The sequence below is a fragment of the Anoplophora glabripennis genome, unplaced genomic scaffold, assembly GCF_000390285.2.
Source record: "Anoplophora glabripennis isolate ALB-LARVAE unplaced genomic scaffold, Agla_2.0 scaffold1015, whole genome shotgun sequence".
NCBI classification, from domain to species: Eukaryota; Metazoa; Arthropoda; class Insecta; order Coleoptera; family Cerambycidae; genus Anoplophora; species Anoplophora glabripennis.
The window spans coordinates 13,946-86,034 of NW_019417091.1; the positions used below are offsets into that span (position 1 = coordinate 13,946).

At 31.9% G+C, this 72,089-nt stretch overlaps 1 protein-coding gene across 2 annotated transcripts; it reads left to right on the forward strand.

Annotated features, from left to right (window-relative positions):
- The first annotated feature begins 17,498 nt into the window (after positions 1–17,498).
- Positions 17,499–46,123, forward strand: LOC108914872 (TOG array regulator of axonemal microtubules protein 2-like). Of its 2 annotated transcripts, XM_018720788.1 has the most exons (5): positions 17,499–17,787; positions 38,766–39,054; positions 39,393–40,184; positions 44,781–45,101; positions 46,039–46,123. In XM_018720788.1, the coding sequence occupies exons 1-5, from the start codon at positions 17,609–17,611 to the stop codon at positions 46,081–46,083; spliced, it is 1,626 nt and encodes a 541-aa protein (XP_018576304.1). In that variant the 5' UTR covers positions 17,499–17,608; the 3' UTR covers positions 46,084–46,123. The 2 variants fall into 2 exon arrangements, with proteins under 2 accessions (XP_018576304.1, XP_018576303.1); XM_018720787.1 differs by lacking the exon at positions 46,039–46,123 and having other exon boundaries at positions 44,781–45,850.
- The last annotated feature ends 25,966 nt before the right edge of the window (positions 46,124–72,089 follow it).

A 72,089-nucleotide genomic window follows, 5' to 3' on the forward strand; every position in this document is an offset into this window, starting at 1 on the left:
TTCGCCGAAATATGCTTTATTTTTAAGAAACTCTCATTTATGTTAATACCTTGAAAGTTATCGTGATACAGAAACACGTAACTTTGTCATTATCAACTCTATTTAGAACGAAAAAAAGATGGAACTCTCATCAACAGTTACTTGAACCTTCTCCAGAAAAAGCGTTTAACCCCCACTTTACTAGGAACGGTCTCATAAAATATTACCAATTATTAAGCGTTGAAACTTAAACCACTCCTAATTGCACGACCATGACCCTGCCGCTACTTTCTTCCAACGTTGTACAAATAAACAATAAATCAACCGTCTTTGAAAGCAGCTTAAAAAAGGGGAGGCGGGGGTGCGAAACGAACATCGCGATATGTAAAATACGCAGGGAAAATGGCAGGCGTGACGTCACATCTGTTGATCATGCAATGTCAGCAAAGGACGGCTAGACTTGGTCGTCGCCATAGGCCGCACTGTCTATCGATCAACCGGCGGCTCTGAAATTTCCATAATTCACGGTAACGTGTCGGCTAGTAACGGCACAGAGTGTAGGTGATTAGCATAGGTGCTAGATTTATGATGTTGCTGTGCAGACTATTCGCCTTGAGGCCAGTTTCCCTGAATAATTTCGTGTTGGTAGGAATTACCGAGGGACTTGTTGGTTTGTGTTTTATTATGTCGATAATTTGGTTTTCAGGACGACTCCGGGAATGGTAACCAACAAATCTGGGCCGTGGATTCATCGGTCTTTCCGAAGACGGGCGTTCCAAAGGAGACGAAATGTGAGTAAACTCGATATTTTTTTAAATCCCTGAGTGGAATATTACGTATAATTTTTATCTAAATACCATTATTTGTGTCAAGGAGAGAAACAGATTGTTCCAGAATAGAAGTTTTATGAATCAGTTATAAACAACAAAAACAAAAGTGCTTAATTTGTGTTCAAAGTGTGTCGGAAACTTCTGCAGTAGCATTTGCGTTAATAAAAACCTAATAATTTTTAAAGGATTTGTTATAGTACCTAATGTTTATGTTTATTAAGATATTTCCATCTATCAGTATTTTTTAACTCACTGTGGAAGTAAAATATTTGAAGGAAAAATTTTAATTCACTTTAATTTATACTAATTAGGAACTCAAGTTAGTACCCCGAGAAGTAGCCTGTAAATGTCATTTTAACCAGAAATATGCTAGCATTGATGTATATGGTGTATATTGCATTTTATGTGTACGATTTACCGGAAATATTTCAAGAAAACACTTATTAAATTCCTGAGTTTGGACAAATACAAATACTGTGACTCTTATTTCAATGTAAAACAATTTTTACTGTGGATATAACCATTAATCACCCCTTATTTTTCCAATGATCTTCAATATAAGAAAAAAGGTGATGAATACAATTCAGCATCCGAGTACGGAAATAAAAATCTAACATGTATTGTAGAATATACGCTATCGATATATCTCTAATATTAAGAGAGATATTACCAAAATAATATGTCGTAAGTAGTAAATGGTAATAATTTCTACCACGTTACTAATCCTGAATTTTGTGCTACCATTTCTTCCATTTGTCTTGAAAATAAAACAATCATCCTGTATTTCGAAAACCAAATAAATTCCAATTCGCATTTACAGGTACTATGTTTAATTTTTTAAACTTTTCAGAATTTTTAAATTTTTTAAATTTCAGGTTTCTTAAAAAACTAATTTTACTGAAACGTAGTTAAATATTCGTAAATAAAAATGTAAAATTCACAAAAGCTTAATGGGTTACAAACTGGTGCTGACGATGCGTCACAATAGAAGCATGTGAATTTTCTTCTGCAACGCAAGTTATGGGAGTTTATAATTCCATTTTTACAAAATCCGGCTCCGTCCGTAAAGAGAATTCAACCGTTGAAACTTTCATTGTTACAGTACCTATCTAAAAGCCAGTTTGAAAATTACATTCTTCGCGGAAAGTCTACAGGAAGAAGTGCATGGACTTTCTGTATGCGATAGGGATGTAGTTGTTGCTCTTTAAGGAATCTAAGAACCGTAGATTTTGGGCAATTAAACTGGGCAACTAATTTCCGGACACTTTTTGACGGATCTGCTTCTACGGCGTTTAGGATATCTTCTTCAGCGACTTCACCGCGATAGATTTGATTTTCACAATTGTGTTTAGCTTTGGCAAACGTTCCTAAAATTTATTTACAGCATTTTACTTCTACATAAAATTACTTACTCAAAAAGTACGCTAATGCAAGTAACAAATAAATTGTAATTTTTACCAGTCTCTCTTTTAAACGCTGATTCACTCTTTCAAAAGTTTTCCTGCCGGGAATTCTTCGATTTGGAAATCGTTCTTCATAAAGTCTTCTGGTTTCTGAGGCATTACATGGTGCAAGTCCATACAATAAATGCATGTCGGCATATTCAGCAAACGTAAATTCCATTACGGCAAATAAAATAAATCCGAGGAATAAAAAAATATGGAAAATATCACAAGTTTCGACACACTCTATCGTTAACTGAGAGACTTAGATGTAATTCTTATTTAAATCGGTAAATGTCAAAAAAACAACTGTAAATAAAAGTGGCATTTTTAGATAGGCACAGAAAGATTACAAATTTCATGGGTTTATTTCTCTTTACGGATGGTATAAAAATCATATTACACAAAAATAGTTTTTTCTTGAAAACAATTAATTTTATAGATATCAGCCAAGAGTATCTTTTTTTAGTTTAAAGTTCAAGCTATCTAAAAATATTATTTGTTGTATCTTTATAGTACAGGGTGTAAAAGAAATAGCTAGCTAGTCCGTCCGCGGCAAACCAAATAAGCCAAATTGTTTTAATGAGTCAATTTTTAAAGAGTCTTATCTGTCCATCGTCTTAAAAAATAGTTACACAAAGTATTTTAAAAATTATTCAAAAAATCGATTTTCAGGGGCATCTTTTAGGGGCCTGTATCTCCGTAGGGGTGTCCTCTAGGGAAAATGTTTATAGGAATTTGTCATATTATTTTAACGGCCCCTTCATAAATCCGAGAGATTGCCTACATATTCTGAGACACCCTGTATATTAGACATAAATATAGAAACAATTTTCCTTCCAGATATTATTTTTAAAGTTAATATAATCATCATTCTATCAGCAATAAAATAAATTATTGTGTGTAAAGTTGTTAAAGTAAAATATTTGTAAATACATACGAGTACTAAAAATCGATCTTCTTGTGGTCAAACGTGCGTCCTATATTATTAAAATAACCTGATCTAGATAAAATTGTACCTTGATTACAGACACTTTTGACCTAGAAATACCTACACCGTCTAATAACTTAATTAATTCATAAGTATAGAGAAAAGAGAAATGAGTAAGTACATATGTACATAATTTAGTACTAGTGTGAGTTAAATATATCAGCAAGCAACGTTTACATTACAGACTTCATGATATTGCAGTTGATTTATGCTAATATAGTTGCTGGTGTATAATATGGGGACTGGTTAAGTTTCCACAAAAATTCAGAAATGAAATAAGGTACAATGAAATGACGACCTTAAAGCATCTGATTTTGGAGTCTTTTGATGGATAGTCTAAGATGGAATGAATTATTTCTAGATCGTTAGCGATTATGGAGATATGATTATTAAATAAATAATTAAAAATAAATTGCTTATTTTATATACGATCTTGAGTTCTATATTTTCAAAACGTATTCTATATTTTAAAAAATTCTTGTAACCATGACGTTTGATGTAGTATACAGCGTGTTTCAGTTCGAGTGAAACAAACTTTAACCACAGAGTTCAATAAATAATTCAGAATTGCCTTGTAAAGCAAGGGTCTAAGTCTCACCGTTTTCACTGTACAGGGCCGTATTGGTCGATTGTTAAAATTATATTACTTACGAAATCTTTGGTATTATAACAAATTGATTAAAATTTAGTGTGGTGGTACATTTACACATGTGCATAATTTACTGTAAAATTTACAAATTTTATAGGTCAGTGGCTTAGGAATGGGTAGTAAATTGTGAACCTTTACGCCAATGACCTAATAATCATTTGAGATTCATTTTTAGATTTCGTGGACAATTCTGCATATAGGTTCTATATNTATTAAAATAACCTGATCTAGATAAAATTGTACCTTGATTACAGACACTTTTGACCTAGAAATACCTACACCGTCTAATAACTTAATTAATTCATAAGTATAGAGAAAAGAGAAATGAGTAAGTACATATGTACATAATTTAGTACTAGTGTGAGTTAAATATATCAGCAAGCAACGTTTACATTACAGACTTCATGATATTGCAGTTGATTTATGCTAATATAGTTGCTGGTGTATAATATGGGGACTGGTTAAGTTTCCACAAAAATTCAGAAATGAAATAAGGTACAATGAAATGACGACCTTAAAGCATCTGATTTTGGAGTCTTTTGATGGATGGTCTAAGATGGAATGAATTATTTCTAGATCGTTAGCGATTATGGAGATATGATTATTAAATAAATAATTAAAAATAAATTGCTTATTTTATATACGATCTTGAGTTCTATATTTTCAAAACGTATTCTATATTTTAAAAAATTCTTGTAACCATGACGTTTGATGTAGTATACAGCGTGTTTCAGTTCGAGTGAAACAAACTTTAACCACAAATAGAGTTCAATAAATAATTCAGAATTGCCTTGTAAAGCAAGGGTCTAAGTCTCACCGTTTTCACTGTACAGGGCCGTATTGGTCGATTGTTAAAATTATATTACTTACGAAATCTTTGGTATTATAACAAATTGATTAAAATTTAGTGTGGTGGTACATTTACACATGTGCATAATTTACTGTAAAATTTACAAATTTTATAGGTCAGTGGCTTAGGAATGGGTAGTAAATTGTGAACCTTTACGCCAATGACCTAATAATCATTTGAGATTCATTTTTAGATTTCGTGGACAATTCTGCATATGGGGCATTCCACGCCAAATCAGACGGTTCGAAAAATTTAAGTTTTCGATTTCCTTAATTTTTTGATATTTTTTAGTACCCCGCAAAAAATCCTTTCTGGCAAATTGTGAGAATTTTTTGATTACTTCAAAAGATATAAAATTTTCAAAAAAACGCTCTTTTTTTGGTTTTCTGATCATAACTTTCTTAATAATAGTCCAAATTAAAGCTTTTTTTTATAAAAATCTTTGTTTTTAGATAACGTTTACAGATAAAAATACAAAAAAAATATTCAAAATGTTTTTGATTAAGATTTTTGAGTTTGAAATTTAAATCGTATTTTTGAAAGTAAGTGTATCTTTCGATTTTTGTGAAAATATTTTATTTCAAACTACTATTCTTTTAAGAACTTTTAGGACCGGTCCGGTCGTGGGCCCTCCATAATTACTATTTTTTTTTTTTGATTTTTGAAAATTAAAAAAAAATGTTTTTTCTATAAATCATTATAAGTACCGATTTTTGTCACTGTATACTCTTTTTTACTTATTTTAAATTAATTTTAATACTTTTTAATTATTAATAGGTGTTTAANCGTGTTTCAGTTCGAGTGAAACAAACTTTAACCACAGAGTTCAATAAATAATTCAGAATTGCCTTGTAAAGCAAGGGTCTAAGTCTCACCGTTTTCACTGTACAGGGCCGTATTGGTCGATTGTTAAAATTATATTACTTACGAAATCTTTGGTATTATAACAAATTGATTAAAATTTAGTGTGGTGGTACATTTACACATGTGCATAATTTACTGTAAAATTTACAAATTTTATAGGTCAGTGGCTTAGGAATGGGTAGTAAATTGTGAACCTTTACGCCAATGACCTAATAATCATTTGAGATTCATTTTTAGATTTCGTGGACAATTCTGCATATATATTCTATATTTGTTGAAAATCGGTATAGTGTATCTATACCATATCGGTACACTATATCGATTTTCAACAAATATAGGTACCTTTTTTATGTAGAATTATTATCCACGGAATCTAAAATTGAATGCCAAATGATTATTAGGTCATTGGCGTAGAAGTAGGGGTAAAAAATCCCACTTTATTACTACGCCACTGACATACAAAAATTTGTAAATTTTACAGTAAATTATGCACATGTGTAAATGTTAACACCACACCAAATTTGAATCAATTTGTAATAGGCATACCAAATATTTCATAAATAATATAATTTTAACAACCTACCAATACGGCCCTGTACAGTGAAAACGGTGAGACTTAGACCCTTGCTTTATAAGGAAATTCTGAATTATTTATCGAGTTCTATTTGTGGCTAACGTTTGATTCAGTCGAACTGAAATACCGTGTATAATGTGTACTTAAACTAAAACTTTTAACCAGATTTTAATAACTTCTCTGTCAAACCTAAGAAATTATCGTCTTTCGATTCGTACGGGGTATAGGGTATAGGTAGGATAAATGGTGAATAAATTTTGAGATATTTATATTTTCAACAAAATATTATATATTATTAATTATAATAATATAACAATTTGTTGAATATATAGTAAGACAGAAATAAATAAACTCTTTGATCCAATAAAATTATGAAAAAAATTATGATAAATTTGGCTTACGCAGAATTGGGACTAATCACTATTTTATTCTGATAATATATGGGAAAGACGGAGACAATGGAGAGATAGTGATTTCTAAAGACATAAAAATAGATACTTTTTTCGTACTAACTTGAGGCAGTAGTCACAAATGTTGATATATTTTAATATAGTCTTCATAAATATCGTACCGCTAATATGACAGAAATTATGTTCAAACCATAATTTCTCAAGTGAAGTGGTATTGGGGGTGAGATATAACCTACAAAGTGTGATATATCTTAATTGTAACTGCTGTTAATACAAAGCATTGCTATACTTACTGGCAGAGAGCGACCTACTAACTCATAGATACTATGAAAACAATGTTCAATGATCCTTTTTCTTTCAAACCCATTCTGTAAAAATAATTGTCGAGCACAATTAGGAACTGTTTCTCCGTATATCACATGTGCAGGCTAAAGTATTAATGGTTTGTGATCCTACCTTATGTCTTACTTTAACATCATATTTTAGAAACATCCTGCATATTACTCTAATGCCCTTAATTTATCACTTTTCTAAATAAACTTTGTCTTTAGCAAATGGCATCAAATTGCAACCGATCTACATCCTGCAACCGGAAGCGGTAAGGCTTGGGGAGCGGGGCTATCGCAGATATGATAGGGGCAGGTCCTTTTCGCCGCCCAAGCCTGCCCGAGGACCATTCCAGGATGTTCCAGCGGCAGGACCTACCCCCCACAATGAGAATGTGAGTGGTGCGCAGCGTCATTTCAAGTTCACCGAGGGATTCCGCAAAAGTTTTTCATCCGAACAGCTTTACTGTACCGAAAGACCGCAGCATCATGAGCCGTATTCGTTTTCTCTCTCTAGTAGGTCGTCCACCACTTCAACAGGTATGTTTTATGAAGAGTACTCCTTTGTACCGTTTATTTCTGGATGAGGATAAAATGTAAAAGATTACATTTTCGAGTTAAAAATACCACAATTTCCTTTTTTATTTATTGGATATTTTGCCACCATAAAATTTAAATTATTCAAACGAACCATTGCATTAAAAGGATCAGTCAAAGTATATTTTGATGAAAATCGTACATCAAATATGGAATTCTGGAAAATATATTAATAAAATTTGGTTTTATATAACTATGTATATTTAATGTTCTGTATGCTAAAAACCAAAAGGCACATCACCCATAAAAAAATCATCGTTTCTCTTTTATCCAAATTTATGGAAATTTGTATTGGAGAGTTTATTAATTATTTCCGTTCAATGTAAATATTGCCTGTCTTATTTTAAATGAAATCTCTTAAATATTCAGATAGGAACAAGCACAATATATTTTAACCAAATTAAAACAACTTAGACAGGTTATAGCTATAGCTCAATTCAGACATTTCCGAAATATTTACCTTTTTTTAATTTTGGCAGCTACAAGGATCTGTAAGTTCAAATTCCATTTCTCTAGTTGGATTTTACCAATTTCAAAGAGAAAAACTTTTTTATTTCAAATTTAACACCAACAAATTAACAAAAATAACTATATGTGGTATATAATTATATTTGTACTCTTAGTTTGTTTTCTGATTAACAATAAAAAACACTCATTACATTATTTTTCCAATCACTATCTAAATCCATATTTAATAACAGCACCTCTAAATATTGCATTATAAAGCACTTTGAAAGAAAATTCAGTTTTTTATCTCGTTTCGGTAATGACTATGTTTTAGAAGTAATAATATAAATATATCGATTTAAACAATTAAAAAAGAGATTTATTTTTTGTTACCCGGAATAAATTGGAAATATCAATTCAAATCACGCCACGGTAGCGCAGTCGGTCGAGAGTCCGGTGGCAAGCATTTCTCGGCTAGGCTTCCTACTCTGGTCCGGGTTCGATCCCCGGTGTCGGCACTGGCAATGTCGATGGATAATGGGTGTTTGTCCGCGTTTTTTCAAGTGTAGCCCCCTTCCGCACAAGCCTTTGGCTTTTGGATTTGGGGGTTGTCTCATTTCTGTGGTGTGTTTTATGTTTATGTTTAAATACGTTCCAAGTTTGTCCTTTCATCGTATAGTATTGTGAAAACAGACTTTCTCGCAAAAGTATAATTTTGGAAATAAAAATGATCTATACGGATAACCTGATCACTAAAAAAATTTAAGTTAAAATTCAAGAATTTAATTTGCAATTATTGTTACACAATTTTTAAGCCGATTACATTTATTTCAATTGAATTAAAACATAAATTTTGACCTAACAAATAAAAATGCGTATAAACATTAAAAGATTACTTTGTACAAGTTGATTTTTTAATTGACCCAAGCAATTTATGGTGATGAATAGTTTTAAATCATTTACCCAACCAGAAGCAAACGGGAATATATACACATAACCATAATTCTTTTTTTTATTATGTGCCTAAGAAATTATATATAGTTTTGTTACAAGAAATTTTTTTCAAATAATCTGTGTCTTTGAAGTGGTTTGGGCCTACAATTAAAGCCTTATGCCCAATGTCCTAAATCAGTCTTTATTGTTTACATCGTGTACAATTTAGTTTCTGACATTTTAGGAAAAATACATTCAATAATAATTACATAAATGTAGAACTTGGATATTTAAGTGACTAACCAGTCAAGAATGTTATCTGCCACTAAATAAAACCATGTTTTACAGATCTGGGCAAACATTTCTAAATAAAACTTTTGTGCGTATTGATTTTTTTCATCATACACAGAATACACAGAGACTTACTTATGGATACAACTTTATTTACATAATTTATATTTTAGGCATGAATCAGAGACATAACACAAGCTTTGCTATGTCTCTCAGTATATTTTTTCTGTGTCATACATTTACTCAGATTGTATCATGCCTAATTTGAATCATATTCTACTTGTTTGCTCTCCTGTTCTTCACTAATAATTTAATTATTATAACTATTAAAACATTATTCAAATATAGTTTTAATATAATGTAACAACGGTGTAATAACTATTAAAATATTGAAGAAGCAGGTGAAGTATACTAAAAAAATTAATTCCAGGCTCTTCCACGAGAAGCGGCGTCTGGCAGAGAGACATGCGGTCGGGAATACCAGTGCCCATCTCTTCCGAAACGAAACTTCGCATTCGCACTACCACCACGTCTACCAGTGTCAATGTTGGACCCGTTATTGCCCGCAGGTAAGGTCGGAAGAAAATTTTAATTATTTTGATAGCACCTATATGTCAATTGTTCCCGATTGTAGTTCGAACCCGTATTGTGCAGGTAACTGTAATTTGATTATTGTTATGGGACACTTTACTTGTATGTGTGAAATTCTAGTATCATACAATTAAATATAAACATTTAACAGCATTATAAAATGACAATATATAAGATAAGAACAAATGTGTTACTAATTATATTATATTATATTATGTTTTTTCCTTGAACCTCATGCAGATTTTGGTATCTTGTAAATATACAAGGTGTAAAGTAAATAAGTACTCAAAATTGGAGAGTATATATCGAAATATGATGAAAACCTTAGGAGAGTTTTTGCCAGTGGTGGCCCCTAAGGGAGATACAGCCCCTTGAAGGAAACTGTTTTTATTTCAAAACTTCAAAACGATTTAATATTAAATCACGAAATTTTGAGGTTGTATTACTATTTATATGCTTAATAATCGGTATAATATACAAATCAAAATTTGCTACAGGGTCCTACGAAAATGCGGGATCATGGGGCAAACTTTACAATATTTTGTTGTACCCAATTTTTTCTACTTCCTGATACGAAATTATGAAAATTTATTATATTTTGCATAAGAAATTACTTTCATAACTGAAACGACATACCTACTCATATATCAGATAATGAAAACTACTACTTATAAAAAAATTTTTATGTAAAATTACACACTAGATCATTAGTTATTTTGATGCCACAATGGGTAATGTAAAATTACATCATACCAGTAAAGTTACACTAAGCATGTAAATTTACACTTTTTGTATAACTCAGTCAAAATGTAAATTTACATTGTGCTACGACACCTAAAGTGTAATTTTACTAGGAAATAATAAAACTACATAGTATTTTTAAGAGGAAAAATAATTTATGCATTATTATTTTGTAATATTTTTAGAAAGAATATATTTTTTACCAACTTAAATATTTTTATGGTTATGATGTACCTAAGAAAAAATAACACACATAAATTTTCCTTCAATGTTTAAATTTAAAATGATCTCTCAAATACGTTTTAATATTCTCACAAACCGTATAAAGTTTGCATTAATCTAACACTTCTTCATCTGCAACATATAATTACATAAATAAGGAATATGTACTTAGCTAAGAAAAATGAGATACATTTTCTTCCATAAAATTGACTTCTAATTTAAAATAATTAAGCATAATCCCTAGTTCTCGCGTGTAGGTGCATTTTGAAGTGGAATCTTTGAACTATTTCGAAAGCAATAACCACATTCTATGCTCTGTGCTATATTATTATGCCTCAAATGAATATAAACATGCCTACTGAACAACTATCACAATTCTCTACACACGCTCGGTAACATCCTCACTGAGTATTCATATGATTAATCTCATTGATCGGGTCAAATCAGGTCGTGTAAATTCGCACTTTTATTTGTATCATCAGACATAGAAAGTATAAGATCCCTTAGTTCGGCTGTCAGACTTCTACATTTCCTTAAAAAATATTTACAAACATTTCAAATTTTTTATTTTACTCGGAAATCACGACATTTCGAAAATTTTTTCAAGGGCAATCATTTTTTAACAACCGTAACATAAAAATGTTAAATAGAGTTAAAACTTACATTTTCTGCGTCATTTTGTTGAAAGCAGCTGTGAAAAAGTGGATTTCACGCAAATCATTTTTCTGCAACTCTGTTAAATATGAGATCAATAGTTAAAAAATTTGTACTGTAATTTGTATTTGTATTTGTTCTAAACATATTGAGGCTGTGCTATATTACCCATGCATTCCCATGGATGGAACACCAATAGCGGGTGTGATGTAATATGTAGAAGATTATAATACATGTTTCAGTCAAAATTTCATGGCATGACCCAATTGAAATGCTAACCTCTTATGCAATTTCTCTGACAATCGATTTACACGCATCAAATTTTTGACTTGCTGAAAGTGGCAGACATCAGTTGAAGTGGAGGGCCCTCCTGGTCGAGGATCATCTTCAACTGACTGACGACCACTTTTAAATCATGAAAACCTTTCGTGACATTGCGTACGACCCAAAGCGTCGTTGTTTGAAAAGTTGAAACGTTTCCGTTAAAGTTTTCCTCAGTTTCACGCAAAAATTTACGTTACATCGACGTTCCAAAAAATCGCATTTCAAAAATCATCACTATCACCGCATAACACTAATTCAAAAAGTTCAGTGAAAAGTAATTTTCTGAGTAGACTTCGTATAGCTTTTAAAGGAAATTAGTTTCTCTTTTACTTAATATATCATTTCCTTTGTCGCAAAATAAAACCAACAACTTTCGGTACAAATTTATTTATACACTTTATTACATTTACAATTATTATTCCATTTTTTCTTTTAAACAAATGTTTGCTAAATATACTTTGTGGTTAAAATAGGCATTTTTTATATATGTAGGTAGTAATTATATTTATACGTACGAATATACCTATAACTACTGTACAAATAATTTATTTTCTCCGGAACTTATGAATATTTAAGTAGGTGTTCAATTCGAGAAAACTTCAGAAAAAAAATTCGTTAAATAAACCATGACGTTAATGTCAGTTTAATATGGAGCACAATTTTCAATACTTTCTTTTGTTAACGCAAGCGTTGTTGTACGCTGACCTTAAACATGTAGTTTTATTCGTCAAAATAAGGCCAGCAAATTTTTCTTAATATTTAAGTTTTTACTTTATATTTTAATTTAAGATTTAAGTAACTGTTCATATAGAACACTAAAAAATGTTATTAACATACGGTCAATTAAAAATCGTCTAGCAATTTTGAGCAGAAAAAATAGTCAATGAACTATGTATACTATGTAACTAATTTTTTTCATAACTCAGTAATTTAATCTATTTTTTTACACACGATTTAAAAAAATGGCGAAGGAGCTGGTCATACAATATGCAAATACTCGGAATAATAATATGAAAGTAAATTAAAAATAATTATGTTTCAAAATCTAGAGAAATTACAGCGTATCCTGCTTATTATTGGATAATTCTGTTTATAAACTCAATTAAGAATTACGAAAAGAAAGAGCGAATTTGATTTTCTAAGTATACTCATAAAAATTGTATGTAAAATTACACGCTGGGTCATTGGTTATTTTGACGTCATTGACATCATAAGGTTACATCATAAGTACACTTTTTGTGTAATTTACTTAAAATGTTGTACATTTACTTCTCTAAAGTCCAATTTTTCTAAGAACCAGAAAACTATACATATAGTATTTTTAAGAAAAAAAAAATCTAGACATTCGTACTTTATAATATTTTTAGAATCATCTAAAAGAGTTGATCAAGTCAAATTAAATTTGGTGCGTAATAATAAATAGTAGTATTTTCTGACAGAGAGTAAATTATACAGAAAAGAACTGTTATATTTTTTCCAAAAAATTTCAAAATGTAATTTAAGAACTTTTTAAAACGACAGAATGCAAATTACAGTATAAAATTTGACTCAATTATCACAAAATTTTACTTTTTCTTCAGAATACATTATTTATTAATATTTATCGCCATGGTAGCGTAGTTGGTCGAGAGTGCGGTGGCAAGCATTTCTCATCCAGGCTTCCTATTCTGGTGCGAGTTCGATTCCTGGCGTCGGCACTGGCAATGTCGATGGATAATGGGTGTTTGTCAGCGTTTTTTAAGTGTAGTCCCCTTCCGCACAGCCTTTGGCTTTGGATTTGGGGGTTCTCTCATTTCTATGGTGTGTTTTACGTTTTTTTAATCCGAAAAAGTAATATTATCCTTTAAATTTTTAATAAAAACGAGTTAACTCTTTATATAAAAGTATGTTGCGTTTACAAAACAAAATATTTTTAATTTATGTTCAAATAAATCCAGAAATAACAAGCGCTCGTCGTCTGTATGAGGCTTATTCCAGTTATCCAGTTCCCTCCACAGCCAATGTAGAAGAGCAATGTTTGGAGGAAGTGACTCATGTAGCTACTAGCCTCCCTTTTGTCTAGAGAACCGTTAGGAAACAACCACTGTATCCACACCACAACCAACATGTGCAAACATTCAATGCACAAGACTGTCATCCAGATTAACATTTTGTAACTGGGTTTTAGAGAACACCTGCCTTATTTCTTCTTTCACCAGTTCGGAAGTACCTTAATTGAGCAAAGGTGGATTGGCTATTGTTCAATATTCGTTAATTTTAGTCATTTAATCATATAATTAATTTTAGTCCTAACTTAGTAAGTATTAGTAAGATTGTATTCGAAATAACCTGCCTTTCTGTTTGTTTCTTATTACAATTTTTTTTGTACATTTTTTTAAAGAATTTCCGAATTAAAACTCGTGATTAGGGACTTTGAAATCAACGAGCTTCAGTCATAACTTTCAAATTTTGAATGCTTTTCCGATTTTTACATCAGCCATATTGGATCCGCCATCTTTTATTCAGGAATTTTCGGATTCGGACAGCAGATTCGTAATCAGCGACCTCAAAAACCCGCGGTAACAGAATTCAGGCAAAAATATAGAATAGATAAATGCGTGACTTGAAGGGGCAAGTGGGACTCTAGTCTGTAGGTGGTTTAAATTATGTCTGTTGAACTAACCTTTAAGAAAGAATGTGAGTTCGTCAGAAAAGCATGTACAATATGAAAAATTGGGATTGTTCAAGATTTTTTCACTCATCTGTTCATAAAATTGTATATGACGATCTGGATCATCTTCATTGAGCTCTTATAGGGATGGAATTAATGCTTTTTCAAGGTCCTCTGAAGACTACTACCTGGAATTCCTGAAGTTGCTTCTAATTTTCTGGTGCTTGAAGTGGGATCCAGTTCAACATGTCCCAAAATTGCAACCTGTACAGCCTCGTCAGTGACAGTGTGTTGCCTTTCATGTGTTTTGTTAGCAACTGATCTAATCTCCATGAATTTAAATTTGAAATTTATTACGTAGGGATGGCTGAGTTTCTTACCGGGATACCTTTCATTAAAAATTCTTGCAATTACCTGGTCCATTTCATCATTTCGAAAATAGAGAGTGACATTTTCAATTCTCTCTGCAGTGGTGTAAACCATGATAATTTGAATCGTTTGCTTCAAAATAGCGAATAATTACAAATTAATGGATTTCACTACCTAGACAATTCTGATTGATGTAAAATCGGAACAAAAAAACTACGTGTAAAATTCTAATAAAACCCTTCGATGACAAACCTGATTTTTCAGTTTCATTATCCGGTGAGTTTTTTTATTACTATTTTAAGTCTTTTTTCGATTTAGTTCACCGACACTTCCAACAGTTTTTTTACATTAATTTTAAGGCAAAACAACAAAATTTCAGCTTATTTGTAAAGAGAAGAGAAATACCTTTAAAATGATGTGTCACTTAACCCCCGTGCCATTTAAGGTTTTTGAAGGGATTGCCACCCCGTTTACGGGGATAACCCTCCATCCATGAATTTAAGATCATACGATGTCCCCTTTGAAAGCAAAATCGACCTGTTTCGGGGTTTTCCGGAAAAACCTGCAATAAAAGTATTTCAGGTGGACTATTTTAATTAGGCCACATTGTATATTTGGAAATATAAAATACAAGGTAATGATTTTTCACATTGTTTTGCATTCATTATTTGATCTTAAGCGTGGAATTAAACTCCCTCGGTGGGGTGAGGTGGGTGTGGATTTAATTTGCATATATTTGTTTCCAATGCTCAAAATATAAGTTTAAAATGTTTTGCCAAAGTATTTTCAAATTGTTACTTTTCAGTATAAATCTGTAGCCTATAAAAATGCCCTAGTAGATCAATTTAAAAATACAGAAGATCTATGTATTCATGTCTGCTACAGAACATTTTTTTTATGGGGCTGTGTAATTCGTGTGCATGTCAAGGATCAATTACGTACAGTGCATGGACATGAGAAGTTGCTACGTCTCTAGTTTTACAAGAAGTCCATTGAAGTTCTTATGAAGTCTGTATAAATAAATTATGAATATAGAATATCCCGAACAAGAATTTATGGGATTAAAGCGTGTTATTTGGGAGTGTAAATGTAAAATATGATGGAATGAAGCATTTTTTATTCCTGATGTATGACCACTATACATTAATATGTTACAAATGTAAAACATTAGTGACTTCCTAGCGGCAAATAGGCCCATTCAGTAGATTTTTTTTGCATATTCCAAAAGTTTACCCTTTAATTAGTTAGTATGCCAAAAATCAATTTTTTGTTTCAACGAGAAATGTGTGAAATAAATTAATGAAAACAGAGCGCGGAAAAACGTTGAGCAACCATTGCCTGACGTCATAATAGAGCACTCCGCTCACGCTCGCTCTCTTCCCATTCTGTGTTAATACATACGATATGTGGATCGATTCGCAGTTTCGTTAATTATTGTTTTTATGTCTAAATGGGTCGAAACCGAGGATTGTACAAATATTGTATAGTTCCAGGCTGCAAAAGTACCTCAGGATCGACTCCGAATAAAATATTTATTTCATTACCGAAAAATGAAAAGTTTGTGTGATGTTATCCACGGTTTCCCCAGCCACGGTATGCAACTCAAAACCACCTTCGTTTTTCTTTGGATGCACGTCTAGGGGGTTGTAAAATATTATTATTTGAACATTTAGAGCACAATTCTCAACTTTATGCCGGAAATAAATTCTGCCCCATCTAAATGTTCGTGTTCACAAAAAATTCGAAATACGTCGGCGAGAGGGACCTATAAGCAGTTAAGAACCACTCTCGTTTTTCTTTGGTTGCCCGTCTAGGGGGTTGTAAATATTATTATTTGAACATTTAGAGCAGAATTTTAAAATTTATGCCGAAAAAAAAATTTCTGCCCCATCTAAACGTTCCCGTCCACAAAAATTTCAAAATACGTGGCGAGAGGGACCTATAAGCAATTTATTTACATAATAATGCTTTACAACCCCCTAGACGGACAACCAAAGAAAAACGAGGGTGGTTCTGAGTTGATTCAAATACTAGTTAAAGTACTACTTGCAGTCGTCGCATACATCCACAAGTACCGAGTCTAGTACGTTGGGTACATTTGTACATTTGTACAAAAATGGAACGCAAAAGAAAATGTAAAAAAGCGAACCATTTACGTCATTGAGAAAAATCCGAAAATGTATTTAAGTATTCCAAGTCATTCTATGTTTATAATAAATATGTTGTGTGGAAAATGAATGAAAAATTTCAACAAGACTGATGTACGTATATCTCTTATACACTCTCTATTTAGGTATATAATATAGGTAAAAGTATAGCAAACATCTACACATCTCTCTGACTCGATCGCCGAGTGGCCGGTATCGTGACGTCATTACCTGTTCTCCCTTTTTAAGGGTCTTACAAATTCAGAATTAAATATATCACTATTAATCCTATTGACCTATTTTTTTTAAGACATATTTAGGTGGTTACATACAATCAGAAAATTATCGAAAAAGTTTAAAATTATATATCACTGAATGGGCCTATTATGTCTGAAAACGATAAATCTTAAATAAATTTTTTTACTGAAGACGATTGTTGAATATTTTGAAACTATAATATGGAAAAACTTACTTACTTCGCAACCATCTACCATTTGAAAGCTACGCCAATGTGTCCCACCGATAACTTGTGGATTGCGACGCACGCGGCTATCCACTGCTCGACGCCAGTCATCGATAGAATTCCGGGCGTCACGGCGGTGTAGTGGGGTCAGCGCGCCGGTCATCTAATCAATGGTACCCACTTGAGTACTTGCGGCTTCGTTTTCAACGCACTAAGTTTCAATAATAAGTGAACGGTGCACGAGCGTTGTCATGCCTATGAAGTATGTGTAATAATAACGTAACCAACCCCTGGGGACTTCAGGAAGTGAAGTCGGCGACGTGTCCGGCCTTCAGCTGTTGCCCGTGTGTCTTTAAGACCGGGAAAGTTGTTGATATTAGTGCCGTGTCTAAGCAGTCCACTCCTGTGGTGGCGGTTACTCTTCCCCCGGAAGCGCTAGTGAAGTGAGTTGTGAAATTTTACAAGTTTTTGCAATGCATGATGCCTTTATTTTGTTTTATAAAATTGGAAAAAGATATAGTTTTTTAAATAACTTTTAAATGCTCTATTCGACAATGATTTTGCTTATAGAAATGGAACAGTACCCCCACCCTTTATATGCTTTTTTTGGCGGGCATTCTTACAATTTCAATTCATGGGTTTTTGAAAGTTGTTTCTTTGCAAATGTTTTGTTCTATTAACGACTAACGTAATAATTTTAACTGAATTTAACTTAATCGGCAACGTATTTTCGATACAAATTTGATTGATATTAAAAATTTATTTATTTTGTAATAGGAACTTTATAATTCTTTATACTATTTAGAGACTCTCAATAAAATGTCATTCACAAATATTATAACACTCCGAATCTGACGATTTTATAATTAGAAACAACTTATCACAATTCGAAATAATTTATTTATAAACATTCGATTACAAGTTTCTGAACTTCACAAATCAATATGTCATGTTTATAGTAAACTAAATAAAATTGCAAATAAAGCATTTTTGGTTAGGATTGAGCCGATTTAGGATACGGTTGACATTCTTCTAAATTGATATACAGGGTGTTTCCTATATTGAAGATGATATATGAAGGTAGAGATGTCGAAAAAGTATCAATTCGTTACATTCGTTACATCCGAAGTAACGATTATTCGTTTGAAAAAGTATTCGTTACTTTTGCTTATTTGATTACTTCTTGGATATAGACAATACAGAGTACTTTATCTAATGGAATACGGATTTGGATACTTACTTATGCAATGCTCAATTGACACTTATTCATATTATATCGACAAGAAACGAGTACTTGTATTGTTACGTTGCAATTCAATTTGTTTTGTGTACCATATTTTTATACCTCTACTTATATTAGAAAAAATATTTCCTATAAAAGACTAAAATATGCATAAGACTGTGTATATAATACATAATCTAAAAATTAATATGTACTTTCTATTTTTGTTTATTTTAAAACTGTTTGTTTATTTCCAAAATATATGTTTATATTCGTAATTTTATCGTTGCATTATAATATATTTTTTTATCAAACAAACCTTAATATTTCAGATATTAACACTGCATTTCTTTTTTAAGAGAAATTGAGGTTAGATTATATTCATAATATGATGCGGCTTGATATTTACTCGTCTATAACTTACAGTACTGCATATCAATTAGGTAATTACTGATTACTATTCTATTTAGAATATTTTGAAGCCACTACTCATAGTAATCAAAGTAACGAATACAAAGTACCGATTACTTAAACCGAAAGTAATCGGTACTCATGATTACTCAAAAGTAATCATATTTGACATCTCTAATGAAGAGTAACTAAATCGATATGCAGACTTGCAAACAGAATATCTATATTTTGTAAATACTTAATGACCTATCACACTGATACGATGAAAACATTTTTGGAAACGCTAACTCCACCGATAGCTCTGCCTTGCACAATTCTATCCCCTTATATTTGTTACTGTCGTATTTAGAAAAAAATTGTATGGGTCAAAGTTGCAGGAAGCTTCTACTTCTAATGATAATGGAGGTATAGTCAAAAGAGGATGCCAACAATAAATCCTTTAGATTATTTTGGCCATATCTCCTTTATTATCAAAAAAATACCAGTGAAACCATATAATTATAATGTTAAACAAGTATTCTATCCAAATGAATTCAAGTGTACAGGGTGCTCTGTTAAAGAATATAAAATTTTCGTTTGTCAAAGAAACAAACAAACAAAATACAACATTCAGCTGTTTTTCTAATTACAGCTTTGGAGTGAAAACAATTTTCTAGAACTTTTCCCCAGACTATCTTTTTTATAAAAATACAAAAGTAAAAAATGAAAGTAGAATGGTATTTGAATAATCCAGTATACATATACATAAATATGTGCAGCTGATAGTTTTATGCAACGTTTCCATTCGTTATCAATATCCTTTGATTCATTGTTACTGTATTGTTGGACTATTTTGGTATACTTATTCGCACTTATTGGTATACACACCACAGGCACACTGCCCTTTCAAAAAATGAAAACATAATAAAAAATAGGAATCTAAAAAAATGAATAATAATTACCACAATAAAAAATACAAGGTGCCACCTAACGAATTTTACATACTTCAAGGGTATAATCTAGAACCCAAAAGGTGTCGATTTAACCAAACTTGCTTAAACGAAAAATGTCGCAAAAAAGTTTACAGGTTTTTAAAATTTCTTTTTTTTATTTTTTGTTTCCTCCTTAACTCAGAACCCAGTTAACCGATTTGAGCAAAATTTGCTGTTGCTTAGTTTCTCTTCTTAAAGTATGCAGAGATTATGTTCCTATTAGGTTAAATCATACAGGGCGTTCATTTTACTACAACCCTTTGTGAGTATTCTTCTGTAACTTTTTGTACGTTTAAATTTTTACACGCAACTATAAGAGATAGGGAATTTTATTCTACAAAAAAAATGTATATATACGTACATACCTGTCAAATGACGAAATTATGTTCAGTTATGAAGATATTACAGAAAATATTTATTAACACATACCCCATATTTTTTGAAATTACTACATATCCATATCCAATTCGTCACTGTCAAGTTAGTGTTTTGCAAAAGTTTGCTCCTAAAATTGAGGATGACGCGCTATTTACGGCTGCAAATATTCACCTCTTTTAATGTAGTATGTAAATCGGGGACGATTCCAGCGATTCTCAATAAATTTTAACTATTTTAATTATTACTCTTTAAACATCGTTTTGCAGTTTCGATTATTTCGATTACTGAAAACTATATTTATTAAAAAAGTCCGCTCCAAGTTTGTAAACATCCTGTTTATACACAAGTTCTAGCATGTGAAATATCATTTATGTATACTTGAAAACTACACTAGGCACAGAAGTTAAGGGATATTAAAAAAATCCCAAAATTTTGGGTAAGAGCTGTAACTTGGAGGGAAATGGTCGTAGACATAATAAAAATAAAGTAAATTGAAGCTCCAGATGTCTAGTTTTCAGATCTGTAGTTTAAATTTTTTAGCGTCAGCAGTTTTTGAGTAGGTAATCATAAGAAAATCAACGAAAGAAAAAGTTTGTAAATTTTTGCTTTTTTTTAAAAGCCTATGGACCTCAAAAATTTTTTTTTTGTTGATTTCACCATAAAACTCTTTTAGATAATTAAATTCTCTTCAGTTTGAGCGGTTGTACGATTAGTAAATAGTAAATAAAGTAAATTGTAACCTGCAACGTCGAATCAACCAAATTTTTGTTTGTTTGTGAAGCTTATGGATATGTTAAAAAAAATCGAAAAAAATTATTTTTGAAAGAATTATTTTTTTTTCATTTATTTAGAATCGTGGACGTTTTTTGATGAAGAATTGATTTTCAGCAACAACAATTTTAAACATTCCGGGCACTAGGAAAAAAATCGCAGCGCTTTGAAATTATCAGGGTTTCTTTAGGACACTTTCAGGTTGAAAAGGTTACAGTCGATATCCTTAGTTTATTTATTATTTGCAGTTATGCCAAGTTATTCAAATATCCCTAATTATGCATTTTTTTACCATTTTTCTAACCAACATTTTCACTTTGAAATTTTTTTTATCAAAAACCCATAATTACGACTTATAGAGAATACTTTGCAGTTTCGAGATCCCTGTTTGAATTTTCTGTACGACCATTATTTCCCGAGTAATTGATTGCCAAAATCAAAAATGATTTTTATGCTATGATCGACGATAACTCTGCGACAAATAATCGTACAAGGCTCCGGAATCGCTTAAATGAAAGAGTATTAAATTATCTAAAAGAGTTTCATGGTGATATTACCAAAAAAATTTTTTTAAGTCCATTTGGCTTTTTAAAATAAGCAAAAATTTACAATTTTTTTTTCCGGTGATTTTCTTATGATTACTCAAGAACTGCTGAAACTAAAAAATTTTAAACTGCAGATTTTAAAACTAGACACTTGAAGCTTCAATTTCCTTTGTTTTTGATACTCTCTACGACCATTTCCCTCCAAGTTACAGCTCTTTGAAAATCACCCAAAATTTTGGGATTTTTTTAATATCCCTTAATTATGTGCCTAGTGTATTTCGGAAGTTTGGAATAATTGAGAGTTTTTCTCAATTAGTCCACAATCTTTCAATTTTTTGTCAACCTCGATGCTCTCTAGTAACTAAGCGAAGTAAATTTGAATTTTGAAAATTTACTTTGTCTTATTTTGGTATAGCTGGATGGTGGCTCCATGTACCTGAAATATGGAACGAAAGTTTTGTTAATTCTTTTTTCATACACTTCACATTCCACTCATTCATGGGTTAAACAGACATATTTCTACCACATAGAAAATTGTTTATTTTTAGGTGCTTTATCACTTTACTTAGTCATTAAAGTTAAAGTTAAAATTAAAATTAAGTTATACTTTTCAGAACTGTCATAAATATTGAGAATAATCGAAAAGAAAATTAAGTAAACTTGACACCTATCTGATTTATAGTCTATTCTATACAACATGAAAATAACTATTCCATACCTTATGAAAATCGGAGATTCCTGCTTGACCAAAGGCCATGTCATATGAATTGGTAACACTTAATATAAAAATTGTGGAGGTATTTAAATACTACTAATTAATTATTTTATACAATACTTAATTCGTTTTAATAATTAGCTGTTTATCTTTAAAAAATTTATACCTATAGGTTTATTGTTATATATAAATGCCATAATTAAATAATTAATTTTCAAGAGTCTTGTTAGTACCGTAATAATCGTATCAATATTCCAATTACCTTTTAAAATTAAGCTGATACTCATAGCCCCCATGGATTGAATATCTATTCTTGAATACTGTTAATATTAAATTTATAGTCACGATATATATTTTTTCATGCTAGCCTACCGCAGTAATATAAATTCTTATATTATAGTCTTCACTAATTCATCAATATCTTTACAGACATTGCGTTCAATCGATAGTTTGCTCAGTGAAGTTATACTTTCTCTAGCCCAAAATCATTACAGTGACGTCTATTTTGAGAATCTTACCTATGTTCTTTAGTCTAATTATATTAATATTCAAAAAGTCTATCATATTATATGCCTTTGCTCATAAGTTATTTCTAGTTGATGCAAAATTGTATTTCAAAGTTTTAGTCGAAACAATTTCTATTTTCGATCTCAGATGGAGGAAAGGGATAAGAAATTTTCTTTCTCCCCTTTCTCCTACCTATTTTTTGTACACATTAAGTAGACAATGTATATATTTGGATATTGAAGATTTTTAAGTATGCTTGTAAGGGGGAATTTGGAGAGTTCAACTAATACTTGTAAATAGATGAATATTTTAGATTAGAGATCATTTTTAAATCTTTGACCTACCAAAACGTCTTTCAAAAATCCAAAGGCGTGACAGTCAGAACAAGCAAAACACATTTGACACTGTATGAAGAATGCTGCAAGATCTGAAATCACTCCCCAATAAGCAGCTTTACGTTTTTATAAGGTGAAAGAATTTCTTTAGGTATAACATATGACGGTAAAGAAAAACTTATAATGCTCTTGAATAACTTATTTTAATTCTACGAACTGAATCGGAAGCAATAAATATTTCATGGAAGTAGAGAGAAGTGTTATCATTTGGAATTTTATCATTTCTGCTAACTTTGCGTTACCGTTAAAAACGTGACGTAAAATTACATTTCTAATTTACTTTATAGACTGCTGTAAATTTCTTCTGTTTCAATGCGTATATTTTTTACTGTTAACCATAAATTTGCGTTAATATATGGTCTCAAGTACCATATACAAAAGGTTTTTCTAATAACAAACTTCCATTATTTTATAAAAAAAAATCAAAATACTCATCCGTGAAAATTGGAAACTGAAAATTTACTTGAATGTATAGCAAACCGTTGATACGAAGCAATTATTGTATTGTGTTTGCTTTCACAGAGAAATGTAACATAGAACTTTTGCTGTTTACTATATTGATTTATATGATTTGTTTGCCCTTATGGTTAACAACTAAATTTCTATACTTAGACTTAGTTTAAACACAGTTATTATTATGCATGGCAGGTAAATAACTGTGCATAGTGAGGAACAAAGAGAAGTACCCAATTTTCTGAATTGCAAATAATGCGAAATAAAAACTGAAAAAGCTACACTGACTATTAAAGGGTCAAAAGAATTTTCGAAATTTTTCAGCTTTAATTTCCTTTTTTTTTAATTTCGATACGACCATTTTTCATCGAAATATCGGACTTTTAATGGAAAAGGGTCCCTTTGTCTTCACTCATCGATATCTTGGCGACAAATGGACGTACAGAGAATTGAAGGGCAGTTTGGAAAACTCAAATAAACCTCCTATAACATGCTGCTGCAACTTTTCGGAAAAAATTATTTTTCATCTTTTACACGAATTTTAAAAAACAGGGAAAAAATGATAATTTATGGTTTTTTAGAAAATTAGCGGCTAAATTAGAAATATTCACGATATGACTAATGTTAAACATGACTTTTACAGTTTGATATACCCAGAAGAACCCTGTGAAGTTTCATCTCGATCCAGAAAACCGTTTCTTTGTTTCAAACAGTCAAACTTTAAAAAAAAATGAAAGCGTCACGATTTTTGAGCTTGAACACTTCATAATCATGATTAAAATGGAAAAAAAAAATTAACATTTTAAGTTTTAAATACATGATGTCAAATAAATAACACTTTAACAAATTTGTCTTTATAGGTAAATGTAGGATAATAAATATTTTTCAGTTCAGTTGTATGCACTAATAACATTGCAAAAACAAGTTTTCGTTTAAAATTGATTAGTGACGTCGAAAATGTCATGAAATTAAAAAAACTTCGTAGAAATTCTATTCAAAAAAGGGTAATGATTACTCGTCTACCACGCCACTGGTGGTTCTAGTGAATCATTTGTAGGTCATTTTTTAAGGCCACTATGTCGCCACAAGATATACCCAATTTGGGTTCGTTAGTACTTACTGTTTTCTAAATATCAAGAAAAAAGTTAAAAAGAAAAAAATTTGTTCAATTGAATTTTTTGGTCCAAATTAAATTCCTCTATCAACTGTCAAAAGTTTAATACACCCTGTATATATTTCTTTGGAAGATTTAATAACGAAAGTATTTTATAATTACCTGACAAGCTATAAGTATTTTAAAGTATTGAAAATAGTCTAATTTGCATTAAAAAGCATTGCTTTTGTTTTTATACTAGACCGAATATCAACCTAACAGCTATCAGACCCTAACAATGGATAAGTTTTTTTCTCTGTATCGAGGTCAGGGATGAACTGTGCCCACAACATCAATCATCCTTTCATGTGATTCTTGGAATAATAATATTGAAACCGTGCGATGATGTGTATGTATTCTAGAAATTCTCTCCCTTGCATTTTTTTCTTAAAAATTGCATTATATGAATGGAAATTCCATTCCGATTGATAGAATGTGTAGGTTACACACTAGCCGTCATTTAATAAAATAATAGCCGGCTGTATATTGTTTATATACTTTTCTACTATGTATTTCGTATTGTATAATGAAAGCACAGGCCATCAAATATATGAAAAACCCTGAGTGCAAGTGCATTCATAAATGGTTACAAAACCATGTGACCATTAATTTTGTTTGGAACAGTAATTTTATTTCCATCACGTTGGCCATTAAATTTCGGTAAAATTTAATAATTTTAAAACAATAAGATCAAGATTACTTTAAACAAAACATTCTGTTTCATCGACTGTAATTGGTGTAATTTTTTACGAGATTCTGTTCAACCAACCAGGGATCGAATTATCTCGAGCATAGATGTAATGTTTTGCCATTGTTCATTATAAACGAATCGTTAATATTGGTTGCCTAAGCCTGTAGTACCGCGACTTCTACAGTACTGTTACAGGTTTTGTAAGCCTTAGTGAAAATATTTTTATTCCCTTGTCACATCGGAGAAGTTTCCTTTGTATAATATATTTATACAGCGTAATTGAATTTTTAATGAGTTTTTAAATAGACGGATTTTAAAATGAATTGTTTCTACATCAATGATAATAATAAGGCACTTTAAGTCACATTTTAATTTTTTTAAAAGAGCAAAATGATATTTGCTATTTGTGCTTAACAATTTTCCAGAATGGTTGTTATGTAGATATTGCTGATTTCTTAGATAATGAAAAATAGTATTACAGAATACATTATTTAACCTAGTGCAGAAACTAAACCTCATTATGTATTTAAAAATTCATTCGACTAAATTTTTAGTCAGCTGTGTGCTGAATAGAAGTTTTTCCACTAGGAAGTTAGATTTTTGAATTTTGTTTATAAAATTACAGTAAGAGGTCCTGGAATTAACAAATAGATAGATATTTATAGATAAATAGGTAGCTAGATAGATGGATGGATGGATGGATGGATGGATGGATGGATGGATGGATGGATGGATGGATGGATGGATGGATGGATGGATGGATGGATGGATGGATGGATGGATGGATGGATGGATGGATGGATGGATGGATGGATGGATGGATGGATGGATGGATGGATGGATGGATGGATGGATGGATGGATGGATGGATGGATGGATGGATGGATGGATGGATGGATGGATGGATGGATGGATGGATGGATGGATGGATGGATGGATGGATGGATGGATGGATGGATGGATGGATGGATGGATGGATGGATGGATGGATGGATGGATGGATGGATGGATGGATGGATGGATGGATGGATGGATGGATGGATGGATGGATGGATGGATGGATGGATGGATGGATGGATGGATGGATGGATGGATGGATGGATGGATGGATGGATGGATGGATGGATGGATGGATGGATGGATGGATGGATGGATGGATGGATGGATGGATGGATGGATGGATGGATGGATGGATGGATGGATGGATGGATGGATGGATGGATGGATGGATGGATGGATGGATGGACGGAGGGAGGGACGGACGGAGGGACGGAGGGACGGACGGACGGACGGACGGACGGACGGGCGGACGGGCGGACGGGCGGACGGGCGGACGGGCCGACGGGCCGACGGGCCGACGGGCCGACAGGCCGACGGACAGACGGACAGACGGACAGACGGACAGACGGACAGACGGACAGACGGATAGACGGATAGCTAGATAGATAGATAGATATTTATTAGTGTTAGTATACAAAAAGTGTTTACACACGACAAAATAAATAATAATTATAGCAGTAATATAAAAAATCATTATGAAAAAAAATAATAGTAAAGTAAATTTACAACACACTGCATACACGCGTATAACAATGTAAATGATGGTAATACCCAAAAATTAGCTCTAACCCAATGAGAACACGAACGTTAAAATAATGTTTATCTATACCTTAACCTACGGTTGAATAACTATTGAAATTTTTTACAATTTTGATGTTATTTTACGGTTTTTCAGTACTACAATAACTGTCATTTGAAGCTTGTATATAGGAACTTCACAGCTTGGGGTCACTTAAAATCGCACGCATGTACAGTTAACTAACACGTCTTCTTTTGACATCTCTAACTATAATAATTTTGTGTTAAATTTTCCGTGTTTTATAAGGTTTAATTGTAACGTTTACGTAAATTACTCGTATACACTTAACCTTTCCTGTAAGTTATACTACGTCTTTTTAACGTTAGCTCTAAAATTCCTTCAATTTAAAACGTTATGTTTTCAACCATTAAAGTTTTTGTCATTAGTTCATATTCTTTCATTATTCTATATGAAATAGTTACCACTCAGCAAGCGAAAAAAAATATTCCCGAATGCCACTAGACTCTGATTAATACTGTATTAAACTGTTTCACCTAACTTTTTTTCATTTGGAATGTGTATAACAAACATATAGGCATATATTTTCGAAAAATGTAGTACACCCTCATTTTATTTATTTTTTTTTATAATTTCAAGACTAAAAAAATTTAAAAAATCTGTTTCATCATAAAATTTCTCTCGAAAAAGAGAACTCGAAAACTATAGCTTTCAATAATAACCGAGATATCGTCTCGTAACATTACGGATAATAATAAATATGAAATTACTATTTCAATCACTTTGTTGTCCATTTTTGTGACTGTAGATTAATTTCTGGGTACTGCTCTGGCAGAATGTTCGATTCTATACACTGACTATGTACATACAACAAAGAAATCGTTTAATTACCTACTGCTATTTCAGTCAAATAATCAATATCGATTTAAGAATCCAGATGTAATGATAAATTTGTAGTTGTTAAAGAAATAAAACAGTTATTAACAGTTATAATAACAGAGAATAGTGTTGTAAACTTGAAATGTGAGTGATTAATTATTTTTGTAATTGTTATAAATAAAATTCCAGATTTCATATTGGATAAAATTTATACTGATTTACCTTTGACGTGGTACAATATGACACATTCTTTTAGCAAATTTGTTAATTATTCATTTCGAACAACTTTAGTAGTGGTATATAGTGCAAAATAAATTTTCAGTTATTTTATGAAGCTTAAAATCTAAAAATATTTGGAGATTTTTTTATTAGTCGTAGACCATCGACTGTGTGATGCGAAAACTGTAGCGGCAATAGTTTTCTGTAACTGCGACTCCGCAAAAATTTTAAATTGTCTAGATGTCAGGCAAATGTCCATTTTGTCAAATGGACAACATACCACTGACTAACTGAAGAGTTTTCTCGTATCAAATTATCGGTAGAAAAAGTACCTATTTCATGTCTATTGGAACTAGAGGATTATTTGGAGTTTAAGTTATATTAGGTTATATATTCAATATTTCGTTCGATATTTACGGATATCTAGAATGAAAACCTGATTCTTCTATATTCATGTTTTAGCTTATAAAAACAAGAACTTTTGTTTCGTTATTGCTTGAATAAATTACAAATTTATTAAAGGTTTGTTAAAAAAAAAAATTCGCTTCATATTATTTTCTATTTTTATATACTTGTAAATTAATATGGATTATTTTGACCATATTTAAATTTATTGAATCACAACTAAAGTGTTTATTTTTTAAAAGTTTTTTTATGTGAGGACTTTTCTAGATGAAAATTTTGCCCTAGTTCTCGCGTCCAGGTGCATTTTTGAACCATTTCGAGAGCAATGGCCACTTCTTGAAAACATTAAACTGAAAACAAAATATAGTGTAAGTAAAACAATAAGTAAAATAGATCTTAAATAGTAAGTTACAATCTGTATGTATATAAAGGTCAGGCAAAATTCAATATGGTTATTATTGATGTTTCTCATACTCTTCAATAACTGTAAATGAAGATATACCGAGACTTTTATGTAATTTACACAGTCTTATTACTTACTTACCTTAGTATTTATTTTTAATATTATATTTTGGTAGGTAAAACACTGTGCTATATTAATAAGCGACAAATGAATCTAAACATGTCTAGTGATCAATTAGCACACGTGCGGTAACACCACACCTGGTGATCCATATGTTTAATCTGTTTGGTTGAGCCAAATCAGGCCATGTAAATTCATACTTTTATTCGTGTAATTACATCAAATATAGTAAAAACGACATAAAGGATTAGGAGATATTAAATAGTACAAGTACAACTTAAAATGTAGGAATACATCGCAAGAAGTACACAATCAATCGTGTCATTCTACACAATGTATCATTTAAATTCTTTTTGTTAAAAAAAAACGTTACAAATATATAAAAATATTACAATATACAATTTTTATCAGTGTAGTAATAAGGACACCTGTCCGGTACAGCAACATGAACCCAGCACTGAAGTATTTATTTGTAACTTTTAATTCTGACTGCAATTTGAAAAAGACGCGACACGCCATACCATGCTAGTAGGTAATTCCTCACACACCACTGTCAACGCGGTTAGTACAAGTATTTCTTAATTGAATGTGCTTAGTACAAGTTTTGTAACAGTGATTCTTAATTGTTGCAAAAACTATTGATTACAGTAGGAGCCACGTACTCTTTCGACACCTCTGTTTCGACAGAAACTGAACCGCGATTCCTTTGGAACCGAATGGCGCCTTAAGAAAATAGTAAATTTTCATAATTTTGTAATACCTTAATTTTTATTCCATTTTTTATTTCTGATTTATTTTTATAGCTCCCTTTGTAATAAATTATATTAGCAGATCTGTGATATTAATTCGTCGGTAATTATATTCCCCTTACGTTCCGTGCAAAGAAACGATTATAGTTATAGTTATAGTTATAGTTATAGTTATAGTTATAGTTATAGTTATAGTTATAAGAGGTAATAATGATTGAAAGTATACATTACTTCTTAAATCGTAACTACTAATTTGTCACTGAATTATTAATTGGATTTGTGATCGAATTTAGAACGGACATTGGCATCTTAAGGTGAAAGTTCACGATATGCAGGAAGTAATTTGCCTTTATAAAACATGCACACTTTAAAGAGGGTCATGAAAAGTCAAGTTTTTATTATTTATTTGCACTGGAATTGGTACTTCGATGAGAACCAACTGCAAATGTGAATAAATATTTATTATCATGTAATTAATTTATAAAACAAAAAATTTACAGAAAATGTTTTACAGTTCTGACAATATCAGTTCAGTCTGGTTCATTATTCTGATTTTGTGCATGACTTGCCCATGTATGTGATACTATAGTAATTTAAATGATTTCATATACGCTGTTTATCTACTAAATCTTAACATATTATATGAATAAACCAAATGTTAACACATTTTTTTGTCGACTGTGAAAAGAAAGTAAATCTAAATAAAGGTATGACCTGTTTAACCTATATAGGTAGATTCATTTGCATTACAAAAAGCTTAAAGCAAGGATCGATACTTGCATATCTTTACCGAAATCTTGCTTGGTTTCCTAAAATGTGAGTGTAAGAGTATATAAATTCACTTCTTTTAGTACTTACTTCTCTGTTCATTTTCTTGACGTCAGAAGCGAACCTAAAAATAGTATACTTTGCTTTCCAAATAATGATCATTTTTTTTGAAAGGTTGGTAAACATAGTATTCATGTGAAATTATTTCATTATTATTATAATCATTATCATAATTGTAAACTTAAGTAATATCCATCTTTTCAATCTTCTCCTGTTTTAATTTGCAGCTTATCACTTAAGCTTTAAGTTTTCAGTCATTTGACCTTTTTGGTGATCTTACATTCAAAATTCAAAATTCAAAATTCAAAATTCAAAATTCAAAAACAGTTTATTCTTATAGGACATATAACAATGTATAAGAAAAGTCAAGTCAAACATCAAACAGCGCATATGTATGTACAAAAATATGCTCACACACATATTAAACCAATAATAAATATAAATACGTACACACACATGGATAAATTAAAACAATGTATACATATAAAATATTACAGCAAACATTTATTTAAAGAAATCTGCGGTACTGTAAAGACACTGTTCAGTCAAATAAAGTTTACTATTTAAATTTGTTTTCATTATAAACAGCTTTTATGTGACTTGGAGGCTGATTAAAAATTTTGGCTCCAATACGACTTGGAGCATTATAGGTAATATTTACTCTGGAGTATGGAAGATGCAAGTCATCCCTAGTCTTAGTACTTTTATTATGGATATCAGAATTGGTAAAAAAAATTGTAATTTATTATTAAAAACGAACATGCAGATCTCATAAATATACAGGCCATACAAGGTAAGAAGTTTAAACTTTCTAAAAATATTTACACAAGAATGTGTGCTAGGGACATCAGCAATGCAACGCAATATTCTTTTCTGGGCTACAAAAACGTCATGTGAGAAAGTAGAATCAGCCCAGAAAACAATGTCATACCTTGGTCGACTTTCAACTTGTGCATAATATAATTTAAATAAATGATCACGGTCGATTACACGATTAATAGAGTGAAAAAGGTAACAAAGAGAAGCCAGTTTAGATGACAAGAATTTACAATGTGCTTTCCAGCTTAAACATGAGTCCAAGTAAATGCCTAAAAACTTACAACTAAAATTATTTTGTACAAGAAATTCAGTGGAATCTAATGAACTGTGTTTTGTCAGAGTTAAAATATAATGATATATTTTTAAACCACTTAATTAATTTCGAAATAAGGAGTTCACATTTTTGCTTTATGTTAATGCATGATTTATCAAATACTAACAGAGACGTCTCAACGGCGTAAAGAGTAAAGTGAGCTTCATCACTGAGGCTAGTAATATTATTAATATATAAAAGAAAAAGTATAGGGCCCAAAACGGAGCCCTGAGGCACTCCCATATTTATATCAATAGTATTTGACTTGGACGTATGTATCGTGTGTATATATGATGATTAATACTCACATACTGACTTCGATGTTTCATAAATGATGTCACCCAATTCAGAGACTTACCTCTTATCCCATTGTTATATATAATACGTATTAATTTGTCATGATTGACACAATCAAAGGCCCTGCTGAGATCACAGAGAATCTCAACAGGACACTCGCTATCATCAATAAATTGAATCAGCTGATTAATCAAACTGTGAATCGCTGTAGTAGTAGAATTATTGCAGCGAAAGCCGTGCTGATTTTCTATTAAAATGTTAAATTTATTAATGAAATTCAATAATATATTTAATATATCTACCTATTCAAAAACTTTTGAAAATCCGCTAGAAATTGTTATAGGTCTGTAATTATTTAACAGATTTCTTAAAAATTAATAAAAACTTTTCCAGTTTTAAGATAACAGGGAAAAAATTCTCCTGAAAATGAAAGATTTACTAAATAAGTTATGGTTTCAAGCATTAGCTTTAAATTATTTTTTTATAATAAACAAGAGAGGGTATACCTCATCGGATCCTGCACAATTTTTAGTTTTTAGTTTGCGAATTAGCAGATGATAGAGCTCATCAGGAGAGAATGTCTTTAAAAACATTGTTTATAATTAAATTTGACATTTCGTTCCGTACAGATTTGATTTATTGCTGGAAATTGTAATTTTATTTTTAGGGGCGCATTTTTGAAATGAATATTAATCAACGAAGCCACCATGCCAGGATCATCAACTTTTTCTTCGTTGTGCAAGATGGTAACATTTTTGCATAGTTTACGTCGTCGACCAACCGACGAACTATGAAAAAATTTTCTCATTTAAAATATTCCAGGATGCTTTGTTAGGTTGAATAGATGTTTCAATTTTTTTACTGTAGAATTCTTTTCTTTTAATATTTATCAAACTAAAAATGTTTTTTCTCAGCAATTTTATATATAGGTGATATAGGTAGCAATGGGTATGCATTTTTTAGAATATGCAGATCTTTTAGGTTTCTGCTGTACGTTACTACATCATCATCATGATGATGATCTTTTGATAGGAAAACAGTTTTCAAAATGCATTAGGAATTGCTCAATAAAATACTTAAAAGCTTCATTAAGAACTCTAATCAGGTATAGATTATCCCACTTCATATTACCTAATGGTTCCACAAAGTTGATATTTGCAATTGAATTTACGTTTATAAACAGTAATATTATTTTGTTCTATGTTGTTCAGTCCACGCAATTCGATAAAAACACATCATTATTTCTTCCTGTGGTAAAACCTTTCATTTTATTCTTAATTAAGCTTCTAACTATCTTATTCTCTCAACTTTTTCATTTCATTCCACTTGCATTTATACACTTTACATTTTCTAAACCACACCTTTTTCCTTTGACTCTGATGATTTATTCTTTATATAGATTTTTCCAAAGCGAATTAGGCCATACTTCAGGAATAACTTAGATAAAAATGAACCGATTCAAATCAAGTTATTTTAGTAAAATTTTGCTTAGTTAACAAGTTACGAGACAAAACTTTTTTATTTCTTTTATTTTTTAAAATGACTGTTATTTTTTAAGACGATCGTCGTTAAGAATTTCTGACATAATTTTGGTTTTTATCATATTTTTTTTATTGGTAAACATGTGGGTAAAATTGAGATGTTTTATAAAACGTCACCTTATTTATTGTAAAAATGATATTTGTTGCATTTGGCTAAAATGCATCGTTCCGGAAAAATAAATCAAATAAGAACAGATACACCTTTTTTGCATTTTAGTCTAATTAAATTTGATATTTATGATAAATTTATAGTTATATTAAATTTATTTTACGATAACCTTCTTCTTACCTTCTTCAAATGTCAGCGTTCTAATGAGATATCGTCCTTAGAATGTAATTCCGCGAAATTTAGACGCCTATATCTCAATAGGCTTTTGAATAGAGGTAAATTCTTGTAAATCGTAAAAAGTTTCATAAAAACAGAAATTTAGTAAAATGAACTTTAATTAGATTAACACCTTTATTTAACCACGGCAAAGAAATAGAAGACTACCTATTTCAAATATCCTTAATCAAGCTACGCTGTAGATAGGAAATAAGTTTATATTTATCTTCGGCTATCTTGCCGAACTTTGAAATAAAAATAAAAGAAATATGTAAAAAAAGTTACCAGAATTATTTGAAAAGGAAAATTGAATTTGAATAAAGAACGCAACTTTTGGGAAGCAGAATTCGGTAAGTTGATTTAAATCGATTTATATTTATCCCAGGAAGCTACCCTTGAAGTATGGCACATTTTCTAGATAAGCCTTATAAATATTTTTTTAAACTTACCATTGTTTCCACAAAGCATTTGGATTTAGATGCTTTATTTGGTAAGTCTATACCATAATAAACCCTATTTTTGCTTCACGAATAATGTTATGTAATTTTGTACAAATACTTGCTTTTGTTAACGTAGAGATGCAAAATTTATCCATTAATTGATTTTTATTTAGTAAGTGACGATTTCGAATCACAGTGAAAAAAAAAATCGCAGCGGTTTGAACTCTTGAGGGTTTATTTGGGATACTTTGAGGTAAAAAAAAAAACTAAAATATCCTTAGTCTATTCATTATTTGTAAAGTTATCTCAAGTTTGACGAAAATCCTTATATACGGAATTTTTTACATTTTTTTTAAATCAAATTTCTTGCATCGAAAAAAATATATTTATCAAAAAACGGTGCAAACGTTTTATAGATAATATGTAGGTACTTTGAAGTTTTCAAAACCCTACTTAGATTTTCTTTACAATCATTAGTTCTTGAATAATTAAATATCAACGACGATAACAAAAAGCAATAGTTTGCTAAATCGTATGTGTATTATCTTTAACAAGTGTCGACAGCAAATTCAAAAGGAATTTTTGATGTTATTGAGAAACAATTTAGGATTTGTATTTACAAGTTACGGTTTTTGTAGGATTCTGTGAGTTGTGGAACTTCTTGGTCTCATTTATTAAGTAATTCTGTTATAAAATCAATTATGTAAGTATATGGCATAACATTTAGTGAAATAAGAAACATGTAATTAGGTTACGACCTGTTTGTTTCTTTAATAAATAAATAAATAAATAACTCAGTGACAAACCATCGTACATAGCATCTCAAATTAAAGAAGATGAATCAAACTAAAAGAGCTGATGGGTAATATGGGAAAAAAATATTGAAGCTGAAACTTTCTCCGCTGGATTTCTTGTGATTTCTTAAAGATGACCAACGATAACAATTTTTTACTTTCAGATCATGAAATTAGAAACTTCAAGCTTCAATTTGCTTTTTTATTGCTGTACGTCATTTTTCACATAAAAATTTAATATTTTTTTATTCTCTAATTTTTGTGACTAGTTTACATAATATCAGGGCGGTTTGGAAAACAAATTTACATCTGAAGGATTCCTTAGGTGTATAAATATTTCATCCTTGTTTATATAATTTTAACGTGCTAATAATTAATAGGTCATAAATTTGAGAGGGAAACATTTCTTTATATAGATACCTTTAAATGAAAGTGATGCTTTTTATTATTATTTACAACAAATAATACCCCATTATTGTTTAACTATGCATGGAAAATATATGTATTATTTTAATTTAAAAATACCTATTTTTTCAGAAAACTTGATCATATTATCAGTATAAGAACTATTTGTTTTGTTCAGATGTGTGTCTTTGCATGTAACTACAACATAACTTTTCCCTAAGCTGGTACGGAAAAATCAAACTTCCATTTCATAAGTCAAACAAAAAAATGTAGAACCTTCATAATGTACCTAATAAATATCGATCCATTTCAACTCCATTCATTATATTTCATTATCGGTACACTATACCTGAAATTCATTCCATTATAAACTTAAAAATAATAATAAGGTACAGGCGTATAAATCGAGGTATAAATGAAAAGAAAATTAGTAATATTTTCCTTGGGACACGGACAAATCGTTTTTTTATTGGAATTTTGCATTTCTGATAAATCTGGGTGTAGTATTTGGCTTTGATTTCGGATTGAAATAGATATTGCGGCAGTATAGATGATCTAGGGAGGGGACCATATCAATTTTGTTAACAGCATAATGCGAATAGGGTTTGGTCTTGTTTGATAAACTGTTTGGGTAGTTATTATTAGTCACTAGTAGCCGATACAAGCTATAGGATTGACTTGTGCCCTCTTAGTGAAAGTTTTGTAGATGATTTGTGATTTTTTAGAGGTAGGTATATAAATTAATCACTGTGTGAAATTATCTATTTCTGTCATAATTTCAGTTTGCTGCTTTATTTTTTGGGTATTTTGCCACCTGCGAAAAAAATTTTAACACAAGAGTTTATTTCACTAATTGTTATTTTTTTTTCACAGGTGGCTAAATATCTAAATAATGTCATTGTTTGTTCATATTAAATACAAATGTAGGAAAAATTATAATACAAACAGTAATAATGCTTAGTATTCATAATTAAACAACACAAACTATTTGCTACAATTAATAGACCCACCTATTGTTACTACTATTACTATTTGAAAATTCCGGCATCAACAACATTGCCATCTTTCTTTATTTTAAATGTAATTTAAATACAACTATTTCTTAAATAGATTCTTTATATGCACTTTGAATTTTTCTAGCAACAAAAGCAAGAATATATTCTTGTAAACATTTTTTTTTGGTTTATCATAATAATGAGCAGCCCGAAACTACGCTCCTGTATAAGAAAATCTGTAGCGTTAATAGACATTTGAGAACAATCAGAAACTAAACTGTCTTTTTGTGATTTAACATTTTTTTTTAACTTTTAACATCTGCATTTTGAAAATAAAGTGTTTGTGTAAACAAAAAGCAAACATTCGGTTCAAGTTTTAGCAAACGTTATTGGTTTCTTAGAAAAATTCTGAGACATGTTACTTCAATCACTTCATTATTTGAGTTTGTTTGAAATAATCCTAAACTCAAATCATTGGTATACTGACTAATACGTTCAAAACGTAATTTCAGAAAATATTATTTGTATTTTAGAAACATGAAACCTATTTCAGAAATTTAATATTTTTTGTATTGTAATTAATTCCACATACACAGCTACTATGAACATACATATATTTTTGTATTCTATAAATCCTTATTAATAAAATAATAAAGATCATTTTACTTATCATTTACAACTGGCACTATTTGGAATACATCTGGAAAATGTGTTGATATTGCGGGAGGAATTTAATGCTGGTCGGAGCTTTAAACCGCAGGGTAGTTGTTCCACATAATACTATTAGTTAAAAAAGTAACTTCATCTCTCAACAATGGCCATTATAACAAAATTTTTAAATTTAAAAACGTGGTTACCGAGGAGTAAGGAGTAAGTTTAAACATGTTCTGAAAAGATCTTTTGCTTGTGTCTTCGGTCCTGTACATAAAGTCAAAATCGATACTTATTTGGATTGTTTCGTCCTTCATTTGGTATATTAAAATGGGGAAAAGTTTTTTGAAATGCCGTCTATTTAAAGAAGTAAATAAAATAGATATGCATGCATACTGACAATAAACAAAAGGTACTGACTGCTTAAAAGCCATCAGTAGACAGTTATAAGAATTTGTTAAATAGGTTATCTGAAATATGCTTTTCTAATTCACTTTTGCAGATATTTAAGTCTTATTTAACCAACAGAAGCCAAAACATTATCTGAAATGCCATTAAATTAATTGAATTTACAACTCCTTTCGTATACCTCAGAGTTCCATTCTGGGATCACTATTATTTTATATATTTATTAATAGCACAACTAATATAATATTACATGTATTTATATTTTGCTCTATGCTCATTTGAAAATTGTCACCACTGCCAAAACCTTGGAAGATCGTAGACTACATCGGTATAATTTAGACCATTTATCCAAATTGCGATAAGAAGATAGATTATCACATCATCTACTTACAAATAATCTTTACTATTTTTAATTACTTACAATTAGCTAATATTTCCTTGTATGTCGAAACTTTTGCCGATGAAACACTTCGTGGTTTCATTGTAAGTACGAAGTATCCGCAATTGAGTCATTATTTAATGTCCCAATTATGATATATAAGGATAAATATGTTAAAAAATATTCAACAAAGATTTTGAAACTGCAGCATTTAAAAACCCATAGTGTTTATCCACCTGTGAGGTGCCCTTACTCTAGTCCTTTTTACTGATTTTCTATTTCTCCACTCACAAGTGATAAAATGAATATACTTACCAGATTTATTTCTTAAATTAGTCTTGGCAATAGTTTTGATTGTCCATCCATATTGGCTACTTCAGAAATCGCGAAAGAACTCATTACAAAATTCTCTTTTTGATTTATGAATAAGTACTGCAGCATAAACATTTTTATTTACCGCCTTGGTTTCTGTAGATTGACTCGTTTCAATTATTGTTTTTTTATTATTGTCGTGATTTCATTCCAATTTCCCATCAATTTCTTCTACAATTGGATGAAAATCTGTAGAAAAATATATTTTGAAATGAAAATAAAGAAAATGTTTGGAGCATATAAACAACATTCTCCCATTCTGTATTTCAGGTCAGCTCTAGGTAGTCCAGTTCATGACATCGATAGTCGATTGTCTCCTAGAGAGAATGGTAGAACTCACGCACCACAACCCCCGCCTTCCTCTGGTTCAGAATCATCAGGTTACTTCACTCCACCTCCAGAAACGGAACAGGCGTTTGTGAAGCTCGACACGGAGGAGCACGCCTCAGAATCTGAGGAAATAGCACCAGAAAACGACGATAATAACAACTCCCAAGACTGCACTGACTCCTTCAATAACAATTCACCAAATATATTCCTTAGACAAGACACTGTTCAGGTAATTTCAATTTTTTTAAGACTTGATGTATATACATTTAGTGTATTTGATCGTTACCATCTAAGTTATAGCCGCAAGTACTGTTTAACTTCTATAAGTCTTTAGAAATCGTGGTGGACATAAAAAGCTTTTTTCTTCAAACCGAATACAATAGTAATGTAAAGTGTTTAGGAGATTTTAAAATAGTTAAATAATACATAATCGACTTTGGGCCACCTAACATATACTTATTCTAATATGAACTGAAATATTCTTTTATTTAAGCACCTAAAAACTAGAACAGAACAATGCATATAATATCATAGGTGGTATTGATTTGATTATATTTTTTCTTCCAGAGAAACTTTTCACCAAGTTCCGTCGAAACCAGTGATCTTATCCCATGCGATAAAGAATCCACATTAGAAGTAGATTTGATAGAAAAGCAGGATGCGGAACCCAATAATAACTCAGAGAGAGAAGAACGAAGATTGCTTAGGTTTAGTTCGTCGAGTTTGAAGGAACCTTCCTTCACTGGAAAAATACCCTCAACCACTGACAACCGGAGGAAGAGTAAATCTGTGGTGGACTTACAAAGCTTTTTACCCGACATCAGCGCAAACAGAAAGACTGTGAACTCGGCTCCTGCGCTGAACGAAGATCTTATGGGAAACAACAATGTTGTGGTAACCAATATAGAAGTTTCACCTGCATCACCAGTAAAAGCGATGCTACCTGTCGCTGCAGAACCTACTGAACCAATCCTGAAATTGGAATCTCCCAAAGAAGGGACCTCTACAAGGAAACTGACAAAGCGTTTCGCGAGAACGCTTAGTAGAAAATCTGTTAAAGCCACCCCAAGAAGCGTGAGAGATACTACACCTATGAGCTCAAGACCTAGCAGCAAACCTAAAGAGGTCTTGCAACTGGCTTTAGCGCAGTTAAATAATAACGAATGGGAAATTACGATACAAGGGCTTCAGTCTTTGGGAAAACTCGCAAGACAGCACCCTGACACTATTGAATCCCAGATACATAATGTGTGTGTCTCTCTAGGGAGACAAATAAAGAACCTGCGATCGCAGGTGGCTAGGACTGCTTGTCACACAGCGTCCGAGATATTTATGTCATGTAAAAGAGGTTTGGATATTGTAAGTATATTTTTCAGTTTCTCAAGATTAATAAAAATTTAATGGAATATTTTTCAAAAGATTTGAATTTCTATTATTATTTAAGTATGTTGCTATTACACTTTTGACATGAACCAAGAAATTTGGTTCTGCATTAATTAAATGGGATTTCAAGATATCTTAGAAAATTGTAAACCTAAAAAAACCGATAGCATATATTCGGGTTAGGCTATAAATTCTAATTCAACTATCAGTTATTTGATATCTATCTGTTTTTAGGTTACATGTTGTTTTTTATGGCTGCTTTGGTGTATTATAGGATAAATTTAAAATGAAAACTGACCTACATATATGAACAGACACAGAATCGATTAGAAGTTTTTTTAATGAATCTCATTTTCTGTGAGAAACATATAAATAGTTCTATGATTATAAAGCGATTTTCCCTAGACAATTTTCTTTTTAAAAGTAGGTATATCGGTGTCACAAAAACATCATTTTTATAAGTCTAACATTTCGAAAGAAAGTTTATAAATATCAATTAACAATAAAAAAAAAATCAAATTAGGCACCATTTACGGCTTGTCAGTCTCTTAAGCAAATAAATTTTGTAAACTTTTTCAAATTGCTTCAAGAGAAACCTGACCTAGTTCTAACTACATTTTAAAAATTTTCTACAACATTCAGAAGGTGGTAATAGATTATGCCTATTAACATCCTTACAAGAAAAAATCTAGAGGCATTAAACCTGGTAATCCGGCTACCCCCTTTTTTGCTCCACGTCTTCCAATCTACAGGTTTGGAAAGACGTTAGATAAAAAGTCTTAACGGATACTGCGTGAGAGTCTTATAGGAATTATAGTTTCTCCTACATCTGGAGGAAAGCACAAAATATATTTGTTTATCGTTTAGAGTACTACCAAGCAGCAAATTATTTCGAACATTCAAGTACTGTTGTTAATTGATGCTTCTCTTTTATGTTGCCTTCAATTAAAATAATTTTTTCTGGAACTAAGGTCGCTGCTTTATTCTTAAGCCAGTCCCAGATACATCACAGTTATAGTAGAGTAGACATATTTGCAGGTAACCACAAGTGCAATTAAAACGTCAGCATTTGCAACTGGTCGAAGCTGTCGCAAATGTAGTAGATCATTTCATTGTTGCAAGACCACTGTACGAATACATAAATAATAATAGACTGAGTATATGGAAATGCTAGTCCAAGTAATCGCAACTACTTTGGCAAGCGACTCATGCTAATTTACTGACAACCAGCCGATGATCGGTGATAGCAAGTACAAGTGCAAATATTCCCTGTCATACATCGCAAGTGTGTCTACTTGCGAGTTTTTGTGATGTGTCTTGCGCCAGCTTTAGAAATAACATGTTGATATGGAAAAATCCCTTATCATTTCTAAGCACTGAGTAAAAGTCCTTTTAAAGGTTATAGATGTATTCAGAAAAGCAAGTCCTATCGAATGTTGGTGAATAAATTTAGGGTTCCTATGAAAAAATTAGTATCCCCTGATGATATATATTTGGCAAAGCTGGGGATAAGAGTGAACCTATAGCTCTTTTAGTTGTTTCGCTACCTACTGATCTCTTTGTAAATTAAACGTTCACAACGTTTTTGACAAGGTGTTCTATTTCCCCACTTGATCTTTAGTTTGCTTGTGGACCTTTGGAAGCCAATAAGGTTAAAATATTCATGAATTATTAAAATGTTATCATTGGGATGCTAGGTGCTCGATTTTCAGACGTCAGCACTTTCTCAACGTTCTTGGTTGGGTTGTTCTTGATCTTCATATAGACCGGATTCTGTAATAGGTTTTTCACTTTAAATATGTACTCTGTTGTATCCAAGATGACAGTTGCATTTCATTTGTTGGTCAAGAATACTACAATTTCTACATTTTCATTATTTTTTTCCTTTTATTTTTATTGCTTGGACTTGGACTTTTCAAAATGGATTCAGATTAGCAAGCATCTTTGTAGTGTCATCATCTACGAGTAGTTACACAGAAGCAAGATTAATGAGAACCTGAAACTTTTCTGGATTGGTCTCTAATATTTTTCCAAAAGCAGTTTCTTGGCATTTTCTTCTGTATATAAATAACACTTTCTCTGTAACCAGTCTGTCTATTAGGTTTGAGTTGTTACAATGTATTTCCTTTTCGTGCTAATACGACGAAGAACAGATGGGTCGTTTGTCGGTTGTCGCACCTATGACACACTGATGAGGACTAATAAGTCCGAAACTGGTCTGTGCCTGGTGGTGGTGACTGACAAACGATCCTAGCTGTTGCACTAGGTGTTGCGAGTATAATTCAACGCCGGTAGGAGCATATAGCTCTCGGAGTAGTTGTTTCTCGTAACACTGGCAACTCAAACATTGTGTTACGCCCTCTGTGGGTGGCAGTAGTGCAACAAAGTACCTGCAATATAACAGGTCGTTTTCTACTGTAGCCATTTGAATGGCACAGTTAGGAGTCCGCACGACAGATGGAGCCATTTGCTCTCCCGCGTACAATGTCTATTAGGTCCCTATCTAATTTATTGGCAAGCTGAGAATTACTTTTAAACGATTTGGACCAATGACCACAAGTCATGCATCGCTATTCACACGACAAATGTAAATACCAAAAGACTTAATCTCCAGTTTTAGAGCTTCTTCTGAAGAAAAGGTCGATATGAGTTTCGAGAGATTAAGAAGTGTAAAACAGCGATGTTGCAACCAATCCGGAAATTGTTCATCCAATATAAATTGTGCCTTGTTGCACTGTTAACGTAAGAAGAATAAAAAAGTTTCTGTTAAATTTATTTCAGGGTTTATATTAAGGTTGTGATTAGCGCCCCGATTGATATGCATAAAATGAATTACTTTTTGAAATTATCATCCTCGAAGAAAATTACTGAAATTTATAATCTTTTTGGTGCGATAATTCTCAACATACTACCAAAATTTAAAAATAATAATAATAATAATGTCTTTATTAGCAGGATACATATTATTTATAACAAAGATTTAGGCAACTTGGTGGGGCCGTTCGATTTTACTCGCTCTTCCAGGTAACCATCACAAGAATAAGTAATTGGAAATCAATAGTATAACAAAATATAACTAAAAACTAACGTAACTAAATAAAAACTAATACAACATACAACTAATGCAACCACATAATTCTTTGTGATAAAATGAATTATTGTTTTAGACGTTTGCGAAAAGATGATACAGTGGAGGCATTTTTAATATTAATATCGATTCTATTATACAGCTTTGCGGCATTGTAGGAAACAGATTTTGAATACTTGGCATAGCGTTGCCTCGGGACAGCATACAGATTCCGGAATCTTGTAGTGCGTCCATGAATAACATTACGTTTCACAAGCTTGTCATGTAAATATGCACGAGATTTGTTTTCATTGACTTTATAAATCAGGGAGGACAGACGTAGATAATAATGTTCACTTAATTTGAGCCATTGAGACTCTTGATAACATGGTGTTACATGGTCAAATTTTTTCAAACCAAATGAATACATTAAACAATTATTTTGTACTTTCTGCAGAGAATATTTGTCAGATTGTAACAAGCAAGCCAGTATACGGTAACACAATAAGTTAATGACGACATAGGTAACTAAGGTTTCACATAATTTCAATTTAATTTAATTTCTTTGCAAAGAGAGTCTTCATACATATAAAGTAACTTCAAATTTCCATAAGACTTTTTAACCAAATAGTTAACATGACTCTGAAACCTTAAGTTAACGTCTAGATATACATCCAGGTTTTTACAGTCATCTTGAGGTTTTATTATTTTATCATTTAAGAGTATCTGAAAATCAGGGTGCACTCTAATTGTTTGTCTGTGCTTACCAAATAAAATTAACTGTGTCTTTGCTTCACAGAGAATGAGTTTATGAGCAATACAAAAGTTAGACATTGACTTATCAGCATTAATTCTATCAACCGCATTATTATTTTCATTACTGGCAAATGAATGATAGATTTGCGTGTCATCCGCATGTTGATGTATCTGACAACTCTCTAAATAGGTATCCAAATCCATAGTATAAATAGAGAATAAAAGAGGACCTAAAATGCTTTCTTGGGGAACTCCTTTCCGAATAATTTTGAAATCAGAGTAGGTATTGACCAAAGCATACTACTCGTTGACGCCTGTCACATAAGTAATTTTTTAAAAATAAGGTTGGTACATTACCAGCGCCAAAGTATTTAAATTTTTGGATAAGTAAATCATGGTCTAAGGTATCAAATGCTTTACTTAGGTCGAGCAGAATTAAGCAAGTCTGGTCTCCTATAAGCTGTATGGTGTCTACGACGTGACGCAAAGCATTATGTCAATATGCTTGATATGAAGGTGTATGGAAAATTATAGAAAAAATAAGGAGCGTATGGAAATAGCATCTTGCTCACATTGAAAATTACATCATACATATTCTTATACCAAACTTACTGACGTGACGCACTGTCTCACGTCATACACAGTTTGCAGTGTATATAGAAAACCAATGATTTTATGGTTCAACTTCAAAATTCCTATCATTCTGATAATTTGGAGATCCAGTTTCAATAATTTTTGCATTTTTTTAGGAACTAGAGGAGATCGCAGGTCCTCTCTTACAACGTACTGCCGACACCAACAAATTTCTACGAGCGGACGCGAATGCAGCCCTAGATGTTATGTGTGCTCACCTACCCACCAACCGCGTGGTGACCGTCGTCACAGGTCGAGGCTGCACCCACCAGAACTGCATCGTGCGTTCAGCCTCCATTCGCCTCATTAACGACATGGTGAAGCGTTTTGGTGCCGATAAGGTGTTTCAGATGCAGAAGGAGATGAAGGACAAAATTCTGCTTGCCGGTGCAAATGCCTTGACGGATGGTAGTCTGGAAGCGAGGAGTTACGGCAAGGTGATGGTTTCACACTTAATAGGTCATCCTCAGTTTCACAGGTCGCTGTTGGACGCCGTGCCGCAAAGTACTCTAAGGCATATCGCGAAGACCCTGGGTACGATAAAGCCCCAGTTGACGTAGTATTGAGTAGAAAAAGTAAATTAATCAGTTGTTAATTATTGTATAGATGCAGTTTCATTGCAATGAAGTTAGCTCTATAACTCTATTGTTACAGTTGTATTCTTAAGAAAAATAACGTGCCTTCATAAATACCCGAGTTCCACGTGACCAGATTTGTTTTGGCGCTCAGTAAATTTGATTTTCTTAAGTTGGTGTTTCAGAAATTACACAGTTCTGCAAGGTTTTGCTCTAGAGCAGCTGAGGAACATTGCCGAAGTAATTTTTTGCGCAAAATCCGAAGCCCACCTCAAAATTGCTTCATCATGTCACGCTTCCGAGATATCCTAACCTAAAAGTGCGAGAAACGTCGTTTTTTGCTGCATTTGATCTTATATTACATCGCGAATTTTTTTTTTGTCTTAAAACGAGTCATGTCATCTAAAAGTAGAACGGATTCGGATTCTACGCAAAAAATTACCTTCGGAAATGACCCTCAGCTGCTCTAGAGCAAACACAACCACTTTTTTTGCAGACCCGTGTTATCAAGCAGAAACTACCAACTAGGACCCTATACAGCAGGAAAATTAAATTTCATAACTTTTGGAGCCTCCGTTATAAATAAATAGAATTGTGCGAAAACTATTGCACCTACAGCGCCCACTTTTGGCACACTTTTGAACTATGACAAAACCCTCAACTTGTCATAGGTTTTATAAAATTTTAACAATAAATGCGATAGTTATAAACAAATGAAAAAATGGGCACTTTTCTTGTTTTTTTGCAATAACTTTTTTGTTTATTAACCGATTTTAATTTAACCAGTCTCATTTTGTAGATAATTTTACTCGCTATAAGCTGCCTGAGAGTCACTGTTCGCTAAAATTGATGGGTTTCCCTGCAAAGTGAAAAAACTGTTTTCCTCACTTATTTGTTTAAATAGAAAAGTTAAATAATAAAAGTTTTTGACTCACGAGATGAGAGATGTCTTATATTATGTTCCTTTAGACAATTTTACAATAATCTCGCGGATAGGAGTTTTTTCGAGTAAAAATTTAATTTGCATGGTCTACTAGATGAAATGTCAATCCAGAGGCATCCGCATTAGTTGTTAAAAAATTAATAAAACACTGAAACATTTTGTATTTTATTAACATTATTTTCATTATCACTGAATGAAAGTGGATTACAAAAGAGCCTACATTTTTAAAGGTCAACCATCCTCAATAAAAAAATACTTTTTTACTTATATAATGAGACAAAAAATCAAACATTTTGCAGATTAAAGTTCAATGTTTTGAAGAGAATGTAATATGTACTCCACTGGATCATCATCTATATTTAGGGAATGTTGTGTTAATCATTGACTCCCTTGTAAGTTTGGTTGCCTAACAGTCGCTGTCACGTGGGACTGAAGGCACTGTATAATAAAGTATAGAGATACTACCCAAATTGATATTATATCTAATCGATAAGTAGTGCAGTGGGATGTTTATGAAAACATTTTCTGACTGTAGTTTATGTTCTACCTAGAAGATGTTTGTGGGATGTTTTATGAAAACACAATTTTCTGACTATAGTTTATGTCCTACCCTGAAGATGCTTTAAAAAACGAAACGACGTTCAGGAAATTTTATTCTCAATAACATCCTTTTGAACATGCTTAAACTTGTTAAAGAATAACTTTATATTTTCAGTGGCTAATTCCATTGCAAAGTAACTTTAAAAATTACGAGTAATGTTGCATTAGATAAACCGTCCAATTTTTAAAAATATACATCAAATTGCCTTCATATATGCAGGTCATAATAATCATCTAAGTAAATGAAGAATAACATTTTACTAAGAGTTAGTCTCTATTATTAGTGTTTTATTTAATTTTGTTTTGTAATTGTAAAAGTCTATTAGATACTAGAAAATGAAATTTATCTGTTGGTATATAAAATGTTTAAATTTGTAAGTGCTGTTAAATACTAAGGAAATAAAACTGAATTTTTAGATCTTTTGGATGACACCTACTTGTAACTACTTTATACTTCATACCTTATTTATGTAACTATCAAATAGTCATTTGTAAATATAAATTATTTAAAAGTATAATGCAGTCCATTTATCATTTCCTGCTTACTAGCAAACTTTCAAATAAAAGTTAGTTTTTATTTGGGAGTGTAAACACTTAATCTTGGAATATTGTATAAATAAAGTGATTTACTTGAGAGATATTTGAAACCAGTAATCACAATAAAGCCCCAGTTTTGTATCATTCTGGTTCTGGTGCACCTATAAAACATGATGCATCACAAAATATAACCAAACATTGTACTTATGGATGGATCATTTAGCATATTTATCAAAGCTATAGGGATGAGTTTACTCTCCAAAAGGGGCATTAGTTAGTAGCAAGTTCAAAAAGAGAATTTACATAAGTTATCACGTAGTACGTCATCATATTTTTTGTGAAGTCCGATTGTAAAAAAAATTTCGGCTGCATTGAACAGCATATTTATAAATAATAGTTATTGTATACTGTATTACAATTAATCAGTTTAATATAACAATAGTTTCTTCTTTTCTGAGTATACTGACAAAAGTAATAAAGTGTTTCTAATTTTGTATAACTCACTATCCTTTCAAAAGAAGGAAATTGCGGTGAGGGCATTTTTAACTTTGACACTGAAGCAGCGTTCGCGTATCTCACATAATGTCCTGCTAGATTGTTATCATGCAGTATACAATAGTTGTTACCGCGTGAATCGATTTTACTTTATGTGACTGGAACCGAGCACTGCTGTAAAATAGATGTAGAACGACAACCAAAGGAGGTTATCCTTAAAGCCGCAATGAAGGATCTATAGAGCAGGGTACTTTCACATTTACTTTTAATTCAGTAAGCAAAGGTTTTTTCCAGGAAAAATGTAGAAGTTTTTTCTTACCGGTTCTTTATGTTTTTTGGGTTGCCGAATCTGAATCTGAGGTTTGCCACCTCGCCAGGCGTCGGCTTCACAAGGAAAATTGCAAAAACCTCAAATTTTCGGCACTTTTCAGTTTTGTTAACTATAACTCGAAATCTGAGGATTTTTTGATTATAACTATGATATACCAATAGTAGACAAAATTTCCTACAAATATGTATGATAACTCTAAAGTCTGGATAATCCACAACGTCGTTAGATTGTGTTGAAAAAATGGCATTCCGCTTTCCGCTAAAAAAGTTGAAAACGTTATTCTAATTGCATACTAGTGCCCTACTATCAACTTCATACACCACTGAAATCAATTATTTTATGATTACCTGGTATGTCCGGGTTACATCTAAGGAATTGTCAAACATGAGTGGGTCCATATATGGTCAACGGGCCTCCTAGTTCAAACGAAATCGTACTACTCTTAATTCAAGGGGAAGATAGACGGTTTTGATAAAAAGAAACATATTTTTGAACAAGTTTGTATTTACACGAAAAAAGCAAAAATACCATAATTTAATAATTTCCATATTCATTCGTAGTCTTCATCTGCAGAATTATCACCTGAAACAACGAGAATGAAGACTTTAGATAACTGTAATAGAATACATGTCGTTCGTGTTCATTATGAACAAAATTTATTATGTCTTTGCACAAAAGAGTTTAATATTATCTTTGAAAAAGAGAAAACCGAAAATAAGACGAAGAAGAAGAGAATACCTGCATAAGGCTTTCTTTCTTTTTCTTTCTTTTTAGTCCTGTCCGGACAGTAGACTGATCGAACTCTTGAAGGATGGGCGTTGGTCTCTCCACTGGAAAAAAAATATTATTAGGTACCTATGACATTTTGAGCTGTGAAGGTATAATTCCTAATTTGCGATAAATATTAGATTAGAATAATAATTATTTGTAATAGTATAAATTGCCTCTCAGGTAGTGATGTGAATCAAGTTGCCTTTAATAACTTTCCATCCCCACTACTGAGGTGATGGAATATTCCCCTGCCTTTTCCTGGTTTCAAAAAATATACATTGGGGTATGTCAGGGTTCCAATCATAATGACCAGGAGGTATATATATACTCACCAACTACTGCAACAGTTTCGTGCTCTGGAGCAAAGGATTGAGCATCTTCACGGAAGACGACGAACTAATAAGAAAATGATTAAATAATTGTTTTTTTTTACTTTTTTTTCAAGTAAATACAAATTTGTATTGTATAAATATGTTTCCTCTTATCAAAACTTTCTATCTTGTGGATTATCCAGACTTTAGAGTTATTATACGTATTTGCTGCTTTAAAGATCCTCCTGAATATACCTCCTCCTGATATAGAGTATGGCCCAAAATTATCATTTGATAATTTTAGGATCGACACAAGATAAATCTTTCAGTTAGTTGAAATAAATTTGTTGTAACGTCGTCGATTTAGACTTCTTGACGTTTGGAGAGCGAATTTTATTACAAAGATAACTTTTCATTTGCACAGATCAGTAGATATCACATATCTTCGTTAGCAGTCATCAATGATTAAACAGTTTCTAACCTGATTTTGGCTTGAACTTATTTACGTTTCGATATCGGTTTCTTCTTCAGAAGAATCTGAAACAAGAGATTAAGTATTCTGGCCCATATATTTGTTATGTGTACTGGTCCTCGTCGTTCCGATGTTATGACGTTTCGTTATTTATTACGGATATGTCGTTTCCTCGTTCCAGTTCTAGGCCTTCGTTTCTTTTGGAATTATTCCGATTCTTTTCGGCTTCTATTATCTTGGTCAAAATGCTTCTCTCTAGAATTTAGATGTTTCTAAAGTCCATTGTGGATCCAGCATCTGCCCTGTGCTTACAAACTGCTAATTTCTCACCGTTGTTATCCTTTGGGTATCACCTGTGTCCTTTTAAACATCTTCCTGTTTGTGCGCTTGTACGAGTATATCGCTGGTCCAGCTGGTCTTGGGAAAGGATGACTACTCGTATATTGTTTCTTGAAAACAACAGTAGACGGCATTAATGTTTTGCTTCCTTAAATGAGGATCTATTTGATCTGTATATACTTGTATGTAGATAGCATAACCAATGCTGATCACGGTTAATATTTGGATGGTAGATTATCCAGGGAAGGCTCTTGATGCTCGTCCACCTTCTAGTCGCCTGTATATAAATTTTAGCGAACCAAAAAATGAAGGAATGTAGGTAAGATTGGTTGTTGCCGATATTCCTCATTTTCCTTGTTCTTGTAGGTCTATTGACTCGATATTTCTACTGGTATTTCCTTTAAATGCTGATCGCAAATCAGGAAGTTCTTCGTCCAGGTACTTTAGCCGGCATATGGTGCGAGCTCAATGTATTGAAGAGCATATACCGCATATACAGGGTGGCCAAATGAAAACGAAACAGAGCCATTTCAGGAACTGCGTCAACATTGTAGAAAAACGCTCAGACCCGTCGATTTTAGATTAAAGGGGGACATTCTTTGCTGGTATTTTTGACTCCGCCACTTTCACCCCCAAGCAAGGGTAAGCATCACCCCAAAATATTTAAATGGCATTGGGGGTTGAGTAATATTTCTTTTGAAAGCTCTTACAATTCTCTTTACAACAGACTTTAAATTTTATAATTCCGCCCAATACTTTGAAAAAAATTTACATTTTAAAATTTAAATTATGTTTAGTTGCTTACTTACTACTTAGTTGATTAAATGTTCAAACTGATGACCGCCCGCTTCCATACAAGAATAAAGATTTTGTTCGAAACGTTCGCGCACATTCCGAAGCATTTCCGGAGTGATTCGACGGCATTCGTCGACGATTCTTTGACGCAAATCTTCCAGCGACGCTGGCTGTGTTTTATAGATTTTACTTTTTAGGTATCCCCACAAAAAGAAATCAAGGGGCGATAAATCCGGTGATCGTGGAGGCCACTCAATGCTGCCTCTTCTCCCAATCCAATTCCGTAGAAAACGTTGGTCCAAATACTGACGGACAATTAACGCATAATGCGGAGGAGCACCGTCCTGTTGAAAAATCAAATGATCTTCATCATACTCTGGAACATTTTCAATAATATCAGTCAAGGCAGGGTCAATAGCGTCTTCCAGTAATTGCAAATACATTTGGCCAGTCAAATTACCAGGTAGAAAAAAAGGACCCACCAGCCGGTCACCGAAAATTCCAGCCCATACATTTAATTTTTCCGGTTGCTGTGTATGCACCTCGTGAAAAACTCTTGGGTTTGAATCGGACCAATAGCGGCAATTGTGACGATTTACCGTCCCGTTCAAGAAAAAACTGCATTCATCAGAAAAACAGATGTTAAAAAGGAACTGTGGATCGTTCCCTGCTCGCTCACTCATTATTTCGCAAAATTGCAAACGGCGGTCATAATCATCCTCATGAAGTTCCTGGACTAAATGTATTTTGTATGGATGGAATTTATTCTTCTTCAAAATGGTTTGTATGCTAGTTCGATTGATCCCAGACACAGATGCCAGCTGCCTCGTACTTAATGTAGGATCAAGATGAACTTGTCCCAAAACTGCAACTTCACTAGCTTCATTAACTATAGGTTTTTCAATTTCTCGTTTTTTATTGGCTACGTTCCCTGTCTCTTGAAATTTTTTTACTAACTCTAGAACATACTTCCTCCTGACATGTCGATCTTGATGTTGTTCATTAAATAGCTGAGCTGTTCTATTCGCACATTTATTGTTCATAAAGTAAAGCGAAATGATATCTACCCTTTCCGCAATGGAATAAACCATAGTGGTTAATTTTCAAAAACACAATTAAATAAACTACCAACCAACGCTTCCAAATAATACTAGAAAATAATTTGGAGTCCACTAATTTTACGTTCATTGTGTGTATAGCATTTATTTATGTTTTTTACAATTGTGTTTTTTTTTTTAAGAAAGTGAAAACAAATCGCCAAAAACTTAAGTAATACCAATTCTAGTCATGGAGAGAATCCCAAAAATTTAATGTAAAGCAAGAAATACTAAATTTATACCATTGGCGTACTTAACTCGAATGACTTACATTTTACTGTTACTAATTGTTTGTACATAAGTTTCAATTTTAAAATCAAAATTTTTAATAAGTATTGGGCGGAACTATAAAATTTAAAGTCTGTTGTAAAGAGAATTGTAAGAACTTTCAAATATTACTCAAACCCCAATGCCATTTAAATATTTTGGGGTGATGCTTACCCTTGCTTGGGGGTGACAGTGGCGGAGTCAAAAATATCGGTCAAACAGGGAGACATGTTAGCATGATGTTAAGGGAACAAAAATGTTATCTAAAGGATGACAACGGAGATAAATCAGACTAGAAGTAGACTTAAGTGATACCAATTCTAGTAATGGAGAGAATCACAAAAATTTAAAAAAACTCGAATTAATTCCAATCGAAACAAGGGCCTAGAATTACCTGGAATTTGAAAGTGACTTTTAGGTAAAAAATCAACCATAGGCCAATGACTTTAAACCAAGCACTAAAATACCAGTGACTAATGTACACAATGAATACAAATACCGATCCGACCACTCTAATTACATACTTACTTACTCTAGTTACATCTGAAGAAGAGGGCGAAATGTCGCTCAAACCATAAAGGACTTTAAAGCGACGATGAGACAATCATCACCAGAAATTATTGATATCACCCATTGACAACTATTACAAGAACATGCAAATCAAAATTAAATTGTAGAAATAATTTGAATATAGTTTTTTGTAAACAAAGTAAACGCAACAGAAATTTCAAAAGAAGTATTTTAAATTAGAAACACAGTATCTAGCGCAAATTTAAAAGTCTTTTAAGTTATAACATAGCTACTTATGAAAATTACTCGAAATATGAGGTATTATTGAATTTGCTATGGATGTTTAGAAATTTATTATACTACAAATGCACTGAACTATAATTTTTGGAATTTCGATTAATCAAGATTAACCAGTGTAATCTTCTAGCCTAGAAAATTTTAAATACAAAAAAAATTGTGTCAAAAATAATACAGTTGCGAAGAAATTGTTGTAGTCACTACTCATTACATAAAATATGAGATTAGAATAATATTGCATAAATTACTATCCACATGCCCTAAGTCTACATTTAAAATATGAGTAAGATATTTTAAGATATCAAAAAATGTATAATATCTATCATCCATTCCCGAAAAAGGTTTATACAAAACAGTACTATCAGAAGATAGTTCAAAACCGCCTTGTATTATTGCAAAGGGGCAAGAGTTTTTTTGCCATGAACAATACTTAAAAAATACATATTTTATTTTATTTATAACAAAATATTTTAGTTAAAATAATAATACGACTCGTTTACGTTTTAATAAAAGTATTATAAATTAAAATTGAAGTATATTTTCTTTATCATTGTAATTGGAATCATTCGTTGTTGTTTACCATCAAAATAGATGTTCATTTCAGTAAAATCGAGTAGCTTGCCATTAACGAAATATGTAAGGTAAACATATAATCGAATATTCCTAAAATGCTGCCCTCTTTAGTTTAGGTACCTGGTTGACAAATTGTACTGCCGTAAACACTACTGAGGGGTGAGCTTTTTATAGTGCCTTAGCATAGCACCGAGTTTGGTTCTCAACGCACAGATGGCAGAAGAATGTACTGATTTAAATGAAATTAATTATTATTAAATATGTAATTAAAAAAATTATAATTAATATTAGATAGGGCAGATATATTCTGCATTTTTAAATAATTATAGAAATAACCACATTATTCATCAGGAATATTGTTGTTGGGATTTGAAAATTAATTACCTAGATTTTTCTTAGTTTATTGAGTATGTTACCACTGAAAAATTAAGTATTCTTTTATACCAAAAATATTTTTTTATTATAATTAAAATATTTTTTCCTAACCAGTGTAAAAAGAAAAATCATACCACAAATAAATAACATAGTATATACTGAGGGTTATACAGCATGATCGAAAGTTATTAGTTGTCTCTCGAAAACAAACAACTCACGATCAAATTAATTATATAAAATACAAAAGAAAAATATATATTTCTTTTCTGTATCCCAGTGTTGAAATAGACAAAATACTACATTTTCTGAAATACCTCCGATTACATTTGACAAAGGCTGATGAAACTTCGGCTATTAATTTATTTAATTACAAGTAATGTCACTTTGCAAATACTTCAACCACAGTGGCGGAAATCTGGGAGTCAGCGTCACTAGAAGCCTTAGAATTTCGACACCACTGGGTATTTTTCATTCCCATTGGCATATTTAAGGAACATTCTTTCTTCCACTTTGTTCGGAGAAAGAGCTGTTGTCGATATCTAATTCGTTTTATTTTAAAATGAGCTCACCACACAGAATAAACATAAAACAATTCTAATTGAATATTCTCGAATTCAGTTGATAAATAGCGTAACACAAGTCATCAAATCATCAAAAAAATCAAAAGGCATGATGACAGTAACCAAGAATCAAAGAATCACTAAAGTTATGTATTTATCTAATGAAATTCATGGGTTATAAAAAACGTATTTATTTTTATATTATGAGAGAGATTGATAATATTTTTGATAAAATAAAACTAAAAAATACAGCATGTCATTTTGTGTCATTTGTACTTCGACAATATCCGTAGTATTTATCTTCGTTGTAATATTTTGCGTTTCTCAACTATCCGTTGCTTAGTTTTGTGTTACCAAAACCATAATCAGGAAACGTTAGGTACTTGAAAAGTTTATAAAAGAAGGAAAGAAAATAAAGCTCAATAACTGCGAGTTAATAAAATATCAAAATGATTATGTTTGTGATCAAAAGTTTATCCATGCATAAATTGGTGCTGAAATACAAAGAACACTCCTGCGACACATTTTTGAAAAAACTCGTATTGACTGATGATGATGACATGAAAGTTGAAGAAGAAACGAGACCAACATCAAAGCTGTTTTTGGCATGAGTTAAGATATGGCAGAGTGACTGCCTCACGAGCGTTTGAATTTAAAAAATGTAGTATAACGCTTTGCAAAAGCTATCCCACGATAGCAGAATCGCCTGATGGAATCTGTGAAGACAGTGTTATTGAAATTAAATATACCACGAATATGAAGACTTTGAAAATAATGTGGAAAAAAGAAAACCGACCCAGAAGTTTTATGTGCAGATGGCAACTACAAATGTATTTAACAGGACTTCAAAAGGGGCATTTCGATGTAGCTGATTGCAACTACAGTACAAATAAAACAAGTAGAAATAATGAATGTTACATTTGATGACAACTATGATTTTCTTAATGCTTTATTCTCTTCATGGAAAAATAATGTGTATTTATTATTATACCAAAGTACAATTTGAGGGTAAATAAAATGCATATCCTATTATGGTAACTTTGTATTTTTATTTAATTATTGAACCTTGCAACACAAAATATTAGCACCTTATGTTTACTGTTGACAAACATAGATGTGATGTCACGTAGACCCCATGACACCGGCGACAATTTTTGCATGACTTAAAATTAAAATTTCAATATTTTTCTACTAAACCTTTTATTTTCTACAAAAATAAGATATTTTTTGGAAATAGTAAATACTTCCGAAGATCATAGAACAGTTTTTCAAAATCTGTCATCATGCCTATTCTCGGTCTTAATACAGATGGTGATCCGCGCGGATTCCTCTGTATCTAAACTAGTAGCCCTATAATAATTCTATGTTTATTACAAAATCTAAATTCAAATTTCTTAGATTGGGATATTGAGTCTAATCAGTAATTGACATATATTTGACACCTTTGTTAAGTGTCATAAATAGTAATTTTCTCATGGCACAATTTGCTACATTTATATTCAGTAGGAAATTTTGAGAACGTAATGAATTACACAGCCCCACAAAAAAAAGTGTCGGATCTGGTATTCAGACCCATGTATTTCCATGTATTTTTTTCTGCTGAATCCGAATCTGCCTTCAGATTTGGCCCAACGGGTCTGAGTTTTCGGGAAATTTAAAGAAACAGATTAAAATTCACAAAAAACGTCATTTACGATCGACGAAAGTTATAAAAATCAAATTATTCTACCAGCTTACGTCTAGTATGATTTTTTACTCGTTTAGTTGCAATTTATCATCATAGAGTCAGACAAGCTGGTCCAATTTCATTCAAAAACAGAAAATAGACCAAAATGCTTAAAAAAGCCATTTTCATGGCATAATTCGTGTTACATCTTACTATCATGCATAAATACACATATTTATTCATTCACCTGTACCACCTATAAAACCAACCCATCCATATACTTTTTGTGCTGAGAGATGAGATAACAGCCTAGAAGATTGAGAATGCAATAACACTTGTAGAAATACTCTACTTTCTAAAGAAAAGATAACGATATCTATAAATCATTCTTATTTTTGTTGCTATAACGTATTCTCTTTTCTTCAAAAGTTCTATGCAAAGGGTTACGTTTTCGTTTATTCGTTTTATTTTTATTTTCTCTTTTTAACAACCAACAAGTTTTCGCCCTACATATACTAAGGACGAAAATTTCCGAATATTTCTGAGGCGAAACTGAAAAAAGGTGTATTCGATGGACTTCAGATTCGGACATTGTTCAAGGATGCAACATTTTTCACTACAATGAGTAGCGTTGAGAAGAGTGCTTGGACTAGTTTCAAAGTTGTAGCGACAAATTTTTTAGGAAACAACAAAAGTCCTAAAAACGAAGAAATTGTATTAAAACTGATAAAAGACTTCCAAGGCCTGGGATGTTTGATGGACTACAAGTTGCACTTCCTTCATTCATATCTGGATTGGTTTCCTGAAAATCGTAGAGATTATAACGAAGAACAAGGCCAATCAAGAACAATCTCATCAGGATATGAAGGTTATAGAATAGCGATATCAAGGAAGATGGGATCACAATATGATGACCGATTTACGTTGGTTCTTAAAAAGACAAACGAAAAATAGAGGGACTAAACGAAAGCGTAACTCTTTGCATAGATCCTTTGAAGAAAAGAAAACACGTTATAGCAACAAAAATAAGAATGATTTGTAGATATCGTTTTCTTTTGTTTAGAAAGTAGAGTATTCTACAAGTTCTATTGCATTCTCAATCTTCCAAGCTGTTATCTCATCTCTCAGCACAAAAAGTAGATGGATAGATGGGTGGATGGGTGGGTTTTATAGCTGGTACAGGTGGATGATAGAAAGATGTATGAATTCATAAATGGGTGGGTGGACAAAAAGATAGAACCAGAACTCTGCAACACGAATTATGCCATGAAAATGGCATTTTGATCTATTTTCTGTTTTTGAATGAAATTGGACCAGTTTGTATGACTCTATGATGGTAAATTGGAATTAAACGAGTGAAAAATCATACGTCTAGTGAGCTGGTAGAATAATTTGACTTTTTATAACTTTCGTCGATCGTAAATGACTTTTTTTGTGAATTTTGACCTGTTTTTTTAATTTTCCCGAAAACTCAGACCCGTTGGGCCAAATCTGAAGGCAGATTCAGATTCAGCGGAAAAAAATACATAGAAATACAGGGGTCTGAATACCAGATCCGATATTTTTTTTTGAGGGGCTGTGTTATTATTGAAATGGATTTTACTAGAAAACGGCTCATGCTAATAAAATATAACAAGACTACCTTTTTTATGCAAAATATGATAAATTTTCATAATTTTAGTTCAGGAAGTAGAAAAAATCGCGTACAACAAAAAATTGTAAAATTTGTCCCATGGTCCTGAATTTTCTTACGCCCCTGTAACAAATTTTGATTTGTATATTATGCCGATTATTAAGCATATAAATAGTAATACAACCCCAAAATTTCTCGATTAAATCGCTTTGAAGTTATGCAATAAAAACTGTTTCCTGAGTTACCCCTTCAAGGGGCTGTATCTCTCTTAGGGACCGCCACTGACAAAAACTCTACTAAGATTTTTCTCATATTTCGACATGCTTTACATACTCCAATTTTCTTATTTCGTTAACACCTTGTATAATTATTATACAAAAACAATCTGTTTTTCTAAATTATTTTTCATTGTAACTTCGTACGATGTAGGTTGATTGAAAAACATTGGCGGCTTAAGCAAGAATTAAAGTGAGTTTAAAAAGCTCATTATAACTCGAATATTTATTTGACTTTTCAGTAGCAGTCAAAATTAAGTATACCACCGTGTATTGCAGTTAATTTCGTCAACCCTACAAGTGAACTTCATCAAAAAGATCCAACGATAGCCAGTATAACGTACGTCACGGTCGAGAATTGTGCTGTTGATGGATCATTTATGGCATTATGCGACTCCTTTGCCACCAGGACGTGCAAGTGACACGTTGACACGAAAGGAAACGTCCCAACCACGGATTCTTTTTAAGCCTTTCTCCACTGTTGGTGTTCAGTGATGTATGTGCCTGAATTATATTCATTGTTACATTGTTATGTCGAGCTAACACAGATGTAACGGATTAGATATTCTCGTTGTTATTATAGTTTTGTGGAAGTGTACATTGTAATGTTCTTAGGTTTTCGTTTTTTAGATACACGCAATGTGTTGAACAGACAACGGGATAGGAAGATAAATGGTTTCTTGTTTTTGGGTACATCTGCAAAATTGCCAAGGACATATTTTCATACAAAATTGTCGTTTGACTCATTTTAAAATACAAGGCGTTTTTGAAGAAGGCACCTCAAATTCAGATACATCAGAAAATAAGCGCTTGTTATTGTTTATACAGGGTGTAACTAAATAAGTGTAAAACATTTAAGGGGGTGATTCCTCATCGAAAAAAAGATAGGATCTTTTATATAAAGAAACACAGCCCCTTAAAGAGGGTACATAAAATTTGTTTAACAATTTTTTTCACAAGCACTAAACAAGTTACAATATTGAAATTAACCTGACATTTTCTACTACCAAAAAGACACTTAGCCAGTAATTTATTTGGTTTACCCCATGGTTGTAAGGGGTGGAAAACGCAACCCCTAAAATTTATTTCCAACGTAATTTTTTGTCTTATTATTTTTTTACCATTTAAAAAATTATTTCCGATAGCCTGTTTCATTCTAAAAAAAAANTAGAAAATGTCAGGTTAATTTCAATATTGTAACTTGTTTAGTGCTTGTGAAAAAAATTGTTAAACAAATTTTATGTACCTCCTTTAAGGGGCTGTATCTTAACAAGGGATGCTCCAATGAAGTTTCTTTATATGAAAGATCCTATCTTTTTTTCGATGAGGAATCACCCCCTTAAATGTTTTACACTTATTTAGTTACACCCTGTATACCGGACGATAAAATCATAATTTTAATCAATAGCGGTCGACAGTTACGATACCTTACCCAGTGACATTTTATGATTTATAATTTGGGTTTTTTGAGCTTAGATTTTTTTACTTTGTTTTACATATGTATATTGCGTCATATATTGGCAATGTAATTTACATAAAAAATACTGAATCTCTGAAAACTCACTGTTTTTGAGAAAAGCAATATTGACGTCCGAAGTTGACGAAGTAAAGGAACTTCTAGTCCTTAATATACACGGTGTCCGGAAATTAATAAGCCATTATTAAATGGTAGTTTTCTTTGGGGAAATAAACCGAATTAGATTAAGTTACTTTAGTACAATTTTGCTTCTTTAAGGTAAGTATTAAAATGGAATAAAACTTAATATAAGTGACTTTATTTCTATCCAAGAAAGTGTCATAGAATGGTAAAATTGGTATTAGCTCATTAAGTGACAGAGTATCACGTTGGGCGCCATGTCGTGGAACACCAAAATTGGGACTGTCCAATATGCAAAATAGTTCAGGCTTTTGCGAAACTAAAAAGGGCTGTCAAACTAGCTGAGGATCTCGACTAGTTCCTTGGTTTTGCCAATCTTATCATACTTCGGCACGTTGTATATGGCTTCAGGATAGGTCCATGCTCTACTTTGTGTCCAAAGACGTACTTAGCACTTCACTTAGTACTTTTACAACTCAGAGAGTTGGTTTTAGAGAGTTTCGATTGATGCTGTACAGTTTTTGCACTGATTTTAGTAAGCACTTAGTTTATAATAGCTATTTGAGGCCTTCGTAGAGCACTTGTAACCTAAGGATCTTTCTTCACTGCGCCTTGTAGGAGGGTTAGTGTATGGCAGCTTCAGAGCTGTTGTCTTTGGCAGCTTAAGAGCTGGGTATCGTTTGAGGGTCTACGTCGTAGGTAGGACTGATCTAGGCGGGCAGCTTGAGGGATAATGTGAGCTTTAGGCTGTCATTCCTGGTTACTGAACTGTCGATTCTCAGGATAGACGTTCGATCGCTGGAGGGGGCGTATCCCTTAGTTCATCTATTGCATGTTCCGGTTTAGTGCGACTTGTTTTCGCCTCTTTTTTTGGGAATGTGATAGCCTTCCGAGAGGCCTCTCTTTTGTTATAGTGTTTTGTAATTATACTTCTATTATGTCCAAATTTTGTTGATTTCGAAGAATTCTTAATTTTCCGAAATTTAGACCTAAATCGACTTCGTAACCCTTATTTCGCCGTGTTGGGGATGTGGGTTGCTGGGTCGGAGTGTTTTGGCTGCTTGAAGCGGTTTCTTGGTCCGCCTGCCGGCGCGGCGGGAACTTTGGAAAGTGAGGTGAATTTCTCCATATCTTCGCCGCTTTGTTCTAAGTGATTTAGTTTTTTTCCGGCTTCGTGATTAGGATTGGAAAGTGCTGAATTTTCGAAATACTCGAGACTGCTAATAAGACAAAAGTATAGCCTATTTGTTTCCTGAAAACCGATATAAAGGAATAGAAGTTGGTTGACTTTGGGACAGTCAATTACTTTTATAAAACAAAAAATTCTCAAGAATTCCACATACAAAAACAAAGAGTGTATTGGTTTAATTGTATATCTAACTTAAATTTTAAAATATTTAACATTATTTTCGTACATCGAAAAATAAAGGAAGAAATAGATGTTGACACTTTTAGTCGACTACGTGCCTAATAATCCATTACTATAAAATCGTCAATTGTAAAGTAGAAACTAAAAGTTATATACAGTTAGATTTAAGTAATAAAAAGTTATGAACTGTAGGTGAGACAAGAGATAGGAAAAATAATAAAATAAGACATAAAATAAGACAAGATTATAGAGCAGGCATATTCTAACGCATAATACAGCAAAATTTGTTGTAATTTCCTTTGATACCTACGTGTTGAAAGGAGATCATTTCAGAATGATACATTTTCAGGGTGTTTTCGAAAAAGGTGGCATAAATTTAGGGGCTAATAGAACATCAAAAAAATAAAACGATCTCTTCTTATGGACCAAGCGTCAGTCATCTATTTTAGAGACACGTAAGTTTTTGAGAATTTTAAATAAGTCAACATTATTAGTAATTGACATTACGTAGTGACATTTTATGACGTTTTTTGAGGTTAAGTTTTCTGCAGTGAATGTCGTAATATAAAATTTAATTTTTCATAAAAAAGATACTCGTGTTCACATTGTTGAAATAGCACTATTTCTGACAAAAGGGGAGTTGGCTGTACCTATCATTACGAGTTTCTACTCCATGATACATACATTAATAAATAAATCTAACTTCGCGCACAAATATCGAGCTGTAGATGACAATAAGTTATTTTTTAAAGCCACAATTATTATAATTATAAGAAAGTAGGTTACGCTGTTGATGTCACCAAAATGATATTAATATTATGGATTAATCTTATCCAAAATACTCTTTCATCGAATAAAATATCGACTCATTCAATAGTTTTTTAAATTTTCTAGAAGGTTTTGTTTTCTGTTTTTTGTTTTCTGTCCACAGTCTGATTGTGAACCCAGTTTACATAATCCCTTAAAATCATCTAAAAATTAATTGTGGTTTAAAGAAATTACTCTACCTTGACGACAGCTGATTGAGAAGATATGTAAAAACATTTATATGACACGGTTTAGTCACATCAATCAACCCTTTCGAGACAGCAGGATATTCTACACAATTGGTACTTCCACGTCTATATGCCTGACCAATATATCTTCGTTAATTTTTGATATCACTCTCAGTTACATGCATTTATTATAGATAGAAATCAGAGGCGTCCTATAGACCTCTCCATACACATAATTCAAAATTATGTTACTGTAGTTGATATTTATTTTCACCTGAATCAGTCCTATGGCCTAACTATTATTCTGCCGGAAAAAATGGAATATGAGCGTCGTGATTTTCGAAAAAAATTGTACATTTATTGCCGTAATAGAGAGATTGTACTAAAGAAAACAAAATATTATGAAATAGAAAAGCAAACAAATCTGGGAAGAGAAAGAAGAAGAAAACTGAAAAATTGACAACGTATGCAAAGTTTCCTGCAATCTTTTGAATACGAGAAGAAGAATAATTTCAAATACTGTGCATAAAACAACCTTATATTATGTCAAGTACTTATATAAAAGTATTAACGCATAATTATAGTGAGAAACTTATGGATATTACAAATTGTGGCATCATTTGTGTTTTCTTAAGGTTCTGTGTTTGACGTAATTTAAGACTACATTGGAAATTTTTGTTAGTACCTACAAAATTTATGTAAATAATAGATATGTAGCTCGAAGCATATTTAATATTACTTGTAAATATTTAATTAACTGTTGACAAATAAATATTCCATTTTGTTTCTCCAATGTTACGGCAATGCCTTATTCTTTGACTTATGATAGATGATCCAACAGCCTGAACTATCACCCATATTAATATGTCATTACTGATAAATATTTGAACACCTGAAGACCACAACAAACAATAATTAATCGATTTCTTTATATTTATATTACTTCCACCTGATCCGTAAATTTTTCTTGATTTTACTTACAATTATAAAATTTATAAACAATTTAGCCTTATAATTAATAACATAATTTCCAAAACTCTGAAAAAGTGGTTGGTATTTATACACCCTCATGCGTATGAAAGCATTTTTCTGTTATTAAAGGCATTACAGTCACTACACATATATTATTATTTACTATTGTTAAGGTAGGTCCTATAGTATGGTATTTTTTTAACCGAGAAATGACGCTCACAAGTCAAATATACAGGGTGAGTCATTTTAATCCCCCCTGTCAATTATTTCGCAAGGGGTCAAATAAATCTTAAAATAAGTTTTCGCTTTGTTGGGGGTCACCTGATGATGAACTTGAATTTGATCATGACCCATATTTTCAAGGCCATTTCAATTTCAACTTATTTTTTTAATAGAAACGTCTATTTTCACTTCAGAAATGACGAGAGTGGACAATTTTTCGTCAGAAAACATGGTTTGGTTTTTAGTGAGAGTTACCTTAGATCATCCTAAGGTCAATTTTACATCTCGTTAATAATTAAAAAGATAAAGAATTGTTAAGAGTGAGTCTGCCTAGTATTATCTGCTTCAGAGGTTGTGGACTGATGATCTTTGATTTGACCTTGACCTTTTTTCAAGATCATTTCGAATGAAACTCATTTTGTAACAAATACGACTAATTTTTACTTCAGAAATGAAAGTAAAGAAAAATTTAAATTTGAGCAGATCATCAAGATTCTTTATTATTCTTTACTATTTCGACTTACAAAACAGATGCGGAATCGACCTTGGGATAATCTTCAAAGGTAACTTTCATTAAAAACTGCAATGTGTACTCCGAAGTAAAATTTTCCTATTTTTTCATTCTGAAGTGAAAAATAGATGTTTCTATTTAAAATAAAGTGAGTTGGGCTTAAAATGACCTTGAAATATAGGTCAAGAACAAATCCAAGGTCAGCACCAGTTGATCCCAACAAACCGAACAACTTTGGTTTAAGGAAAAACCCCCTCCAAAACAATTGACTGGAGAAATTAAAGTAACTCATCCTGTATTCCACGTGCATCATTATTAGCTTATTATTTATTATACAATACAATAATAAGATAAAAAAATCATATTTTTTGGGTGTTTGTTTTAGTTGCTAATTTTATTCACGTGGGTACGAAATCTCATACTCAAACATTTTACTACTTTAAATATATTTTCCCACATACCACTTTTTATGAGTAGTCGTTACCACGCTTAAATATTTGAATTTATCCATTTCTAGTAGAGTTACGGTGTGTTACTCGTAATAGCTTTTAGCATCCTCATCGTTCACGTCAACTTTGAATTAAGACGTGTCACTGTACAAAAAGCCTGTCACACTAATGTGGAATTAAACGTTCTTTGTTGATGTTCATCGCGGTTTGCCAGGCAACCCTCGACCTCGGCTGTCTAAACTGCTACACAAAAATTAGAAGTTGTAGAAAATCTGCAATATATTATATGTGTAGTTTGGAAATAAACACATGGATATATCTAAAAGTGCTGTAGTGTTTTTAAAATTATTTTATAATTAAATAATAATACGTTTAGAATTATATTGAATTTATATCAAGACATATTGAACATAGACTTGAGTTTTCCGAAAGTACATTTAACACAATGGACTGTCCTCCTCCTTTTCAAGTATTATTATTTTTTTATTTTTGTACGAAATCATTATTCAACTGGGAACAAAAATACAAAAATACAAAAATGAAACGAATTTGGTGGCCATTTGTGACGTACAGCTTCCGTGAGTTGTGAGTTCCACTTGCCAACTACGAATACGATACTGAATATTTTTTATAGAATGTTAAAACATTGTTTTAACTTTAGTATACAGTTAAAAGAAAATACCTAATTTATGGAAACATATTTTTTCGCATATTTACGTCAATCGTCGATATAAGAAATAATTTTCAACAATCTGTTACACAACAAAAACCAAAATTATAATCTTTACTAGTAGAGTTAGTTAAATATCATAGTCTTTTGATGTGAATAATAGCTGAATTTAAAATATGAAACAGTTAATAGTAGCAGTTATTATGTAATAAAATATTTAAAAATGTCAAACATAAAGTGACATTTGGCAAACCCCTATTTTGGAGCAAATTAGAACAATCGGTTATAATCCGGTCAAAATAGACCAAAAAATAGTGATAAGTTTACAATAATTCGCATAGAAGTAAATTAAAAAAGTATTGGAAAAATATTTGTAGACAATTGCATCATTTACAACTTTTGTCTGATCTATTTTTATGATAACGCTTATCGTTTACGAGAAAAATATAAAAACCCATATTTGCGTGCTTTGACCTTGAATACATTTTTAGCAACATGGGATCGGTAAGGACTTTTGACATTTTACTTATAACCGTGTACCAAAGACCTATACTAATATTTAGCTTTATACGAACTATTGTAAATTGAAATGTCTATTTTGACCGGATTATTATGGTGCTTAGTGAATTCGGGGACTTTATAAGCTATTAACGTTCCTGGATATTGGTAAATCCCTATTGCCAACCTTGAAGTATAAGTTTAAATTTTCGATATATTTTCATGCATGCCCTTAATTAATTTTTACGTATTTTGAACAGAATATTGCGTAATGCCGTACTGTTTTGATATGAAATATTATGAGATTAAATTTTGATAGTTCTCTTTATGTAAACAGCACAGATTGACATATGCCATGCCTTCATTTTGGGGCAAACGACAAGAATCGGTTGCAGTGCCTTTATTTAGTAATAGAGAGACAGAGGGAAGTTACTTGAATAAAAATTTTTTGTAACAAAACGACTATAACCTCCAGAAGTCGATATGACTTCAAATGTCGTTACCTAAATTAGTCTTTTTCCTTTTGCGGAAATATGAATTTGTTTTAAACTGCCAAACAAAACTGATACAATAAAGTGTTTCTAAAAAGGTTGGTAAATTTACGAAAAAGACGTTCCATTGATATAATTTGCACTGGACGATAGTTAAGTAAATAATAACAATGTTTAACAAACTAAACCAATTCTTGAATTACCTGAATCAATAGAGCATTAAAAATAAACTATTAGGTTTGGTATAATTGCAGTTATGCTGCTAAAGGACAAATTCTTAGAATTGTTATTAATTTTCCACATTATTATAATAAAAATGATACTGATTTACCTAGTGAGTAGTAGCTTTTGCTACCGATAGCATGTGTTGTCTCTGATTTAACACCAACGGACTGTTTTGTAGAGGTAGGTTTGGAAAAAGAATATATAATTGAACTGAATGTATAATATTAATTAATGACGATGTAATGTCATTAAAAAAAAACGTTAAACAGCTTCATAGTGAACCCGCTGAACCAGCGCAGTAGGTGATAAGCATAATAGTAGAGCTGCTAAACGCTTTGGAAAATATCTGAAAATATAGAAGGTCTTTGGAGATTCTGCCAGAAGGAAAAGAAAAAATTGGAGGCAGGAAACTTACATATGTGAAGGAGCTATTCTCAAAGCTATATGGCGCCTAATTAGATGAGCAGTTAATCTAAGATCTTGCAGATTAAACTTATGGATAGTCACAATGGAGAAGAATGGGTATACTTTTTACATTCATAATTTACAATCTAGTTAGGTTAAAATGAGAGGTTATAAGAAGTGATATTTTTCTATATGATATTTGGATACTGTACACTAAAGAATAGAACAAAATCGGAAGACTGCCAATAACTCGAAAACTATAAAACATAGGCTGCTTGAATAAGAACGTCATGGCATCAATCAATTTTGAATTTAGTGATCCTGTCCTATACAAAAACCAAGTTTTTTAAAGTTATCACTTGACAAATTAAATTTATATTTTCCTTAACAAAATTATTTATTGCCTCTGATTTGGTTGAACTTTTTCAACAAAACTGATTCTCCTTTCTAGTTGAAAGGATTCCAAATGTTCCACTATCTCATACGTTGTTTATAATAGCCTCGTTCTCTTCCAAATATATCCCTAAACCAGTTCTCGTAGTGTACCTTTCGCACCTTTGCAGTTTCACCTAAAGACATGCGGTGCATTCTTAGCCATTCATTGGTCCCGGATGATTCCGGATCTCGGCTTGCAACCCGGCCTAATCCGATTAAAACCCTAAACGGTTGCGTATTGAAATTAAATTGAAATGTTATTCCGAGCGGTTGAACTCGTGAGTGTCACTTTGCTCCAAGTGCAACCGCACGGCTCCGTTCTCGACTTGCCTTGCTTGGAGGAAACTACTGGGCCGGAAAAGTTGTATGGGATCACTCCAAGAGCGCTCGGCTGGAATGATTATTATTTCCTTTTTTATTTCGGTTGACCTTGTGGAAAGTTGGCGAGTGTCACTTAAACACTTCTATTGTACGATTTTAATAATAGAAACATAAGTAAATGTCTTCAGAACGCTAAGACCAATTACAACTAACTGAATTACTTATTATTTTCTATATTTCGGTGTTAACAATCATATATTTCTTCACCTTGTCACTACAGACAAGATTCATAATTGTTATTACTGTGGGAAATAACTACGCCATGGGCATGCCCCAACTACCATTGAAAGTAAACAATTAGCAATAAATAATTATCCAAAATTAAAATTAAAAATGATGTGTCTAAATACAATAAATAAGTTCAAAAGACACATATAATCTTGCATTCTTATCCTATTATGACCCTTGACAAAGAACAGCCCGTAAAAAATGTCTACTACAAAGCAATCTTTTTTTTGCACATTTTACTTAGAATTGTTTCATGGTAGCTTTATAACAAAATTATGTATAAAAATACAATAAATAATAAAATCTTAATACTAATATTTAAATACATAATTGTAAAAATATAATACTATACAGGGTGGCCAAATGAAAACGAAACAGAGCCATTTTTAGGAACTGCGTCGAGATTGTAGAAAAACGCTCAGACCCGTCGATTTTAGATTAAGATACTTTGCTGGTATTTTTTACTCCGCCACTTTCACCCCTAAGCAAGGATAAGCATCACCCAAAAATATTTAAATGGCATTGGGGGTTGAGTAATATTTCTTTTGAAAGCTCTTACAATTCTCTTTACAACAGACTTTAAATTTTATAATTCCGCCCAATACTTTGAAAAAAAAATTACATTTTAAAATTTAAATTATGTTTAGTTGCTTACTTACTACTTAGTTGATTAAATGTTTAAACTGATGACCACCCGCTTCTATACAAGAATAAAGACTTTGTTCGAAACGTTCGCGCAGATTCCGAAGCATTTCCGGAGTGATACGACGGCATTCGTCGACGATGGCTGTGTTTTATAGATTTTACATTTTACGTATCCCCACAAAAAGAAATCAAGGGGCTATAAATCCGGTGATCGCGGAAGCCACTCAATGCTGCCTCTTCTCCCAATCCAATTCCGTAGAAAACGTTGGTCCAAATACTGACGGACAATTAACGCATAATGCGGAGGAGTCATCATACTCTGGAACATTTTCAATAATATCAGTCAAGGCAGGGTCAATAGCGTCTTCCAGTAATTGCAAATACATTTGGCCAGTCAAATTACCAGGTAGAAAACAAGGACCCACCAGCCGGTCACCGAAAATTCCAACCCATACATTTAATTTTTCCAGTTGCCGTGTATGCACCTCGTGAAAAAATCTTGGGTTTGAATCGGACCAATAGCGGCAATTGTAACGATTTACCGTCCTGTTAAAAAAAACTGCATTCATCAGAAAAACAGATGTTAAAAAGGAACTGTGGATCGCTCCCTGCTCGCTCACTCATTATATCGCAAAATTGCAAAGGGCTGTCATAATCATCCTCATGAAGTTCCTGGACTAAATGTATTTTGTATGGATGGAATTTATTCTTTTTCAAAAGCTGCCTCGTACTTAATGTAGGATCAAGATGAACTTGTCCCAAAACTGCAACTGCACTAGCTTCATTAACTATAGGTTTTTCAATTTCTCGTTTTTTATTGGCTACGTTTCCTGCCTCTTGAAATTTTTTTACTAACTCTACAACATACTTGCTCCTGACATGTCGATCTTGATGTTGTTGGAATAAACCATACTGTTTAATTCTCAAAAACACAATTAAATAAACTACCAACCAACGCTTCCAAATACTAGAAAATAATTTGGAATCCACTAATTTTACGTTCACTGTGTGTGTATAGCATTCATTTTTGTTTTTTACGATTGTGTTTTTTTTACGAATGTGATAACAAATCGCCAAAAACCAATGTAACGCAAGAAATACTAAATTTATACCATTGGCGTACTTAACTCGAATAACTGACATTTTTACCTTTACTAATTGTTTGTAAATAAGTTTCAACTTTAAAATCAAATTTTTTTCAAAGTATTGGGCGGAATTATAAAAATTAAAGTCTGTTGTAAAGTGAATTGTAAGAGCTTTTAACAGAAATATTACTCAGCCCCCGATGCCATTTAAATATTTTGGGGTGATGCTTGCCCTTGCCTGGGGGTGAATGTGGTGGAGTCAAAAATACCAGCAAAGAATGTCCCCCTTTAATTTAAAATCGACGGGTCTGTGCGCTTTTCTACAATCTTGACGCAGTTCCTGATAATGGTTCTGTTTCGTTTTCATTTGGCCACCCTGTATAACACAATCATCATTATTTTCTTCTTATTTTGGCCTATCTTGTCGAAAACTGGTGAAATACATAGCTATTTTACTGTATCTAGTAATAATATTTACTTTAAAAAAAAGTGTGATATTTATTACCTACTAATTAGGATACATTTTGAACTCATGGATGATTTTATGAAATAAAAAGAAATAATAATATTTTCAATATTAAATTACAATTCGAAGAAAATTTTTTTAAACAAACAAAAACCAATGAAAACATATATTTATGATATAAACAAATATTGATTAAAATCCCCTAAGCTTAGGTATTAATAGAAAATATTAATGTCAATGTCAACTACTATTACTATTTCACATATTTTTATGAAGATTTGAGTATCGAAAAGAATTAATGTTTTTTTTATTATTAGCTATTTCTTATTTCCATTTTTTTTAATAGGTACATCCCAAAAGGTGTTAAATGTACATACGTCCAAAGTAAAACTGTATTTACTATTGTCATTTCTCTTTTGTTATTTCTTTGCAAGCGTAATTAGAGACTGTAGCTGTAACCGCTATTGGTAGGAAAGAAGGCGTGGTTCCCACATATAACTCCTCCTTCTTCGAAAGTTACCCAACTAAGGGCCAAATAATTAGTAAATTACTATTTATAATTTAAAGAATTGCATATTTTTAGTCGGTATACCTTTTATCACTGATCGATAAGTATTACTTGGCAAGGCTCCCTACATTATGATAATATTTTTATAGATTCACACTGAAAAACGTAAACTAACTCAATTATCCCTTCATAATTATTGTAAAGCAACATTTTTTTTAAATAAGTTGTAATTATTAGAATATTAGGTACAAAGTCTGACCGAATATTCAAGAAAGTTTTAGATATCTGAAAAATTAAAAAATATAATTTTTATGTATCTAGGTGTCCTTATATTGACCGAATTCGAGTATCTATATAATTATATCTAACAGAAGAACATAAATCTATGATAAGCCATAAAATTAAATCCTAGTTTTACCCAATAAATTGCCTGGATAATTGCTTACCTTTATTTTATGCCAACTACATATTTAACGATTTAACTGTGCATATTAAAAACTGTTATGGTTTATTTTATCAACACAATACAAACACATCTATACAAAATAAACTTTTTCCCATCCAGGCATCAGATAAAACTGCACAGTTTGATATGTGGAGATAAATTGTTCCGATTTATCCTTACTATGCCAGGCAGTGCGTGCATTAAAATTTAGGTACAATACTTTATTTACTGAAAGTAAAATACAGTTTATCTTACCACATTAATATTTATTATAAATTGGACATAAAGGGTTCACATCAGAAAACCAAAATAAATAATACCCAGCAAAAGTATAAATTAAACACACTGCAATAACATACACGAATTAAAATGATTTAAATTAGGTACCTATTTATACATACAGAGTGGCCAAATGAAAACGAAACAGAGCCATTTTTAGTAACTGCGTCAAGATTGTAGAAAAAGAGGCAGCATTCAGTGGCCTCCACGATCACCGGATTTATCGCCCCTTAATTTCTTTTTGTGGGGATACCTAAAATCTATAAAACACAGCCAGCGTCGCTGGAAGATTTGCGTCAAGGAATCGTCGACGAATGCCGTCGAATCACTCCGGAAATACTTCGGAATGTACGCGATCGTTTCGAACAAAATCTTTATCCTTGTATGGAAGCGTGCGATCATCAGCTTGAACATTTAATCAACTAAGTAGTAAGTAAGCAACTAAACATAATTTAAATTTTAAAATGTAATTTTTTTTTTAAGTATTGGGCGGAATTATAAAATTTAAAGTCTGTTGTAAAGAGAATTGTAAGAGCTTTCAAAAGAAATATTTCTCAACCCCCAATGCCATTTAAATATTTTGGGGTGATGTTTACCCTTGCTTGGGGGTGAAAGTGACGGAGTCAAAAATACTAGCAAAGAATGTCCCCCTTTAATCTAAAATCGACGGGTCTGAGCGTTTTTCTACAATCTTGACGCAGTTCCTGAAAATGTGTCTGTTTCGTTTTCATTTGGCCACCCTGTATAATTATGACAGACGATAGTATTATGAAGAGGCATTTTATCGACGAGCCTTTTTACTTTAATATCACTTTTCAGATAGATATCACATTTTTACGAAAACAAATACTTCACGGATGCAATTATTTCATATCCCCTTTTATTTCAGGAACGCTATAGTAGCCAATAGAGGTAATATTTTCTAGGTGTATAATGTGACATACAATAAAGTAGATATCATCTCAAGATGCATTTGGTGAGGAAAGATATTATTTTGAAGCTGTGAAGTGATACTTCTAAAATGAAATATACCTACACTACATACATCGCCAGTAATTTATTTTCTGCTGAAATGATTTTTAAGATGCACTTCCCTAGGGTGTTAGTTTTAGTTGATTTTATTTATT

Excerpts from the sequence above, each read along its gene's own strand:
- LOC108914872 (XM_018720787.1), top strand. The coding sequence starts at position 17,609 with ATGTGTAATAATAACGTAACCAACCCCTGGGGACTTCAGGAAGTGAAG. Across the intron at positions 17,788-38,765 it reads CCCCCGGAAGCGCTAGTGAA|GTCAGCTCTAGGTAGTCCAG; the intron begins GTGAGTTGTGAA and ends TCTGTATTTCAG. Across the intron at positions 39,055-39,392 it reads TTAGACAAGACACTGTTCAG|AGAAACTTTTCACCAAGTTC; the intron begins GTAATTTCAATT and ends TTTTTCTTCCAG.